Here is a 71,138-nt window from a genome sequence, read left to right on the forward strand (position 1 = left end):
CCAAAATCTACAGGTAGGCACTTTGCAAAAAACACCTCTGTTTTCTTTCAAATATTTTGATGTGTCCACGTTGCGCTTTGGGGCGTTTCCTGTCGCGGGCGCTAGGCCTACCCACACAAGTGAGGTATCATTTGTATCAGGAGACGTGGGGGAACGCTGGGTGGAAGGAAATTTGTGGCTCCTCTCAGATTCCAGAACTTTCTGCCACAGAAATGTGAGGAACATGTGTTTTTTTAGCCAAATTTTGAGGTTTGCAAAGGATTCTGGGTAACAGAACCTGGTCCGAGCCACACAAGTCACCCCATCTTGGATTTCCCTAGGTCTCTAGTTTTCAGAAATGCACAGGTTTGGTAGGTTTCCCTAGGTGGCGGCTGAGCTACAGGCCAAAGTCTACAGGTAGGCACTTTGCAAAAAACACCTCTGTTTTCTTTCAAAAATTTAGATGTGTCCACGTTGCGCTTTGGGGCGTTTCCTGTCGCGGGCGCTAGGCCTACCCACACAAGTGAGGTATCATTTTTATCGGGAGACGTGGGGGAACGCTGGGTGGAAGGAAATTTGCGGCTCCTCTCAGATTCCAGAACTTTCTGCCACAGAAATGTGAGGAACATGTGTTTTTTTAGCCAAATTTTGAGGTTTGCAAAGGATTCTGGGTAACAGAACCTGGTCCGAGCCACACAAGTCACCCCATCTTGGATTTCCCTAGGTCTCTAGTTTTCAGAAATGCACAGGTTTGGTAGGTTTCCCTAGGTGGCGGCTGAGCTACAGGCCAAAATCTACAGGTAGGCACTTTGCAAAAAACACCTCTGTTTTCTTTCAAATATTTTGATGTGTCCACGTTGCGCTTTGGGGCGCTTCCTGATGCGGGCGCTAGGCCTACCCACACAAGTGAGGTATCATTTGTATCGGGAGACGTGGGGGAACACTGGGTGGAAGGAAATTTGTGGCTCCTCTCAGATTCCAGAACTTTCTGCCACAGAAATGTGAGGAACATGTGTTTTTTTAGCCAAATGTTGAGGTTTGCAAAGGATTCTGGGTAACAGAACCTGGTCCAAGCCACACAAGTCACCCCATCTTGGATTTCCCTAGGTCTCTAGTTTTCAGAAATGCACAGGTTTGGTAGGTTTCCCTAGGTGGCGGCTGAGCTACAGGCCAAAGTCTACAGGTAGGCACTTTGCAAAAAACACCTCTGTTTTCTTTCAAAAATTTGGATGTGTCCACGTTGCGCTTTGGGGCGTTTCCTGTCGCGGATGATAGGCCTACCCACACAAGTGAGGTATCATTTTTATCGGGAGACGTGGGGGAACGCTGGGTGGAAGGAAAATTGTGGCTCCTCTCAGATTCCAGAACTTTCTGCCACAGAAATGTGAGGAACATGTGTTTTTTTAGCCAAATTTTGAGGTTTGCAAAGGATTCTGGGTAACAGAACCTGGTCCGAGCCACACAAGTCACCCCATCTTGGATTCCCCTAGGTCTCTAGTTTTTAGAAATGCACAGGTTTGGTAGGTTTCCCTAGGTGGCGGCTGAGCTACAGGCCAAAGTCTACAGGTAGGCACTTTGCAAAAAACACCTCTGTTTTCCTTCAGAAATTTGGATGTGTCCACGTTGCGCTTTGGGGCGTTTCCTGTCGCGGGCGCTAGGCCTACCCACACAAGTGAGGTATCATTTTTATCGGGAGACGTGGGGGAACGCTGGGTGGAAGGAAATTTGTGGCTCCTCTCAGATTCCAGAACTTTCTGCCACAGAAATGTGAGGAACGTGTTTTTTTAGCCAAATTTTGAGGTTTGCAAAGGATTCTGGGTGCCAGAACCTGGTCCGAGCCACACAAGTCACCCCATTTTGGATTTCCCTAGGTCTATAGTTTTCAGAAATGCACAGGTTTGGTAGGTTTCCCTAGGTGGCGGCTGAGCTACAGGCCAAAACCTACAGGTAGGCACTTTGCAAAAAACACCCCTGTTTTCTTTCAAATATTTGGATGTGTCCACGTTGCGCTTTGGAGCGTTTCCTGTCGCGGGCGCTAGGTCTACCCACACAAGTGAGGTATCATTTGTATCGGGAGACGTGGGGGAACGCTGGGTGGAAGGAAATTTGTGGCTCCTCTCAGATTCCAGAACTTTCTGCCACAGAAATGTGAGGAACATGTGTTTTTTTAGCCAAATTTTGAGGTTTGCAAAGGATTCTGGGTAAGAGAACCTGGTCCGAGCCACACAAGTAACCCCATCTTGTATTCCGCTATGTCTCTAATTTTCAGAAATGCACAGGTTTGGTAGGTTTCCCTAGGTGGCGGCTGAGCTACAGGCCAAAATCTACAGGTAGGCACTTAGCAAAAAACACCTCTGTTTTCCTTCAAAAATGTGGAAGTGTCTACGTTGCGCTTTGGGGCGTTTCCTGTCGCGGGCGCTAGGCCTACCCACACAAGTGAGGTATCATTTGTATCGGGAGACGTGGGGGAACGCTGGATGGAATGAAATTTGTGGCTCCTCTCAGATTGCAGAACTTTCTGCCACAGAAATGTGAGGAACATGTGTTTTTTTGCCAAATTTTGAGGTTTGCAAAGGATTCTGGGTAACAGAACCTGGTCCGAGCCACACAAGTCACCCCATCTTGGATTTCCCTAGGTCTCTAGTTTTCAGAAATGCACAGGTTTGGTAGGTTTCCCTAGGTGGCGGCTGAGCTACAGGCCAAAATCTACAGGTAGGCACTTTGCAAAAAACACCTCTGTTTTCTTTCAAATATTTTGATGTGTCCACGTTGCACTTTGGGGAGTTTCCTGTCGCGGGCGCTAGGCCTACCCACACAAGTGAGGTATCATTTGTATCAGGAGACGTGGGGGAACGTTGGGTGGAAGGAAATTTGTGGCTCCTCTCAGATTCCAGAACTTTCTGCCACAGAAATGTGAGGAACATGTGTTTTTTTAGCCAAATTTTGAGGTTTGCAAAGGATTCTGGGTAACAGAACCTGGTCCGAGCCACACAAGTCACCCCATCTTGGATTTCCCTAGGTCTCTAGTTTTCAGAAATGCACAGGTTTGGTAGGTTTCCCTAGGTGTCGGCTGAGCTACAGGCCAAAGTCTACAGGTAGGCACTTTGCAAAAAACACCTCTGTTTTCTTTCAAAAATTTGGATGTGTCCACGTTGCGCTTTGGGGCGTTTCCTGTCGCGGGCGCTAGGCCTACCCACACAAGTGAGGTATCATTTTTATCGGGAGACGTGGGGGAACACTGGGTGGAAGGAAATTTGTGGCTCCTCTCAGATTGCAGAACTTTCTGCCACAGAAATGTGAGGAACATGTGTTTTTTTAGCCAAATTTTGAGGTTTGCAAAGTATTCTGGGTAACAGAACCTGGTCCGAGCCACACAAGTCACCCCATCTTGGATTTCCCTAGGCCTCTAGTTTTCAGAAATGCACAGGTTTGGTAGGTTTCCCTAGGTGGCGGCTGAGCTACAGGCCAAAATCTACAGGTAGGCACTTTGCAAAAAACACCTCTGTTTTCTTTCAAATATTTTGAAGTCTCCACGTTGCGCTTAGGGGCGCTTCCTGTCGCGGGCGCTAGGCCTACCCACACAAGTGAGGTATCATTTGTATCGGGAGACGTGGGGGAACACTGGGTGGAAGGAAATTTGTGGCTCCTCTCAGATTCCAGAACTTTCTGCCACAGAAATGTGAGGAACATGTGTTTTTTTAGCCAAATGTTGAGGTTTGCAAAGGATTCTGGGTAACAGAACCTGGTCCAAGCCACACAAGTCACCCCATCTTGGATTTCCCTAGGTCTCTAGTTTTCAGAAATGCACAGGTTTGGTAGGTTTCCCTAGGTGGCGGCTGAGCTACAGGCCAAAGTCTTCAGGTAGGCACTTTGCAAAAAACACCTCTGTTTTCTTTCAAAAATTTGGATGTGTCCACGTTGCGCTTTGGGGCGTTTCCTGTCGCGGATGCTAGGCCTACCCACACAAGTGAGGTATCATTTTTATCGGGAGACGTGGGGGAACGCTGGGTGGAAGGAAAATTGTGGCTCCTCTCAGATTCCAGAACTTTCTGCCACAGAAATGTGAGGAACGTGTTTTTTTAGCCAAATTTTGAGGTTTGCAAAGGATTCTGGGTAACAGAACCTGGTCCGAGCCACACAAGTCACCCCATCTTGGATTCCCCTAGGTCTCTAGTTTTCAGAAATGCACAGGTTTGGTAGGTTTCCCTAGGTGGCGGCTGAGCTACAGGCCAAAGTCTACAGGTAGGCACTTTGCAAAAAACACCTCTGTTTTCCTTCAAAAATTTGGATGTGTCCACGTTGCGCTTTGGGGCGTTTCCTGTCGCGGGCGCTAGGCCTACCCACACAAGTGAGGTATCATTTTTATCGGGAGACGTGGGGGAACGCTGGGTGGAAGGAAATTTGTGGCTCCTCTCAGATTCCAGAACTTTCTGCCACAGAAATGTGAGGAACGTGTTTTTTTAGCCAAATTTTGAGGTTTGCAAAGGATTCTGGGTGCCAGAACCTGGTCCGAGCCACACAAGTCACCCCATCTTGGATTTCCCTAGGTCTCTAGTTTTCAGAAAGGCACAGGTTTGGTAGGTTTCCCTAGGTGGCGGCTGAGCTACAGGCCAAAATCTACAGGTAGGCACTTTGCAAAAAACACCCCTGTTTTCTTTCAAATATTTGGATGTGTCCACGTTGCGCTTTGGGGCGTTTCCTGTCGCGGGCGCTAGGCCTACCCACACAAGTGAGGTATCATTTGTATCGGGAGACGTGGGGGAACGTTGGGTGGAAGGAAATTTGTGGCTCCTCTCAGATTCCAGAACTTTCTGCCACAGAAATGTGAGGAACATGTGTTTTTTTAGCCAAATTTTGAGGTTTGCAAAGGATTCTGGGTAACAGAACCTGGTCCGAGCCACACAAGTCACCCCATCTTGGATTTCCCTAGGTCTCTAGTTTTCAGAAATGCACAGGTTTGGTAGGTTTCCCTAGGTGGCGGCTGAGCTACAGGCCAAAGTCTACAGGTAGGCACTTTGCAAAAAACACCTCTGTTTTCTTTCAAAAATTTGGATGTGTCCACGTTGCGCTTTGGGGCGTTTCCTGTCGCGGGCGCTAGGCCTACCCACACAAGTGAGGTATCATTTTTATCGGGAGACGTGGGGGAACGCTGGGTGGAAGGAAATTTGCGGCTCCTCTCAGATTCCAGAACTTTCTGCCACAGAAATGTGAGGAACATGTGTTTTTGTAGCCAAATTTTGAGGTTTGCAAAGGATTCTGGGTAACAGAACTTGGTCCGAGCCACACAAGTCACCCCACTTTGGATTTCCCTAGGTCTCTAGTTTTCAGAAATGCACAGGTTTGGTAGGTTTCCCTAGGTGGCGGCTGAGCTACAGGCCAAAATCTACAGGTAGGCACTTTGCAAAAAACACCTCTGTTTTCTTTCAAATATTTTGATGTGTCCACGTAGCGCTTTGGGGCGTTTCCTGTCGCGGGCGCTAGGCCTACCCACACAAGAGAGGTATCATTTGTATCAGGAGACGTGGGGGAACGCTGGGTGGAAGGAAATTTGTGGCTCCTCTCAGATTCCAGAACTTTCTGCCACAGAAATGTGAGGAACATGTGTTTTTTTAGCCAAATTTTGAGGTTTGCAAAGGATTCTGGGTAACAGAACCTGGTCCGAGCCACACAAGTCACCCCATCTTGGATTTCCCTAGGTCTCTAGTTTTTAGAAATGCACAGGTTTGGTAGGTTTCCCTAGGTGGCGGCTGAGCTACAGGCCAAAGTCTACAGGTAGGCACTTTGCAAAAAACACCTCTGTTTTCTTTCAAAAATTTGGATGTGTCCACGGTGCGCTTTGGGGCGTTTCCTGTCGCGGGCGCTAGGCCTACCCACACAAGTGAGGTATCATTTTTATCGGGAGACGTGGGGGAACGCTGGGTGGAAGGAAATTTGCGGCTCCTCTCAGATTCCAGAACTTTCTGCCACAGAAATGTGAGGAACATGTGTTTTTTTAGCCAAATTTTGAGGTTTGCAAAGGATTCTGGGTAACAGAACCTGGTCCGAGCCACACAAGTCACTCCATCTTGGATTTCCCTAGGTCTCTAGTTTTCAGAAATGCACAGGTTTGGTAGGTTTCCTAGGTGGCGGCTGAGCTACAGGCCAAAATCTACAGGTAGGCACTTTGCAAAAAACACCTCTGTTTTCTTTCAAATATTTTGATGTGTCCACGTTGCGCTTTGGGGCGCTTCCTGTCGCGGGCGCTAGGCCTACCCACACAAGTGAGGTATCATTTGTATCGGGAGACGTGGGGGAACACTGGGTGGAAGGAAATTTGTGGCTCCTCTCAGATTCCAGAACTTTCTGCCACAGAAATGTGAGGAACATGTGATTTTTTAGCCAAATGTTGAGGTTTGCAAAGGATTCTGGGTAACAGAACCTGGTCCAAGCCACACAAGTCACCCCATCTTGGATTTCCCTAGGTCTCTAGTTTTCAGAAATGCACAGGTTTGGTAGGTTTCCCTAGGTGGCGGCTGAGCTACAGGCCAAAGTCTCCAGGTAGGCACTTTGCAAAAAACACCTCTGTTTTCTTTCAAAAATTTGGATGTGTCCACGTTGCGCTTTGGGGCGTTTCCTGTCGCGGATGCTAGGCCTACCCACACAAGTGAGGTATCATTTTTATCGGGAGACGTGGGGGAACGCTGGGTGGAAGGAAAATTGTGGCTCCTCTCAGATTCCAGAACTTTCTGCCACAGAAATGTGAGGAACATGTGTTTTTTTAGCCAAATTTTGAGGTTTGCAAAGGATTCTGGGTAACAGAACCTGGTCCGAGCCACACAAGTCACCCCATCTTGGATTCCCCTAGGTCTCTAGTTTTCAGAAATGCACAGGTTTGGTAGGTTTCCCTAGGTGTCGGCTGAGCTACAGGCCAAAGTCTACAGGTAGGCACTTTGCAAAAAACACCTCTGTTTTCCTTCAAAAATTTGGATGTGTCCACGTTGCGCTTTGGGGCGTTTCCTGTCGCGGGCGCTAGGCCTACCCACACAAGTGAGGTATCATTTTTATCGGGAGACAAGGGGGAATGCTGGGTGGAAGGAAATTCGTGGCTCCTCTCAGATTCCAGAACTTTCTGCCACAGAAATGTGAGGAACGTGTTTTTTTAGCCAAATTTTGAGGTTTGCAAAGGATTCTGGGTGCCAGAACCTGGTCCGAGCCACACAAGTCACCCCATCTTGGATTTCCCTAGGTCTCTAGTTTTCAGAAATGCACAGGTTTGGTAGGTTTCCCTAGGTGGCGGCTGAGCTACAGGCCAAAACCTACAGGTAGGCACTTTGCAAAAAACACCCCTGTTTTCTTTCAAATATTTGGATGTGTCCACGTTGCGCTTTGGGGCGTTTCCTGTCGCGGGCGCTAGGCCTACCCACACAAGTGAGGTATCATTTGTATCGGGAGACGTGGGGGAACGCTGGGTGGAAGGAAATTTGTGGCTCCTCTCAGATTCCAGAACTTTCTGCCACAGAAATGTGAGGAACATGTGTTTTTTTAGCCAAATTTTGCGGTTTGCAAAGGATTCTGGGTAACAGAACCTGGTCCGAGCCAAACAAGTAACCCCATCTTGTATTCCGCTATGTCTCTAATTTTCAGAAATGCACAGGTTTGGTAGGTTTCCCTATGTGGCGGCTGAGCTACAGGCCAAAATCTACAGGTAGGCACTTTGAAAAAAACACCTCTGTTTTCCTTCAAAAATTTGGATGTGTCCACGTTGCGCTTTGGGGTGCTTCCTGTCGCGGGCGCTAGGCCTACCCACACAAGTGAGGTATCATTTGTATCGGGAGACGTGGGGGAACACTGGGTGGAAGGAAATTTGTGGCTCCTCTCAGATTCCAGAACTTTCTGCCACAGAAATGTGAGGAACATGTGTTTTTTTAGCCAAATTTTGAGGTTTGCAAAGCATTCTGCGTAACAGAATCTGGTCCCAGCCACACAAGTCACCCCATCTTGGATTCCCCTAGGTCTCTAGTTTTCAGAAATGCACAGGTTTGGTAGGTTTCCCTAGGTGGCGGCTGAGCTACAGGCCAAAATCTACAGGTAGGCACTTAGCAAAAAACACCTCTGTTTTCCTTAAAAAATGTGGATGTGTCTACGTTGCGCTTTGGGGCGTTTCCTGTCGCGGGCGCTAGGCCTACCCACACAAGTGAGGTATCATTTGTATCGGGAGACGTGGGGGAACGCTGGATGGAATGAAATTTGTGGCTCCTCTCAGATTGCAGAACTTTCTGCCACAGAAATGTGAGGAACATGTGTTTTTTTTGCCAAATTTTGAGGTTTGCAAAGGATTCTGGGTAACAGAACCTGGTCCGAGCCACACAAGTCACCCCATCTTGGATTTCCCTAGGTCTCTAGTTTTCAGAAATGCACAGGTTTGGTAGGTTTCCCTAGGTGGCGGCTGAGCTACAGGCCAAAATCTACAGGTAGGCACTTTGCAAAAAACACCTCTGTTTTCTTTCAAATATTTTGATGTGTCCACGTTGCGCTTTGGGGAGTTTCCTGTCGCGGGCGCTAGGCCTACCCACACAAGTGAGGTATCATTTGTATCAGGAGACGTGGGGGAACGTTGGGTGGAAGGAAATTTGTGGCTCCTCTCAGATTCCAGAACTTTCTGCCACAGAAATGTGAGGAACATGTGTTTTTTTAGCCAAATTTTGAGGTTTGCAAAGGATTCTGGGTAACAGAACCTGGTCCGAGCCACACAAGTCACCCCATCTTGGATTTCCCTAGGTCTCTAGTTTTCAGAAATGCACAGGTTTGGTAGGTTTCCCTAGGTGTCGGCTGAGCTACAGGCCAAAGTCTACAGGTAGGCACTTTGCAAAAAACACCTCTGTTTTCTTTCAAAAATTTGGATGTGTCCACGTTGCGCTTTGGGGCGTTTCCTGTCGCGGGCGCTAGGCCTACCCACACAAGTGAGGTATCATTTTTATCGGGAGACGTGGGGGAACACTGGGTGGAAGGAAATTTGTGGCTCCTCTCAGATTGCAGAACTTTCTGCCACAGAAATGTGAGGAACATGTGTTTTTTTAGCCAAATATTGAGGTTTGCAAAGTATTCTGGGTAACAGAACCTGGTCCGAGCCACACAAGTCACCCCACCTTGGATTTCCCTAGGTCTCTAGTTTTCAGAAATGCACAGGTTTGGTAGGTTTCTCTAGGTGGCGGCTGAGCTGCAGGCCAAAGTCTACAGGTAGGCACTTTGCAAAAAACACCTCTGTTTTCTTTCAAAAATTTGGATGTGTCCACGTTGCGCTTTGGGGCGTTTCCTGTCGCGGGCGCTAGGCCTACCCACACAAGTGAGGTATCATTTTTATCGGGAGACGTGGGGGAACGCTGGGTGGAAGGAAATTTGCGGCTCCTCTCAGATTCCAGAACTTTCTGCCACAGAAATGTGAGGAACATGTGTTTTTTTAGCCAAATTTTGAGGTTTGCAAAGGATTCTGGGTAACAGAACCTGGTCCGAGCCACACAAGTCACCCCATCTTGGATTTCCCTAGGTCTCTAGTTTTCAGAAATGCACAGGTTTGGTAGGTTTCCCTAGGTGGCGGCTGAGCTACAGGCCAAAATCTACAGGTAGGCACTTTGCAAAAAACACCTCTGTTTTCTTTCAAATATTTTGATGTGTCCACGTTGCGCTTTGGGGCGCTTCCTGTCGCGGGCGCTAGGCCTACCCACACAAGTGAGGTATCATTTGTATCGGGAGACGTGGGGGAACACTGGGTGGAAGGAAATTTGTGGCTCCTCTCAGATTCCAGAACTTTCTGCCACAGAAATGTGAGGAACATGTGTTTTTTTAGCCAAATGTTGAGGTTTGCAAAGGATTCTGGGTAACAGAACCTGGTCCAAGCCACACAAGTCACCCCATCTTGGATTTCCCTAGGTCTCTAGTTTTCAGAAATGCACAGGTTTGGTAGGTTTCCCTAGGTGGCGGCTGAGCTACAGGCCAAAGTCTACAGGTAGGCACTTTGCAAAAAACACCTCTGTTTTCTTTCAAAAATTTGGATGTGTCCACGTTGCGCTTTGGGGCGTTTCCTGTCGCGGATGCTAGGCCTACCCACACAAGTGAGGTATCATTTTTATCGGGAGACGTGGGGGAACGCTGGGTGGAAGGAGAATTGTGGCTCCTCTCAGATTCCAGAACTTTCTGCCACAGAAATGTGAGGAACGTGTTTTTTTAGCCAAATTTTGAGGTTTGCAAAGGATTCTGGGTAACAGAACCTGGTCCGAGCCACACAAGTCACCCCATCTTGGATTCCCCTAGGTCTCTAGTTTTCAGAAATGCACAGGTTTGGTAGGTTTCCCTAGGTGGCGGCTGAGCTACAGGCCAAAGTCTACAGGTAGGCACTTTGCAAAAAACACCTCTGTTTTCCTTCAGAAATTTGGATGTGTCCACGTTGCGCTTTGGGGCGTTTCCTGTCGCGGGCGCTAGGCCTACCCACACAAGTGAGGTATCATTTTTATCGGGAGACGTGGGAGAACGCTGGGTGGAAGGAAATTTGTGGCTCCTCTCAGATTCCAGAACTTTCTGCCACAGAAATGTGAGGAACGTGTTTTTTTAGCCAAATTTTGAGGTTTGCAAAGGATTCTGGGTGCCAGAACCTGGTCCGAGCCACACAAGTCACCCCATTTTGGATTTCCCTAGGTCTATAGTTTTCAGAAATGCACAGGTTTGGTAGGTTTCCCTAGGTGGCGGCTGAGCTACAGGCCAAAACCTACAGGTAGGCACTTTGCAAAAAACACCCCTGTTTTCTTTCAAATATTTGGATGTGTCCACGTTGCGCTTTGGAGCGTTTCGTGTCGCGGGCGCTAGGTCTACCCACACAAGTGAGGTATCATTTGTATCGGGAGACGTGGGGGAACGCTGGGTGGAAGGAAATTTGTGGCTCCTCTCAGATTCCAGAACTTTCTGCCACAGAAATGTGAGGAACATGTGTTTTTTTAGCCAAATTTTGAGGTTTGCAAAGGATTCTGGGTAACAGAACCTGGTCCGAGCCACACAAGTAACCCCATCTTGTATTCCGCTATGTCTCTAATTTTCAGAAATGCACAGGTTTGGTAGGTTTCCCTAGGTGGCGGCTGAGCTACAGGCCAAAATCTACAGGTAGGCACTTAGCAAAAAACACCTCTGTTTTCCTTCAAAAATGTGGATGTGTCTACGTTGCGCTTTGGGGCGTTTCCTGTCGCGGGCGCTAGGCCTACCCACACAAGTGAGGTATCATTTTTATCGGGAGACGTGGGGGAACGCTGGGTGGAAGGAAATTTGTGTCTCCTCTCAGATTGCAGAACTTTCTGCCACAGAAATGTGAGGAACATGTGTTTTTTTAGCCAAATATTGAGGTTTGCAAAGTATTCTGGGTAACAGAACCTGGTCCGAGCCACACAAGTCACCCCACCTTGGATTTCCCTAGGTCTCTAGTTTTCAGAAATGCACAGGTTTGGTAGGTTTCTCTAGGTGGCGGCTGAGCTGCAGGCCAAAGTCTACAGGTAGGCACTTTGCAAAAAACACCTCTGTTTTCTTTCAAAAATTTGGATGTGTCCACGTTGCGCTTTGGGGCGTTTCCTGTCGCGGGCGCTAGGCCTACCCACACAAGTGAGGTATCATTTTTATCGGGAGACGTGGGGGAACGCTGGGTGGAAGGAAATTTGCGGCTCCTCTCAGATTCCAGAACTTTCTGCCACAGAAATGTGAGGAACATGTGTTTTTTTAGCCAAATTTTGAGGTTTGCAAAGGATTCTGGGTAACAGAACCTGGTCCGAGCCACACAAGTCACCCCATCTTGGATTTCCCTAGGTCTCTAGTTTTCAGAAATGCACAGGTTTGGTAGGTTTCCCTAGGTGGCGGCTGAGCTACAGGCCAAAATCTACAGGTAGGCACTTTGCAAAAAACACCTCTGTTTTCTTTCAAATATTTTGATGTGTCCACGTTGCGCTTTGGGGCGCTTCCTGTCGCGGGCGCTAGGCCTACCCACACAAGTGAGGTATCATTTGTATCGGGAGACGTGGGGGAACACTGGGTGGAAGGAAATTTGTGGCTCCTCTCAGATTCCAGAACTTTCTGCCACAGAAATGTGAGGAACATGTGTTTTTTTAGCCAAATGTTGAGGTTTGCAAAGGATTCTGGGTAACAGAACCTGGTCCAAGCCACACAAGTCACCCCATCTTGGATTTCCCTAGGTCTCTAGTTTTCAGAAATGCACAGGTTTGGTAGGTTTCCCTAGGTGGCGGCTGAGCTACAGGCCAAAGTCTACAGGTAGGCACTTTGCAAAAAACACCTCTGTTTTCTTTCAAAAATTTGGATGTGTCCACGTTGCGCTTTGGGGCGTTTCCTGTCGCGGATGCTAGGCCTACCCACACAAGTGAGGTATCATTTTTATCGGGAGACGTGGGGGAACGCTGGGTGGAAGGAGAATTGTGGCTCCTCTCAGATTCCAGAACTTTCTGCCACAGAAATGTGAGGAACGTGTTTTTTTAGCCAAATTTTGAGGTTTGCAAAGGATTCTGGGTAACAGAACCTGGTCCGAGCCACACAAGTCACCCCATCTTGGATTCCCCTAGGTCTCTAGTTTTCAGAAATGCACAGGTTTGGTAGGTTTCCCTAGGTGGCGGCTGAGCTACAGGCCAAAGTCTACAGGTAGGCACTTTGCAAAAAACACCTCTGTTTTCCTTCAGAAATTTGGATGTGTCCACGTTGCGCTTTGGGGCGTTTCCTGTCGCGGGCGCTAGGCCTACCCACACAAGTGAGGTATCATTTTTATCGGGAGACGTGGGGGAACGCTGGGTGGAAGGAAATTTGTGGCTCCTCTCAGATTCCAGAACTTTCTGCCACAGAAATGTGAGGAACGTGTTTTTTTAGCCAAATTTTGAGGTTTGCAAAGGATTCTGGGTGCCAGAACCTGGTCCGAGCCACACAAGTCACCCCATTTTGGATTTCCCTAGGTCTATAGTTTTCAGAAATGCACAGGTTTGGTAGGTTTCCCTAGGTGGCGGCTGAGCTACAGGCCAAAACCTACAGGTAGGCACTTTGCAAAAAACACCCCTGTTTTCTTTCAAATATTTGGATGTGTCCACGTTGCGCTTTGGAGCGTTTCCTGTCGCGGGCGCTAGGTCTACCCACACAAGTGAGGTATAATTTGTATCGGGAGACGTGGGGGAACGCTGGGTGGAAGGAAATTTGTGGCTCCTCTCAGATTCCAGAACTTTCTGCCACAGAAATGTGAGGAACATGTGTTTTTTTAGCCAAATTTTGAGGTTTGCAAAGGATTCTGGGTAACAGAACCTGGTCCGAGCCACACAAGTAACCCCATCTTGTATTCCGCTATGTCTCTAATTTTCAGAAATGCACAGGTTTGGTAGGTTTCCCTAGGTGGCGGCTGAGCTACAGGCCAAAATCTACAGGTAGGCACTTAGCAAAAAATACCTCTGTTTTCCTTCAAAAATGTGGATGTGTCTACGTTGCGCTTTGGGGCGTTTCCTGTCGCGGGCGCTAGGCCTACCCACACAAGTGAGGTATCATTTGTATCGGGAGACGTGGGGGAACGCTGGATGGAATGAAATTTGTGGCTCCTCTCAGATTGCAGAACTTTCTGCCACAGAAATGTGAGGAACATGTGTTTTTTTGCCAAATTTTGAGGTTTGCAAAGGATTCTGGGTAACAGAACCTGGTCCGAGCCACACAAGTCACCCCATCTTGGATTTCCCTAGGTCTCTAGTTTTCAGAAATGCACAGGTTTGGTAGGTTTCCCTAGGTGGCGGCTGAGCTACAGGCCAAAATCTACAGGTAGGCACTTTGCAAAAAACACCTCTGTTTTCTTTCAAATATTTTGATGTGTCCACGTTGCACTTTGGGGAGTTTCCTGTCGCGGGCGCTAGGCCTACCCACACAAGTGAGGTATCATTTGTATCAGGAGACGTGGGGGAACGTTGGGTGGAAGGAAATTTGTGGCTCCTCTCAGATTCCAGAACTTTCTGCCACAGAAATGTGAGGAACATGTGTTTTTTTAGCCAAATTTTGAGGTTTGCAAAGGATTCTGGGTAACAGAACCTGGTCCGAGCCACACAAGTCACCCCATCTTGGATTTCCCTAGGTCTCTAGTTTTCAGAAATGCACAGGTTTGGTAGGTTTCCCTAGGTGTCGGCTGAGCTACAGGCCAAAGTCTACAGGTAGGCACTTTGCAAAAAACACCTCTGTTTTCTTTCAAAAATTTGGATGTGTCCACGTTGCGCTTTGGGGCGTTTCCTGTCGCGGGCGCTAGGCCTACCCACACAAGTGAGGTATCATTTTTATCGGGAGACGTGGGGGAACACTGGGTGGAAGGAAATTTGTGGCTCCTCTCAGATTGCAGAACTTTCTGCCACAGAAATGTGAGGAACATGTGTTTTTTTAGCCAAATTTTGAGGTTTGCAAAGTATTCTGGGTAACAGAACCTGGTCCGAGCCACACAAGTCACCCCATCTTGGATTTCCCTAGGTCTCTAGTTTTCAGAAATGCACAGGTTTGGTAGGTTTCCCTAGGTGGCGGCTGAGCTACAGGCCAAAATCTACAGGTAGGCACTTTGCAAAAAACACCTCTGTTTTCTTTCAAATATTTTGAAGTGTCCACGTTGCGCTTTGGGGCGCTTCCTGTCGCGGGCGCTAGGCCTACCCACACAAGTGAGGTATCATTTGTATCGGGAGACGTGGGGGAACACTGGGTGGAAGGAAATTTGTGGCTCCTCTCAGATTCCAGAACTTTCTGCCACAGAAATGTGAGGAACATGTGTTTTTTTAGCCAAATGTTGAGGTTTGCAAAGGATTCTGGGTAACAGAACCTGGTCCAAGCCACACAAGTCACCCCATCTTGGATTTCCCTAGGTCTCTAGTTTTCAGAAATGCACAGGTTTGGTAGGTTTCCCTAGGTGGCGGCTGAGCTACAGGCCAAAGTCTTCAGGTAGGCACTTTGCAAAAAACACCTCTGTTTTCTTTCAAAAATTTGGATGTGTCCACGTTGCGCTTTGGGGCGTTTCCTGTCGCGGATGCTAGGCCTACCCACACAAGTGAGGTATCATTTTTATCGGGAGACGTGGGGGAACGCTGGGTGGAAGGAAAATTGTGGCTCCTCTCAGATTCCAGAACTTTCTGCCCCAGAAATGTGAGGAACGTGTTTTTTTAGCCAAATTTTGAGGTTTGCAAAGGATTCTGGGTAACAGAACCTGGTCCGAGCCACACAAGTCACCCCATCTTGGATTCCCCTAGGTCTCTAGTTTTCAGAAATGCACAGGTTTGGTAGGTTTCCCTAGGTGGCGGCTGAGCTACAGGCCAAAGTCTACAGGTAGGCACTTTGCAAAAAACACCTCTGTTTTCCTTCAAAAATTTGGATGTGTCCACGTTGCGCTTTGGGGCGTTTCCTGTCGCGGGCGCTAGGCCTACCCACACAAGTGAGGTATCATTTTTATCGGGAGACGTGGGGGAACGCTGGGTGGAAGGAAATTTGTGGCTCCTCTCAGATTCCAGAACTTTCTGCCACAGAAATGTGAGGAACGTGTTTTTTTAGCCAAATTTTGAGGTTTGCAAAGGATTCTGGGTGCCAGAACATGGTCCGAGCCACACAAGTCACCCCATCTTGGATTTCCCTAGGTCTCTAGTTTTCAGAAAGGCACAGGTTTGGTAGGTTTCCCTAGGTGGCGGCTGAGCTACAGGCCAAAATCTACAGGTAGGCACTTTGCAAAAAACACCCCTGTTTTCTTTCAAATATTTGGATGTGTCCACGTTGCGCTTTGGGGCGTTTCCTGTCGCGGGCGCTAGGCCTACCCACACAAGTGAGGTATCATTTGTATCGGGAGACGTGGGGGAACGTTGGGTGGAAGGAAATTTGTGGCTCCTCTCAGATTCCAGAACTTTCTGCCACAGAAATGTGAGGAACATGTGTTTTTTTAGCCAAATTTTGAGGTTTGCAAAGGATTCTGGGTAACAGAACCTGGTCCGAGCCACACAAGTCACCCCATCTTGGATTTCCCTAGGTCTCTAGTTTTCAGAAATGCACAGGTTTGGTAGGTTTCCCTAGGTGGCGGCTGAGCTACAGGCCAAAGTCTACAGGTAGGCACTTTGCAAAAAACACCTCTGTTTTCTTTCAAAAATTTGGATGTGTCCACGTTGCGCTTTGGGGCGTTTCCTGTCGCGGGCGCTAGGCCTACCCACACAAGTGAGGTATCATTTTTATCGGGAGACGTGGGGGAACGCTGGGTGGAAGGAAATTTGCGGCTCCTCTCAGATTCCAGAACTTTCTGCCACAGAAATGTGAGGAACATGTGTTTTTGTAGCCAAATTTTGAGGTTTGCAAAGGATTCTGGGTAACAGAACCTGGTCCGAGCCACACAAGTCACCCCACCTTGGATTTCCCTAGGTCTCTAGTTTTCAGAAATGCACAGGTTTGGTAGGTTTCCCTAGGTGGCGGCTGAGCTACAGGCCAAAATCTACAGGTAGGCACTTTGCAAAAAACACCTCTGTTTTCTTTCAAATATTTTGATGTGTCCACGTTGCGCTTTGGGGCGTTTCCTGTCGCGGGCGCTAGGCCTACCCACACAAGTGAGGTATCATTTGTATCAGGAGACGTGGGGGAACGCTGGGTGGAAGGAAATTTGTGGCTCCTCTCAGATTCCAGAACTTTCTGCCACAGAAATGTGAGGCACATGTGTTTTTTAAGCCAAATTTTGAGGTTTGCAAAGGATTCTGGGTAACAGAACCTGGTCCGAGCCACACAAGTCACCCCATCTTGGATTTCCCTAGGTCTCTAGTTTTTAGAAATGCACAGGTTTGGTAGGTTTCCCTAGGTGGCGGCTGAGCTACAGGCCAAAGTCTACAGGTAGGCACTTTGCAAAAAACACCTCTGTTTTCTTTCAAAAATTTGGATGTGTCCACGGTGCGCTTTGGGGCGTTTCCTGTCGCGGGCGCTAGGCCTACCCACACAAGTGAGGTATCATTTTTATCGGGAGATGTGGGGGAACGCTGGGTGGAAGGAAATTTGCGGCTCCTCTCAGATTCCAGAACTTTCTGCCACAGAAATGTGAGGAACATGTGTTTTTTTAGCCAAATTTTGAGGTTTGCAAAGGATTCTGGGTAACAGAACCTGGTCCGAGCCACACAAGTCACCCCATCTTGGATTTCCCTAGGTCTCTAGTTTTCAGAAATGCACAGGTTTGGTAGGTTTCCTAGGTGGCGGCTGAGCTACAGGCCAAAATCTACAGGTAGGCACTTTGCAAAAAACACCTCTGTTTTCTTTCAAATATTTTGATGTGTCCACGTTGCGCTTTGGGGCGCTTCCTGTCGCGGGCGCTAGGCCTACCCACACAAGTGAGGTATCATTTGTATCGGGAGACGTGGGGGAACACTGGGTGGAAGGAAATTTGTGGCTCCTCTCAGATTCCAGAACTTTCTGCCACAGAAATGTGAGGAACATGTGATTTTTTAGCCAAATGTTGAGGTTTGCAAAGGATTCTGGGTAACAGAACCTGGTCCAAGCCACACAAGTCACCCCATCTTGGATTTCCCTAGGTCTCTAGTTTTCAGAAATGCACAGGTTTGGTAGGTTTCCCTAGGTGGCGGCTGAGCTACAGGCCAAAGTCTCCAGGTAGGCACTTTGCAAAAAACACCTCTGTTTTCTTTCAAAAATTTGGATGTGTCCACGTTGCGCTTTGGGGCGTTTCCTGTCGCGGATGCTAGGCCTACCCACACAAGTGAGGTATCATTTTTATCGGGAGACGTGGGGGAACGCTGGGTGGAAGGAAAATTGTGGCTCCTCTCAGATTCCAGAACTTTCTGCCACAGAAATGTGAGGAACATGTGTTTTTTTAGCCAAATTTTGCGGTTTGCAAAGGATTCTGGGTAACAGAACCTGGTCCGAGCCACACAAGTCACCCCATCTTGGATTCCCCTAGGTCTCTAGTTTTCAGAAATGCACAGGTTTGGTAGGTTTCCCTAGGTGTCGGCTGAGCTACAGGCCAAAGTCTACAGGTAGGCACTTTGCAAAAAACACCTCTGTTTTCCTTCAAAAATTTGGATGTGTCCACGTTGCGCTTTGGGGCGTTTCCTGTCGCGGGCGCTAGGCCTACCCACACAAGTGAGGTATCATTTTTATCGGAAGACAAGGGGGAACGCTGGGTGGAAGGAAATTTGTGGCTCCTCTCAGATTCCAGAACTTTCTGCCACAGAAATGTGAGGAACGTGTTTTTTTAGCCAAATTTTGAGGTTTGCAAAGGATTCTGGGTGCCAGAACCTGGTCCGAGCCACACAAGTCACCCCATCTTGGATTTCCCTAGGTCTCTAGTTTTCAGAAATGCACAGGTTTGGTAGGTTTCCCTAGGTGGCGGCTGAGCTACAGGCCAAAACCTACAGGTAGGCACTTTGCAAAAAACACCCCTGTTTTCTTTCAAATATTTGGATGTGTCCACGTTGCGCTTTGGGGCGTTTCCTGTCGCGGGCGCTAGGCCTACCCACACAAGTGAGGTATCATTTGTATCGGGAGACGTGGGGGAACGCTGGGTGGAAGGAAATTTGTGGCTCCTCTCAGATTCCAGAACTTTCTGCCACAGAAATGTGAGGAACATGTGTTTTTTTAGCCAAATTTTGCGGTTTGCAAAGGATTCTGGGTAACAGAACCTGGTCCGAGCCAAACAAGTAACCCCATCTTGTATTCCGCTATGTCTCTAATTTTCAGAAATGCACAGGTTTGGTAGGTTTCCCTATGTGGCGGCTGAGCTACAGGCCAAAATCTACAGGTAGGCACTTTGAAAAAAACACCTCTGTTTTCCTTCAAAAATTTGGATGTGTCCACGTTGCGCTTTGGGGTGCTTCCTGTCGCGGGCGCTAGGCCTACCCACACAAGTGAGGTATCATTTGTATCGGGAGACGTGGGGGAACACTGGGTGGAAGGAAATTTGTGGCTCCTCTCAGATTCCAGAACTTTCTGCCACAGAAATGTGAGGAACATGTGTTTTTTTAGCCAAATTTTGAGGTTTGCAAAGCATTCTGCGTAACAGAATCTGGTCCCAGCCACACAAGTCACCCCATCTTTGATTCCCCTAGGTCTCTAGTTTTCAGAAATGCACAGGTTTGGTAGGTTTCCATAGGTGGCGGCTGAGCTACAGGCCAAAATCTACAGGTAGGCACTTAGCAAAAAACACCTCTGTTTTCCTTCAAAAATGTGGATGTGTCTACGTTGCGCTTTGGGGCGTTTCCTGTCGCGGGCGCTAGGCCTACCCACACAAGTGAGGTATCATTTGTATCGGGAGACGTGGGGGAACGCTGGATGGAATGAAATTTGTGGCTCCTCTCAGATTGCAGAACTTTCTGCCACAGAAATGTGAGGAACATGTGTTTTTTTTGCCAAATTTTGAGGTTTGCAAAGGATTCTGGGTAACAGAACCTGGTCCGAGCCACACAAGTCACCCCATCTTGGATTTCCCTAGGTCTCTAGTTTTCAGAAATGCACAGGTTTGGTAGGTTTCCCTAGGTGGCGGCTGAGCTACAGGCCAAAATCTACAGGTAGGCACTTTGCAAAAAACACCTCTGTTTTCTTTCAAATATTTTGATGTGTCCACGTTGCGCTTTGGGGAGTTTCCTTTCGCGGGCGCTAGGCCTACCCACACAAGTGAGGTATCATTTGTATCAGGAGACGTGGGGGAACGTTGGGTGGAAGGAAATTTGTGGCTCCTCTCAGATTCCAGAACTTTCTGCCACAGAAATGTGAGGAACATGTGTTTTTTTAGCCAAATTTTGAGGTTTGCAAAGGATTCTGGGTAACAGAACCTGGTCCGAGCCACACAAGTCACCCCATCTTGGATTTCCCTAGGTCTCTAGTTTTCAGAAATGCACAGGTTTGGTAGGTTTCCCTAGGTGTCGGCTGAGCTACAGGCCAAAGTCTACAGGTAGGCACTTTGCAAAAAACACCTCTGTTTTCTTTCAAAAATTTGGATGTGTCCACGTTGCGCTTTGGGGCGTTTCCTGTCGCGGGCGCTAGGCCTACCCACACAAGTGAGGTATCATTTTTATCGGGAGACGTGGGGGAACACTGGGTGGAAGGAAATTTGTGGCTCCTCTCAGATTGCAGAACTTTCTGCCACAGAAATGTGAGGAACATGTGTTTTTTTAGCCAAATTTTGAGGTTTGCAAAGTATTCTGGGTAACAGAACCTGGTCCGAGCCACACAAGTCACCCCACCTTGGATTTCCCTAGGTCTCTAGTTTTCAGAAATGCACAGGTTTGGTAGGTTTCTCTAGGTGGCGGCTGAGCTACAGGCCAAAGTCTACAGGTAGGCACTTTGCAAAAAACACCTCTGTTTTCTTTCAAAAATTTGGATGTGTCCACGTTGCGCTTTGGGGCGTTTCCTGTCGCGGGCGCTAGGCCTACCCACACAAGTGAGGTATCATTTTTATCGGGAGACGTGGGGGAACGCTGGGTGGAAGGAAATTTGCGGCTCCTCTCAGATTCCAGAACTTTCTGCCACAGAAATGTGAGGAACATGTGTTTTTTTAGCCAAATTTTGAGGTTTGCAAAGGATTCTGGGTAACAGAACCTGGTCCGAGCCACACAAGTCACCCCATCTTGGATTTCCCTAGGTCTCTAGTTTTCAGAAATGCACAGGTTTGGTAGGTTTCCCTAGGTGGCGGCTGAGCTACAGGCCAAAATCTACAGGTAGTCACTTTGCAAAAAACACCTCTGTTTTCTTTCAAATATTTTGATGTGTCCACGTTGCGCTTTGGGGCGTTTCCTGTCGCGGGCGCTAGGCCTACCCACACAAGTGAGGTATCATTTGTATCGGGACACGTGGGGGAACACTGGGTGGAAGGAAATTTGTGGCTCCTCTCAGATTCCAGAACTTTCTGCCACAGAAATGTGAGGAACATGTGTTTTTTTAGCCAAATGTTGAGGTTTGCAAAGGATTCTGGGTAACAGAACCTGGTCCAAGCCACACAAGTCACCCCATCTTGGATTTCCCTAGGTCTCTAGTTTTCAGAAATGCACAGGTTTGGTAGGTTTCCCTAGGTGGCGGCTGAGCTACAGGCCAAAGTCTACAGGTAGGCACTTTGCAAAAAACACCTCTGTTTTCTTTCAAAAATTTGGATGTGTCCACGTTGCGCTTTGGGGCGTTTCCTGTCGCGGATGCTAGGCCTACCCACACAAGTGAGGTATCATTTTTATCGGGAGACGTGGGGGAACGCTGGGTGGAAGGAAAATTGTGGCTCCTCTCAGATTCCAGAACTTTCTGCCACAGAAATGTGAGGAACATGTGTTTTTTTAGCCAAATTTTGCGGTTTGCAAAGGATTCTGGGTAACAGAACCTGGTCCGAGCCACACAAGTCACCCCATCTTGGATTCCCCTAGGTCTCTAGTTTTCAGAAATGCACAGGTTTGGTAGGTTTCCCTAGGTGTCGGCTGAGCTACAGGCCAAAGTCTACAGGTAGGCACTTTGCAAAAAACACCTCTGTTTTCCTTCAAAAATTTGGATGTGTCCACGTTGCGCTTTGGGGCGTTTCCTGTCGCGGGCGCTAGGCCTACCCACACAAGTGAGGTATCATTTGTATCGGGAGACGTGGGGGAACGCTGGGTGGAAGGAAATTTGTGGCTCCTCTCAGATTCCAGAACTTTCTGCCACAGAAATGTGAGGAACATGTGTTTTTTTAGCCAAATTTTGCGGTTTGCAAAGGATTCTGGGTAACAGAACCTGGTCCGAGCCAAACAAGTAACCCCATCTTGTATTCCGCTATGTCTCTAATTTTCAGAAATGCACAGGTTTGGTAGGTTTCCCTATGTGGCGGCTGAGCTACAGGCCAAAATCTACAGGTAGGCACTTTGAAAAAAACACCTCTGTTTTCCTTCAAAAATTTGGATGTGTCCACGTTGCGCTTTGGGGTGCTTCCTGTCGCGGGCGCTAGGCCTACCCACACAAGTGAGGTATCATTTGTATCGGGAGACGTGGGGGAACACTGGGTGGAAGGAAATTTGTGGCTCCTCTCAGATTCCAGAACTTTCTGCCACAGAAATGTGAGGAACATGTGTTTTTTTAGCCAAATTTTGAGGTTTGCAAAGCATTCTGCGTAACAGAATCTGGTCCCAGCCACACAAGTCACCCCATCTTTGATTCCCCTAGGTCTCTAGTTTTCAGAAATGCACAGGTTTGGTAGGTTTCCATAGGTGGCGGCTGAGCTACAGGCCAAAATCTACAGGTAGGCACTTAGCAAAAAACACCTCTGTTTTCCTTCAAAAATGTGGATGTGTCTACGTTGCGCTTTGGGGCGTTTCCTGTCGCGGGCGCTAGGCCTACCCACACAAGTGAGGTATCATTTGTATCGGGAGACGTGGGGGAACGCTGGATGGAATGAAATTTGTGGCTCCTCTCAGATTGCAGAACTTTCTGCCACAGAAATGTGAGGAACATGTGTTTTTTTTGCCAAATTTTGAGGTTTGCAAAGGATTCTGGGTAACAGAACCTGGTCCGAGCCACACAAGTCACCCCATCTTGGATTTCCCTAGGTCTCTAGTTTTCAGAAATGCACAGGTTTGGTAGGTTTCCCTAGGTGGCGGCTGAGCTACAGGCCAAAATCTACAGGTAGGCACTTTGCAAAAAACACCTCTGTTTTCTTTCAAATATTTTGATGTGTCCACGTTGCGCTTTGGGGAGTTTCCTTTCGCGGGCGCTAGGCCTACCCACACAAGTGAGGTATCATTTGTATCAGGAGACGTGGGGGAACGTTGGGTGGAAGGAAATTTGTGGCTCCTCTCAGATTCCAGAACTTTCTGCCACAGAAATGTGAGGAACATGTGTTTTTTTAGCCAAATTTTGAGGTTTGCAAAGGATTCTGGGTAACAGAACCTGGTCCGAGCCACACAAGTCACCCCATCTTGGATTTCCCTAGGTCTCTAGTTTTCAGAAATGCACAGGTTTGGTAGGTTTCCCTAGGTGTCGGCTGAGCTACAGGCCAAAGTCTACAGGTAGGCACTTTGCAAAAAACACCTCTGTTTTCTTTCAAAAATTTGGATGTGTCCACGTTGCGCTTTGGGGCGTTTCCTGTCGCGGGCGCTAGGCCTACCCACACAAGTGAGGTATCATTTTTATCGGGAGACGTGGGGGAACACTGGGTGGAAGGAAATTTGTGGCTCCTCTCAGATTGCAGAACTTTCTGCCACAGAAATGTGAGGAACATGTGTTTTTTTAGCCAAATTTTGAGGTTTGCAAAGTATTCTGGGTAACAGAACCTGGTCCGAGCCACACAAGTCACCCCACCTTGGATTTCCCTAGGTCTCTAGTTTTCAGAAATGCACAGGTTTGGTAGGTTTCTCTAGGTGGCGGCTGAGCTACAGGCCAAAGTCTACAGGTAGGCACTTTGCAAAAAACACCTCTGTTTTCTTTCAAAAATTTGGATGTGTCCACGTTGCGCTTTGGGGCGTTTCCTGTCGCGGGCGCTAGGCCTACCCACACAAGTGAGGTATCATTTTTATCGGGAGACGTGGGGGAACGCTGGGTGGAAGGAAATTTGCGGCTCCTCTCAGATTCCAGAACTTTCTGCCACAGAAATGTGAGGAACATGTGTTTTTTTAGCCAAATTTTGAGGTTTGCAAAGGATTCTGGGTAACAGAACCTGGTCCGAGCCACACAAGTCACCCCATCTTGGATTTCCCTAGGTCTCTAGTTTTCAGAAATGCACAGGTTTGGTAGGTTTCCCTAGGTGGCGGCTGAGCTACAGGCCAAAATCTACAGGTAGGCACTTTGCAAAAAACACCTCTGTTTTCTTTCAAATATTTTGATGTGTCCACGTTGCGCTTTGGGGAGTTTCCTTTCGCGGGCGCTAGGCCTACCCACACAAGTGAGGTATCATTTGTATCAGGAGACGTGGGGGAACGTTGGGTGGAAGGAAATTTGTGGCTCCTCTCAGATTCCAGAACTTTCTGCCACAGAAATGTGAGGAACATGTGTTTTTTTAGCCAAATTTTGAGGTTTGCAAAGGATTCTGGGTAACAGAACCTGGTCCGAGCCACACAAGTCACCCCATCTTGGATTTCCCTAGGTCTCTAGTTTTCAGAAATGCACAGGTTTGGTAGGTTTCCCTAGGTGTCGGCTGAGCTACAGGCCAAAGTCTACAGGTAGGCACTTTGCAAAAAACACCTCTGTTTTCTTTCAAAAATTTGGATGTGTCCACGTTGCGCTTTGGGGCGTTTCCTGTCGCGGGCGCTAGGCCTACCCACACAAGTGAGGTATCATTTTTATCGGGAGACGTGGGGGAACACTGGGTGGAAGGAAATTTGTGGCTCCTCTCAGATTGCAGAACTTTCTGCCACAGAAATGTGAGGAACATGTGTTTTTTTAGCCAAATTTTGAGGTTTGCAAAGTATTCTGGGTAACAGAACCTGGTCCGAGCCACACAAGTCACCCCACCTTGGATTTCCCTAGGTCTCTAGTTTTCAGAAATGCACAGGTTTGGTAGGTTTCTCTAGGTGGCGGCTGAGCTACAGGCCAAAGTCTACAGGTAGGCACTTTGCAAAAAACACCTCTGTTTTCTTTCAAAAATTTGGATGTGTCCACGTTGCGCTTTGGGGCGTTTCCTGTCGCGGGCGCTAGGCCTACCCACACAAGTGAGGTATCATTTTTATCGGGAGACGTGGGGGAACGCTGGGTGGAAGGAAATTTGCGGCTCCTCTCAGATTCCAGAACTTTCTGCCACAGAAATGTGAGGAACATGTGTTTTTTTAGCCAAATTTTGAGGTTTGCAAAGGATTCTGGGTAACAGAACCTGGTCCGAGCCACACAAGTCACCCCATCTTGGATTTCCCTAGGTCTCTAGTTTTCAGAAATGCACAGGTTTGGTAGGTTTCCCTAGGTGGCGGCTGAGCTACAGGCCAAAATCTACAGGTAGGCACTTTGCAAAAAACACCTCTGTTTTCTTTCAAATATTTTGATGTGTCCACGTTGCGCTTTGGGGCGTTTCCTGTCGCGGGCGCTAGGCCTACCCACACAAGTGAGGTATCATTTGTATCGGGACACGTGGGGGAACACTGGGTGGAAGGAAATTTGTGGCTCCTCTCAGATTCCAGAACTTTCTGCCACAGAAATGTGAGGAACATGTGTTTTTTTAGCCAAATGTTGAGGTTTGCAAAGGATTCTGGGTAACAGAACCTGGTCCAAGCCACACAAGTCACCCCATCTTGGATTTCCCTAGGTCTCTAGTTTTCAGAAATGCACAGGTTTGGTAGGTTTCCCTAGGTGGCGGCTGAGCTACAGGCCAAAGTCTACAGGTAGGCACTTTGCAAAAAACACCTCTGTTTTCTTTCAAAAATTTGGATGTGTCCACGTTGCGCTTTGGGGCGTTTCCTGTCGCGGATGCTAGGCCTACCCACACAAGTGAGGTATCATTTTTATCGGGAGACGTGGGGGAACGCTGGGTGGAAGGAAAATTGTGGCTCCTCTCAGATTCCAGAACTTTCTGCCACAGAAATGTGAGGAACGTGTTTTTTTAGCCAAATTTTGAGGTTTGCAAAGGATTCTGGGTAACAGAACCTGGTCCGAGCCACACAAGTCACCCCATCTTGGATTCCCCTAGGTCTCTAGTTTTCAGAAATGCACAGGTTTGGTAGGTTTCCCTAGGTGGCGGCTGAGCTACAGGCCAAAGTCTACAGGTAGGCACTTTGCAAAAAACACCTCTGTTTTCCTTCAAAAATTTGGATGTGTCCACGTTGCGCTTTGGGGCGTTTCCTGTCGCGGGCGCTAGGCCTACCCACACAAGTGAGGTATCATTTTTATCGGAAGACAAGGGGGAACGCTGGGTGGAAGGAAATTTGTGGCTCCTCTCAGATTCCAGAACTTTCTGCCACAGAAATGTGAGGAACGTGTTTTTTTAGCCAAATTTTGAGGTTTGCAAAGGATTCTGGGTGCCAGAACCTGGTCCGAGCCACACAAGTCACCCCATCTTGGATTTCCCTAGGTCTCTAGTTTTCAGAAATGCACAGGTTTGGTAGGTTTCCCTAGGTGGCGGCTGAGCTACAGGCCAAAACCTACAGGTAGGCACTTTGCAAAAAACACCCCTGTTTTCTTTCAAATATTTGGATGTGTCCACGTTGCGCTTTGGGGCGTTTCCTGTCGCGGGCGCTAGGCCTACCCACACAAGTGAGGTATCATTTGTATCGGGAGACGTGGGGGAACGCTGGGTGGAAGGAAATTTGTGGCTCCTCTCAGATTCCAGAACTTTCTGCCACAGAAATGTGAGGAACATGTGTTTTTTTAGCCAAATTTTGCGGTTTGCAAAGGATTCTGGGTAACAGAACCTGGTCCGAGCCAAACAAGTAACCCCATCTTGTATTCCGCTATGTCTCTAATTTTCAGAAATGCACAGGTTTGGTAGGTTTCCCTATGTGGCGGCTGAGCTACAGGCCAAAATCTACAGGTAGGCACTTTGAAAAAAACACCTCTGTTTTCCTTCAAAAATTTGGATGTGTCCACGTTGCGCTTTGGGGTGCTTCCTGTCGCGGGCGCTAGGCCTACCCACACAAGTGAGGTATCATTTGTATCGGGAGACGTGGGGGAACACTGGGTGGAAGGAAATTTGTGGCTCCTCTCAGATTCCAGAACTTTCTGCCACAGAAATGTGAGGAACATGTGTTTTTTTAGCCAAATTTTGAGGTTTGCAAAGCATTCTGCGTAACAGAATCTGGTCCCAGCCACACAAGTCACCCCATCTTTGATTCCCCTAGGTCTCTAGTTTTCAGAAATGCACAGGTTTGGTAGGTTTCCATAGGTGGCGGCTGAGCTACAGGCCAAAATCTACAGGTAGGCACTTAGCAAAAAACACCTCTGTTTTCCTTCAAAAATGTGGATGTGTCTACGTTGCGCTTTGGGGCGTTTCCTGTCGCGGGCGCTAGGCCTACCCACACAAGTGAGGTATCATTTGTATCGGGAGACGTGGGGGAACGCTGGATGGAATGAAATTTGTGGCTCCTCTCAGATTGCAGAACTTTCTGCCACAGAAATGTGAGGAACATGTGTTTTTTTTGCCAAATTTTGAGGTTTGCAAAGGATTCTGGGTAACAGAACCTGGTCCGAGCCACACAAGTCACCCCATCTTGTATTCCGCTATGTCTCTAATTTTCAGAAATGCACAGGTTTGGTAGGTTTCCCTATCGGGAGACGTGGATTTCCCTAGGTCTCTAGTTTTCAGAAATGCACAGGTTTGGTAGGTTTCCCTAGGTGGCGGCTGAGCTACAGGCCAAAATCTACAGGTAGGCACTTTGCAAAAAACACCTCTGTTTTCTTTCAAATATTTTGATGTGTCCACGTTGCGCTTTGGGGAGTTTCCTTTCGCGGGCGCTAGGCCTACCCACTCAAGTGAGGTATCATTTGTATCAGGAGACGTGGGGGAACGTTGGGTGGAAGGAAATTTGTGGCTCCTCTCAGATTCCAGAACTTTCTGCCACAGAAATGTGAGGAACATGTGTTTTTTTAGCCAAATTTTGAGGTTTGCAAAGGATTCTGGGTAACAGAACCTGGTCCGAGCCACACAAGTCACCCCATCTTGGATTTCCCTAGGTCTCTAGTTTTCAGAAATGCACAGGTTTGGTAGGTTTCCCTAGGTGTCGGCTGAGCTACAGGCCAAAGTCTACAGGTAGGCACTTTGCAAAAAACACCTCTGTTTTCTTTCAAAAATTTGGATGTGTCCACGTTGCGCTTTGGGGCGTTTCCTGTCGCGGGCGCTAGGCCTACCCACACAAGTGAGGTATCATTTTTATCGGGAGACGTGGGGGAACACTGGGTGGAAGGAAATTTGTGGCTCCTCTCAGATTGCAGAACTTTCTGCCACAGAAATGTGAGGAACATGTGTTTTTTTAGCCAAATTTTGAGGTTTGCAAAGTATTCTGGGTAACAGAACCTGGTCCGAGCCACACAAGTCACCCCACCTTGGATTTCCCTAGGTCTCTAGTTTTCAGAAATGCACAGGTTTGGTAGGTTTCTCTAGGTGGCGGCTGAGCTACAGGCCAAAGTCTACAGGTAGGCACTTTGCAAAAAACACCTCTGTTTTCTTTCAAAAATTTGGATGTGTCCACGTTGCGCTTTGGGGCGTTTCCTGTCGCGGGCGCTAGGCCTACCCACACAAGTGAGGTATCATTTTTATCGGGAGACGTGGGGGAACGCTGGGTGGAAGGAAATTTGCGGCTCCTCTCAGATTCCAGAACTTTCTGCCACAGAAATGTGAGGAACATGTGTTTTTTTAGCCAAATTTTGAGGTTTGCAAAGGATTCTGGGTAACAGAACCTGGTCCGAGCCACACAAGTCACCCCATCTTGGATTTCCCTAGGTCTCTAGTTTTCAGAAATGCACAGGTTTGGTAGGTTTCCCTAGGTGGCGGCTGAGCTACAGGCCAAAATCTACAGGTAGGCACTTTGCAAAAAACACCTCTGTTTTCTTTCAAATATTTTGATGTGTCCACGTTGCGCTTTGGGGCGTTTCCTGTCGCGGGCGCTAGGCCTACCCACACAAGTGAGGTATCATTTGTATCGGGACACGTGGGGGAACACTGGGTGGAAGGAAATTTGTGGCTCCTCTCAGATTCCAGAACTTTCTGCCACAGAAATGTGAGGAACATGTGTTTTTTTAGCCAAATGTTGAGGTTTGCAAAGGATTCTGGGTAACAGAACCTGGTCCAAGCCACACAAGTCACCCCATCTTGGATTTCCCTAGGTCTCTAGTTTTCAGAAATGCACAGGTTTGGTAGGTTTCCCTAGGTGGCGGCTGAGCTACAGGCCAAAGTCTACAGGTAGGCACTTTGCAAAAAACACCTCTGTTTTCTTTCAAAAATTTGGATGTGTCCACGTTGCGCTTTGGGGCGTTTCCTGTCGCGGATGCTAGGCCTACCCACACAAGTGAGGTATCATTTTTATCGGGAGACGTGGGGGAACGCTGGGTGGAAGGAAAATTGTGGCTCCTCTCAGATTCCAGAACTTTCTGCCACAGAAATGTGAGGAACGTGTTTTTTTAGCCAAATTTTGAGGTTTGCAAAGGATTCTGGGTAACAGAACCTGGTCCGAGCCACACAAGTCACCCCATCTTGGATTCCCCTAGGTCTCTAGTTTTCAGAAATGCACAGGTTTGGTAGGTTTCCCTAGGTGGCGGCTGAGCTACAGGCCAAAGTCTACAGGTAGGCACTTTGCAAAAAACACCTCTGTTTTCCTTCAAAAATTTGGATGTGTCCACGTTGCGCTTTGGGGCGTTTCCTGTCGCGGATGCTAGGCCTACCCACACAAGTGAGGTATAATTTTTATCAGGAGACGTGGGGGAACGCTGGGTGGAAGGAAATTTGTGGCTCCTCTCAGATTCCAGAACTTTCTGCCACAGAAATGTGAGGAACGTGTTTTTTTAGCCAAATTTTGAGGTTTGCAAAGGATTCTGGGTGCCAGAACCTGGTCCGAGCCACACAAGTCACACCATCTTGGATTTCCCTAGGTCTCTAGTTTTCAGAAAGGCACAGGTTTGGTAGGTTTCCCTAGGTGGCGGCTGAGCTACAGGCCAAAATCTACAGGTAGGCACTTTGCAAAAAACACCCCTGTTTTCTTTCAAATATTTGGATGTGTCCACGTTGCGCTTTGGGGCGTTTCCTGTCGCGGGCGCTAGGCCTACCCACACAAGTGAGGTATCATTTGTATCGGGAGACGTGGGGGAACACTGGGTGGAAGGAAATTTGTGGCTCCTCTCAGATTCCAGAACTTTCTGCCACAGAAATGTGAGGAACATGTGTTTTTTTAGCCAAATTTTGAGGTTTGCAAAGGATTCTGGGTAACAGAACCTGGTCCGAGCCACACAAGTAACCCCATCTTGTATTCCGCTATGTCTCTAATTTTCAGAAATGCACAGGTTTGGTAGGTTTCCCTAGGTGGCGGCTGAGCTACAGGCCAAAATCTACAGGTAGGCACTTTGAAAAAAACACCTCTGTTTTCCTTCAAAAATTTGGATGTGTCCACGTTGCGCTTTGGGGCGCTTCCTGTCGCGGGCGCTAGGCCTACCCACACAAGTGAGGTATCATTTGTATCGGGAGACGTGGGGGAACACTGGGTGGAAGGAAATTTGTGGCTCCTCTCAGATTCCAGAACTTTTTGCCACAGAAATGTGAGGAACATGTGTTTTTTTAGCCAAATTTTGAGGTTTGCAAAGCATTCTGGGTAACAGAATCTGGTCCCAGCCACACAAGTGACCCCATCTTGGATTCCCCTAGGTCTCTAGTTTTCAGAAATGCACAGGTTTGGTAGGTTTCCCTAGGTGGCGGCTGAGCTACAGGCCAAAATCTACAGGTAGGCACTTAGCAAAAAACACCTCTGTTTTCCTTCAAAAATGTGGATGTGTCTACGTTGCGCTTTGGGGCGTTTCCTGTCGCGGGCGCTAGGCCTACCCACACAAGTGAGGTATCATTTGTATCGGGAGACGTGGGGGAACGCTGGATGGAATGAAATTTGTGGCTCCTCTCAGATTGCAGAACTTTCTGCCACAGAAATGTGAGGAACATGTGTTTTTTTTGCCAAATTTTGAGGTTTGCAAAGGATTCTGGGTAACAGAACCTGGTCCGAGCCACACAAGTCACCCCATCTTGGATTTCCCTAGGTCTCTAGTTTTCAGAAATGCACAGGTTTGGTAGGTTTCCCTAGGTGGCGGCTGAGCTACAGGCCAAAATCTACAGGTAGGCACTTTGCAAAAAACACCTCTGTTTTCTTTCAAATATTTTGATGTGTCCACGTTGCGCTTTGGGGAGTTTCCTGTCGCGGGCGCTAGGCCTACCCTCACAAGTGAGGTATCATTTGTATCAGGAGACGTGGGGGAACGTTGGGTGGAAGGAAATTTGTGGCTCCTCTCAGATTCCAGAACTTTCTGCCACAGAAATGTGAGGAACATGTGTTTTTTTAGCCAAATTTTGAGGTTTGCAAAGTATTCTGGGTAACAGAACCTGGTCCGAGCCACACAAGTCACCCCACCTTGGATTTCCCTAGGTCTCTAGTTTTCAGAAATGCACAGGTTTGGTAGGTTTCCCTAGGTGGCGGCTGAGCTACAGGCCAAAATCTACAGGTAGGCACTTTGCAAAAAACACCTCTGTTTTCTTTCAAATATTTTGATGTGTCCACGTTGCGCTTTGGGGCGTTTCCTGTCGCGGGCGCTAGGCCTACCCACACAAGTGAGGTATCATTTGTATCAGGAGACGTGGGGGAACGTTGGGTGGAAGGAAATTTGTGGCTCCTCTCAGATTCCAGAACTTTCTGCCACAGAAATGTGAGGAACATGTGTTTTTTTAGCCAAATTTTGAGGTTTGCAAAGTATTCTGGGTAACAGAACCTGGTCCGAGCCACACAAGTCACCCCACCTTGGATTTCCCTAGGTCTCTAGTTTTCAGAAATGCACAGGTTTGGTAGGTTTCCCTAGGTGGCGGCTGAGCTACAGGCCAAAATCTACAGGTAGGCACTTTGCAAAAAACACCTCTGTTTTCTTTCAAATATTTTGATGTGTCCATGTTGCGCTTTGGGGCGTTTCCTGTCACGGGCGCTAGGCCTACCCACACAAGTGAGGTATCATTTGTATCGGGAGACGTGGGGGAACGCTGGGTGGAAGGAAATTTGTGGCTCCTCTCAGATTGCAGAACTTTCTGCCACAGAAATGTGAGGAACATGTGTTTTTTTAGCCAAATTTTGAGGTTTGCAAAGGATTCTGGGTAACAGAACATGGTCCGAGCCACACAAGTCACCCCATCTTGGATTCCCCTAGGTCTCTAGTTTTCAGAAATGCACAGGTTTGGTAGGTTTCCCTAGGTGGCGGCTGAGCTACAGGCCAAAGTCTACAGGTAGGCACTTTGCAAAAAACACCTCTGTTTTCCTTCAAAAATTTGGATGTGTCCACGTTGCGCTTTGGGGCGTTTCCTGTCGCGGGCGCTAGGCCTACCCACACAAGTGAGGTATCATTTTTATCGGGAGATGTGGGGGAACGCTGGGTGGAAGGAAATTTGTGGCTCCTCTCAGATTCCAGAACTTTCTGCCACAGAAATGTGAGGAACGTGTTTTTTTAGCCAAATTTTGAGGTTTGCAAAGGATTCTGGGTGCCAGAACCTGGTCCGAGCCACACAAGTCACCCCATCTTGGATTTCCCTAGGTCTCTAGTTTTCAGAAAGGCACAGGTTTGGTAGGTTTCCCTAGGTGGCGGCTGAGCTACAGGCCAAAGTCTACAGGTAGGCACTTTGCAAAAAACACCTCTGTTTTCTTTCAAAAATTTGGATGTGTCCACGTTGCGCTTTGGGGCGTTTCCTGTCGCGGATGCTAGGCCTACCCACACAAGTGAGGTATCATTTTTATCGGGAGACGTGGGGGAACGCTGGGTGGAAGGAAAATTGTGGCTCCTCTCAGATTCCAGAACTTTCTGCCACAGAAATGTGAGGAACATGTGTTTTTTTTTAGCCAAATTTTGAGGTTTGCAAAGTATTCTGGGTAACAGAACCTGGTCCGAGCCACACAAGTCACCCCATCTTGGATTCCCCTAGGTCTCTAGTTTTCAGAAATGCACAGGTTTGGTAGGTTTCCTTAGGTGGCGGCTGAGCTACAGGCCAAAGTCTACAGGTAGGCACTTTGCAAAAAACACCTCTGTTTTCCTTCAAAAATTTGGATGTGTCCACGTTGCGCTTTGGGGCGTTTCCTGTCGCGGGCGCTAGGCCTACCCACACAAGTGAGGTATCATTTTTATCGGGAGACGTGGGGGAACGCTGGGTGGAAGGAAATTTGTGGCTCCTCTCAGATTCCAGAACTTTCTGCCACAGAAATATGAGGAACGTGTTTTTTTAGCCAAATTTTGAGGTTTGCAAAGGATTCTGGGTGCCAGAACCTGGTCCGAGCCACACAAGTCACCCCATCTTGGATTTCCCTAGGTCTCTAGTTTTCAGAAATGCACAGGTTTGGTAGATTTCCCTAGGTGGCGGCTGAGCTACAGGCCAAAATCTACAGGTAGGCACTTTGCAAAAAACACCTCTGTTTTCTTTCAAATATTTGGATGTGTCCACGTTGCGCTTTGGGGCATTTCCTGTCGCGGGCGCTAGGCCTACCCACACAAGTGAGGCATCATTTGTATCGGGAGACGTGGGGGAACGCTGGGTGGAAGGAAATTTGTGGCTCCTCTCAGATTCCAGAACTTTCTGCCACAGAAATGTGAGGAACATGTGTTTTTTTAGCCAAATTTTGAGGTTTGCAAAGGATTCTGGGTAACAGAACCTGGTCCGAGCCACACAAGTAACCCCATCTTGTATTCTGCTAGGTCTCTAATTTTCAGAAATGCACAGGTTTGGTAGGTTTCCCTAGGTGGCGGCTGAGCTACAGGCCAAAATCTACAGGTAGGCACTTTGAAAAAAACACCTCTGTTTTCCTTCAAAAATTTGGATGTGTCCACGTTGCGCTTTGGGGCGTCTCCTGTCGCGGGCGCTAGGCCAATCCACACAAGTGAGGTATCATTTTTATCGGGAGACGTGGGGGAACGCTGGGTGGAAGGAAATTTGTGGCTCCTCTCAGATTCCAGAACTTTCTGCCACAGAAATGTGAGGAACATGTGTTTTTTTAGCCAAATTTTGAGGTTTGCAAAGGATTCTGGGTAACAGAACCTGGTCCGAGCCACACAAGTCACCCCATCTTGGATTTCCCTAGGTCTCTAATTTTCAGAAATGCACAGGTTTGGTAGGTTTCCCTAGGTGGAGGCTGAGTTACAGGCCAAAATCTACAGGTAGGCACTTTGCAAAAAACACCTCTGTTTTCTTTCAAATATTTGGATGTGTCCACGTTGCGCTTTGGGGCGTTTCCTGTCACGGGCGCTAGGCCTACCCACACAAGGAGGTATCATTTGTATTGGGAGACGTGGGGGAACGCTGGGTGGAAGGAAATTTGTGGCTCCTCTCAGATTCCAGAACTTTCTGCCACAGAAATGTGAGGAACTTGTGTTTTTTTAGCCAAATTTTGAGGTTTGCAAAGGATTCTGGGTAACAGAACCTGGTCCGAGCCACACAAGTCACCCCATCTTGGATTCCCGTAGGTCTCTAGTTTTCAGAAATGCACAGGTTTGGTAGGTTTCCCTAGGTGGCGGCTGAGCTACAGGCCAAAATCTACAGGTAGGCACTTTTCAAAAAACACCTCTGTTTTCTTTAAAAAATTGGATGTGTCCACGTTGCGCTTTGGGGCGTTTCCTGTCGCGGGCGCTAGGCCTATCCACAAAAGTGAGGTATCATTTTTATCGGAAGACGTGGGGGAACGCTGGGTGGAAGGAAATTTGTGGCTCCGCTCAGATTCCAGAACTTTCTGACACAGAAATGTGAGGAACATGTGTTTTTTTAGCCAAATTTTTTAGGTTTGCAAAGGATTCTGGGTAACAGAACCTGGTCGAGCCACACAAGTCACCCATCTTGGATTCCCCTAGGTCTCTAGTTTTCAGAAATGCACAGGTTTGGTAGGTTTCCCTAGGTGGCGGCTGAGCTACAGGCCAAAGTCTACAGGTAGGCACTTTGCAAAAAACACCTCTGTTTTCTTTGAAAAATTTGGATGTGTCCACGTTGTGCTTTGGGGCGTTTCCTGTTGCGGGCGCTAGGCCTACCCACACAAGTGAGGTATCATTTTTATCGGGAAACATGGGGGAACGCTGGGTGGAAGGAAATTTGTTGCTCCTCTCAGATTGCAGAACTTTCTGCCACAGAAATGTGAGGAACATGTGTTTTTTTAGCCAAATTTTGAGGTTTGCAAAGGATTCTGGGTAACAGAACCTGGTCCGAGCCACACAAGTCACTCCATCTTGGATTCCCCTAGGTCTCTAGTTTTCAAAAATGCACAGGTTTGGTAGGTTTCCCTAGGTGGCGGCTGAGCTACAGGCCAAAATCTACAGGTAGGCACTTTTCAAAAAACACCTCTGTTTTCTTTAAAAAATTGGATGTGTCCACGTTGCGCTTTGGGGCGTTTCCTGTCGCGGGCGCTAGGCCTATCCACAAAAGTGAGGTATCATTTTTATCGGAAGACGTGGGGGAACGCTGGGTGGAAGGAAATTTGTGGCTCCGCTCAGATTCCAGAACTTTCTGACACAGAAATGTGAGGAACATGTGTTTTTTTAGCCAAATTTTTTAGGTTTGCAAAGGATTCTGGGTAACAGAACCTGGTCGAGCCACACAAGTCACCCCATCTTGGATTCCCCTAGGTCTCTAGTTTTCAGAAATGCACAGGTTTGGTAGGTTTCCCTAGGTGGCGGCTGAGCTACAGGCCAAAATCTACAGGTAGGCACTTTGCAAAAAACACCTCTGTTTTCCTTCAAAAATTTGGATGTGTCCACGTTGTGCTTTGGGGCGTTTCCTGTCGTGGGCGCTAGGCCTACCCACACAAGTGAGGTATCATTGTTATCGGGAGACGTGGGGGAACGCTGGGTGGAAGGAAATTTGTGTCTCCTCTCAGATTCCAGAACTTTCTGACACAGAAATGTGAGGAACATGTGTTTATTTAGCCAAATTTTGAGGTTTGCAAAGCATTCTGGGTAACAGAATCTGGTCCCAGCCACACAAGTCACCCCATCTTGGATTCCCCTAGGTCTCTAGTTTTCAGAAATGCACAGGTTTGGTAGGTTTCCCTAGGTGGCGGCTGAGCTACAGGCCAAAATCTACAGGTAGGCACTTTGCAAAAAACACCTCTGTTTTCCTTCAAAAATGTGGATGTGTATACGTTGCGCTTTGGGGCGTTTCCTGTCGCGGGCCCTAGGCCTACCCACACAAGTGAGGTATCATTTGTATCGGGAGACGTGGGGGAACGCTGGGTGGAAGGAAATTTGTGGCTCCTCTCAGATTGCAGAACTTTCTGCCACAGAAATGTGAGGAACATGTGTTTTTTTAGCCAAATTTTGAGGTTTGCAAAGGATTCTGGGTAACAGAACCTGGTCCGAGCCACACAAGTCACCCCATCTTGGATTTCCCTAGGTCTCTAGTTTTCAGAAATGCACAGGTTTGGTAGGTTTCCCTAGGTGGCGGCTGAGCTACACGCCAAAATCTACAGGTAGGCACTTTGCAAAAAACACCTCTGTTTTCTTTCAAATATTTTGATGTGTCCACGTTGCGCTTTGGGGCGTTTCCTGTCGCGGGCGCTAGGCCTACCCACACAAGTGAGGTATCATTTGTATCGGGAGACGTGGGGGAACACTGGGTGGAAGGAAATTTGGGGCTCCTCTCAGATTCCAGAACTTTCTGCCACAGAAATGTGAGGAACATGTGTTTTTTTAGCCAAATTTTGAGGTTTGCAAAGGATTCTGGGTAACAGAACCTGGTCCGAGCCACACAAGTCACCCCATCTTGGATTTCCCTAGGTCTCTAGTTTTCAGAAATGCACAGGTTTGGTAGGTTTCCCTAGGTGTCGGCTGAGCTACAGTCCAAAGTCTACAGGTAGGCACTTTGCAAAAAACACCTCTGTTTTCTTTCAAAAATGTGGATGTGTCCACGTTGCGCTTTGGGGCGTTTCCTGTCGCGGGCGCTAGGCCTACCCACACAAGTGAGGTATCATTTTTATCGGGAGACATGGGGGAACGCTGGGTGGAAGGAAATTTGTGGCTCCTCTCAGATTGCAGAACTTTCTGCCACAGAAATGTGAGGAACATGTGTTTTTTTAGCCAAATTTTGAGGTTTGCAAAGGATTCTGGGTAACAGAACCTGGTCCGAGCCACACAAGTCACCCCATCTTGGATTTCCCTAGGTCTCTAGTTTTCAGAAATGCACAGGTTTGGTAGGTTTCCCTAGGTGGCGGCTGAGCTACACGCCAAAATCTACAGGTAGGCACTTTGCAAAAAACACCTCTGTTTTCTTTCAAATATTTTGATGTGTCCACGTTGCGCTTTGGGGCGTTTCCTGTCGCGGGCGCTAGGCCTACCCACACAAGTGAGGTATCATTTGTATCGGGAGACGTGGGGGAACACTGGGTGGAAGGAAATTTGGGGCTCCTCTCAGATTCCAGAACTTTCTGCCACAGAAATGTGAGGAACATGTGTTTTTTTAGCCAAATTTGGAGGTTTGCAAAGGATTCTGGGTAACAGAACCTGGTCCGAGCCACACAAGTCACCCCATCTTGGATTTCCCTAGGTCTCTAGTTTTCAGAAATGCACAGGTTTGGTAGGTTTCCCTAGGTGTCGGCTGAGCTACAGTCCAAAGTCTACAGGTAGGCACTTTGCAAAAAACACCTCTGTTTTCTTTCAAAAATTTGGATGTGTCCACGTTGCGCTTTGGGGCGTTTCCTGTCGCGGGCGCTAGGCCTACCCACACAAGTGAGGTATCATTTTTATCGGGAGACATGGGGGAACGCTGGGTGGAAGGAAATTTGTGGCTCCTCTCAGATTGCAGAACTTTCTGCCACAGAAATGTGAGGAACATGTGTTTTTTTAGCCAAATTTTGAGGTTTGCAAAGGATTCTGGGTAACAGAACCTGGTCCGAGCCACACAAGTCACCCCATCTTGGATTTCCCTAGGTCTCTAGTTTTCAGAAATGCACAGGTTTTGTAGGTTTCCCTAGGTGGCGGCTGAGCTACAGGCCAAAATCTACAGGTAGGCACTTTGCAAAAAACACCTCTGTTTTCTTTCAAGTATTTTGATGTGTCCACGTTGCTCTTTGGGGCGTTTCCTGTCGCGGGCGCTAGGCCTACCCACACAAGTGAGGTATCATTTGTATCGGGAGACGTGGGGGAACGCTGGGTGGAAGGAAATTTGTGGCTCCTCTCAGATTCCAGAACTTTCTGCCACAGAAATGTGAGGAACATGTGTTTTTTTAGCCAAATTTTGAGGTTTGCAAAGGATTCTGTGTAACAGAACCTGGTCCGAGCCACACAAGTCACCCCATCTTGGATTTCCCTACGTCTCTAGTTTTCAGAAATGCACAGGTTTGGTAGGTTTCCCTAGGTGGCGGCTGAGCTACAGGCCAAAGTCTACAGGTAGGCACTTCGCAAAAAACACCTCTGTTTTCTTTCAAAAATTTGTATGTGTCCACGTTGCGCTTTGGGGCGTTTCCTGTCGCGGGCGCTAGGCCTACCCACACAAGTGAGGTATCATTTTTATCGGGAGACGTGGGGGAACGCTGGGTGAAAGGAAATTTGTGGCTCCTCTCAGATTGCAGAACTTTCCGCCACAGAAATGTGAGGAACATGTGTTTTTTTAGCCAAATTTTGAGGTTTGCAAAGGATTCTGGGTAAAAGAACCTGGTCCGAGCCACACTAGTCACCCCATCTTGGATTTCCCTAGGTCTCTAGTTTTCAGAAATGCACAGGTTTGGTAGGTTTCCCTAGGTGGCGGCTGAGCTACAGGCCAAAATCTACAGGTAGGCACTTTGCAAAAAACACCTCTGTTTTCTTTCAAATATTTTGATGTGTCCACGTTGCGCTTTGGGGCGCTTCCTGTCGCGGGCGCTAGGCCTACCCACACAAGTGAGGTATCATTTGTATCGGGAGACGTGGGGGAACACTGGGTAGAAGGAAATTTGTGGCTCCTCTCAGATTCCAGAACTTTCTGCCACAGAAATGTGAGGAATATGTGTTTTTTTAGCCAAATGTTGAGGTTTGCAAAGGATTCTGGGTAACAGAACCTGGTTCAAGCCACACAAGTCACCCCATCTTGGATTTCCCTAGGTCTCTAGTTTTCAGAAATGCACAGGTTTGGTAGGTTTCCCTAGGTGGCGGCTGAGCTACAGGCCAAAGTCTACAGGTAGGGACTTTGCAAAAAACACCTCTGTTTTCTTTCAAAAATTTTGGTTGTGTCCACGTTGCGCTTTGGGGCGTTTCATGTCGCGGATGCTAGGCCTACCCACACAAGTGAGGTATCATTTTTATCGGGAGACGTGGGGGAACGCTGGGTGGAAGGAAAATTGTGGCTCCTCTCAGATTCCAGAACTTTCTGCCACAGAAATGTGAGGAACATGTGTTTTTTTAGCCAAATTTTGAGGTTTGCAAAGGATTCTGGGTAACAGAACCTGGTCCGAGCCACACAAGTCACCCCATCTTGGATTCCCGTAGGTCTCTAGTTTTCAGAAATGCACAGGTTTGGTAGGTTTCCCTAGATGGCGGCTGAGCTACAGGCCAAAGTCTACAGGTAGGCACTTTGCAAAAAACACCTCTGTTTTCTTTCAAAAATTTGGATGTGTCCACGTTGCGCTTTGGGGCGTTTCCTGTCGCGGGCGCTAGGCCTACCCACACAAGTGAGGTATCATTTTTATCGGGAGACGTGGGGGAACGCTGGGTGGAAGGAAATTTGTGGCTCCTCTCAGATTCCAGAACTTTCTGCCAAGAAATGTGAGGAACATGTGTTTTTTTAGCCAAATTTTGAGGTTTGTAATGGATTCTGGGTAACAGAACCTGGTCCGAGCCACACAAGTCACCCCATCTTGGATTCCCCTAGGTCTCTAGTTTTCAGAAATGCACTGGTTTGGTAGGTTTCCCTAGGTGGTGGCTGAGCTACAGGCCAAAATCTACAGGTAGGCACTTTGCAAAAAACACATCTGTTTTCTTTAAAAAATTTGGATGTGTCCACGTTGCGCTTTGGGGCGTTTCCTGTTGCGGGCGCTAGGCCTACCCACACAAGTGAGGTATCATTTTTATCGGAAGACGTGGGGGAAAGCTGGGTGGAAGGAAATTTGTGGCTCCTCTCAGATTCCAGAGCTTTCTGCCACAGAATTGTGAGGAACATGTGTTTTTTTGGCCAAATTTTGAGGTTTGCAAAGGATTCTGGGTAACAGAACCTGGTCCGAGCCACACAAGTCACCCCATCTTGGATTCCCCTAGGTCTCTAGTTTTCAGAAATGCACAGGTTTGGTAGGTTTCCCTAGGTGGCGGCTGAGCTACAGGCCAAAATCTACAGGTAGGCACTTTGCAAAAAACACCTCTGTTTTCTTTCAAAAATTTGGATGTGTCCACGTTGCGCTTTGGGGCGTTTCCTGTCGCGGGCGCTAGGCCTACCCACACAAGTGAGGTATCATTTGTATCGGGAGACGTGGGGGAACGCTGGGTGGAAGGAAATTTGTGGCTCCTCTCAGATTGCAGAACTTTCTGCCACAGAAATGTGAGGAACATGTGTTTTTTTAGCCAAATTTTGAGGTTTGCAAAGGATTCTGGGTAACAGAACCTGGTCCAAGCCACACAAGTCACCCCATCTTGCATTTCCCTAGGTCTCTAGTTTTCAGAAATGCACAGGTTTGGTAGGTTTCCCTAGGTGGCGGCTGAGCTACATGCCAAAATCTACAGGTAGGCACTTTGCAAAAAACACCTCTGTTTTCTTTCAAATATTTTGATGTGTCCACGTTGCGCTTTGGGGCGCTTCCTGTCGTGGGCGCTAGGCCTACCCACACAAGTGAGGTATCATTTGTATCGGGAGACGTGGGGGAACACTGGGTGGAAGGAAATTTGTGGCTCCTCTCAGATTCCAGAACTTTCTGCCACAGAAATGTGAGGAACATGTGTTTTTTTAGCCAAATGTTGAGGTTTGCAAAGGATTCTGGGTAACAGAACCTGGTCCAAGCCACACAAGTCACCCCATCTTGGATTTCCCTAGGTCTCTAGTTTTCAGAAATGCACAGGTTTGGTAGGTTTCCCTAGGTGGCGGCTGAGCTACAGGCCAAAATCTACAGGTAGGGACTTTGCAAAAAACACCTCTGTTTTCTTTCAAATATTTTGATATGTCCACGTTGCGCTTTGGGGCGTTTCCTGTCGCGGGCGCTAGGCCTACCCACACAAGTGAGGTATCATTTGTATCGGGAGACGTGGGGGAACGCTGGGTGGAAGGAAATTTGTGGCTCCTCTCAGATTCCAGAACTTTCTGCCACAGAAATGTGAGGAACATGTGTTTTTTTAGCCAAATTTTGAGGTTTGCAAAGGATTCTGGGTAACAGAACCTGGTCCGAGCCACACAAGTCACCTCATCTTGGATTTCCCTAGGTCTCTAGTTTTCAGAAATGCACAGGTTTGGTAGGTTTCCCTAGGTGGCGGCTGAGCTACAGGCCAAAATCTACAGGTAGGCACTTTGCAAAAAACACCTCTGTTTTCCTTCAAAAATGTGGATGTGTCCACGTTGCGCTTTGCAGCGTTTCCTGTCGCGGGCGCTAGGCCTACCCACACAAGTGAGGTATCATTTTTATCGGGAGACGTGGGGGAACTCTGGGTGGAAGGAAATTTGTGGCTCCTCTCAGATTCCAGAGCTTTCTGCCACAGAATTGTGAGGAACATGTGTTTTTTTGGCCAAATTTTGAGGTTTGCAAAGGATTCTGGGTAACAGAACCTGGTCCGAGTCACACAAGTCACCCCATCTTGGATTCCCCTAGGTCTCTAGTTTTCAGAAATGCACAGGTTTGGTAGGTTTCCCTAGGTGGCGGCTGAGCTACAGGCCAAAATCTACAGGTAGGGACTTTGCAAAAAACACCTCTGTTTTCTTTCAAATATTTTGATATGTCCACGTTGCGCTTTGGGGCGTTTCCTGTCGCGGGCGCTAGGCCTACCCACACAAGTGAGGTATCATTTGTATCGGGAGACGTGGGGGAACGCTGGGTGGAAGGAAATTTGTGGCTCCTCTCAGATTCCAGAACTTTCTGAACAGAAATGTGAGGAACATGTGTTTTTTTAGCCAAATTTTGAGGTTTGCAAAGGATTCTGGGTAACAGAACCTGGTCCGAGCCACACAAGTCACCTCATCCTGGATTTCCCTAGGTCTCTAGTTTTCAGAAATGCACAGGTTTGGTAGGTTTCCCTAGGTGGCGGCTGAGCTACAGGCCAAAGTCTACAGGTAGGCACTTTGCAAAAAACACCTCTGTTTTCTTTCAAAAATTTGGATGTGTCCACGTTGCGCTTTGGGGCGTTTCCTGTCGCGGGCGCTAGGCCTACCCACACAAGTGAGGTATCATTTTTATCTGGAGACGTGGGGGAACGCTGGGTGAAAGGAAATTTGTGGCTCCTCTCAGATTGCAGAACTTTCTGCCACAGAAATGTGAGGAACATGTGTTTTTTTAGCCAAATTTTGAGGTTTGCAAAGGATTCTGGGTAACAGAACCTGGTCCGAGCCACACAAGTCACCCCATCTTGGATTCCCCTAGGTCTCTAGTTTTCAGAAATGCACAGGTTTGGTAGGTTTCCCTAGGTGGCGGCTGAGCTACAGGCCAAAATCTACAGGTAGGCACTTTGCAAAAAACACCTCTGTTTTCCTTCAAATATTTGGATGTGTCCACGTTGCGCTTTGGGGCGTTTCCTGTCGCGGGCGCTAGGCCTACCCACACAAGTGAGGTATCATTTTGATCAGGAGACGTGGGGGAACGCTGGGTGGAAGGAAATTTGTGTATCCTATCAGATTCCAGAACTTTCTGCCACAGAAATGTGAGGAACATGTGTTTTTTTAGCCAAATTTTGAGGTTTGCAAAGGATTCTGGGTAACAGAATCTGGTCCCAGCCACACAAGTCACCCCATCTTGGATTTCCCTAGGTCTCTAGTTTTCAGAAATGCACAGGTTTGGTAGGTTTCCCTAGGTGGCGGCTGAGCTACAGGCCAAAATCTACAGGTAGGCACTTTGCAAAAAACACCTCTGTTTTCCTTCAAAAATGTGGATGTGTCCACGTTGCGCTTTGCAGCGTTTCCTGTCGCGGGCGCTAGGCCTACCCACACAAGTGAGGTATCATTTTTATCGGGAGACGTGGGGGAACTCTGGGTGGAAGGAAATTTGTGGCTCCTCTCAGATTCCAGAACTTTCTGCCACAGAAATGTGAGGAACATGTGTTTTTTTAGCCAAATTTTGAGGTTTGCAAAGGATTCTGGGTAACAGAACCTGGTCCAAGCCACACAAGTCACCCCATCTTGGATTTCCCTAGGTCTCTAGTTTTCAGAAATGCACAGGTTTGGTAGGTTTCCCTAGGTGGCGGCTGAGCTACAGGCCAAAATCTACAGGTAGGCACTTTGCAAAAAGCACCTCTGTTTTCTTTCAAAAATTTGGATGTGTCCACGTTGCGCTTTGGGGCGTTTCCTGTCGCGGGCGCTAGGCCTACCCACACAAGTGAGGTATCATTTGTATCGGGAGACGTGGGGGAACGCTGGGTGGAAGGAAATTTGTGGCTCCTCTCAGATTGCAGAACTTTCTGCCACAGAAATGTGAGGAACATGTGTTTTTTTAGCCAAATTTTGAGGTTTGCAAAGGATTCTGGGTAACAGAACCTGGTCCAAGCCACACAAGTCACCCCATCTTGCATTTCCCTAGGTCTCTAGTTTTCAGAAATGCACAGGTTTGGTAGGTTTCCCTAGGTGGCGGCTGAGCTACATGCCAAAATCTACAGGTAGGCACTTTGCAAAAAACACCTCTGTTTTCTTTCAAATATTTTGATGTGTCCACGTTGCGCTTTGGGGCGCTTCCTGTCGTGGGCGCTAGGCCTACCCACACAAGTGAGGTATCATTTGTATCGGGAGACGTGGGGGAACACTGGGTGGAAGGAAATTTGTGGCTCCTCTCAGATTCCAGAACTTTCTGCCACAGAAATGTGAGGAACATGTGTTTTTTTAGCCAAATGTTGAGGTTTGCAAAGGATTCTGGGTAACAGAACCTGGTCCAAGCCACACAAGTCACCCCATCTTGGATTTCCCTAGGTCTCTAGTTTTCAGGAATGCACAGGTTTGGTAGGTTTCCCTAGGTGGCGGCTGAGCTACAGGCCAAAATCTACAGGTAGGGACTTTGCAAAAAACACCTCTGTTTTCTTTCAAATATTTTGATATGTCCACGTTGCGCTTTGGGGCGTTTCCTGTCGCGGGCGCTAGGCCTACCCACACAAGTGAGGTATCATTTGTATCGGGAGACGTGGGGGAACGCTGGGTGGAAGGAAATTTGTGGCTCCTCTCAGATTCCAGAACTTTCTGCCACAGAAATGTGAGGAACATGTGTTTTTTTAGCCAAATTTTGAGGTTTGCAAAGGATTCTGGGTAACAGAACCTGGTCCGAGCCACACAAGTCACCTCATCTTGGATTTCCCTAGGTCTCTAGTTTTCAGAAATGCACAGGTTTGGTAGGTTTCCCTAGGTGGCGGCTGAGCTACAGGCCAAAATCTACAGGTAGGCACTTTGCAAAAAACACCTCTGTTTTCCTTCAAAAATGTGGATGTGTCCACGTTGCGCTTTGCAGCGTTTCCTGTCGCGGGCGCTAGGCCTACCCACACAAGTGAGGTATCATTTTTATCGGGAGACGTGGGGGAACTCTGGGTGGAAGGAAATTTGTGGCTCCTCTCAGATTCCAGAGCTTTCTGCCACAGAATTGTGAGGAACATGTGTTTTTTTGGCCAAATTTTGAGGTTTGCAAAGGATTCTGGGTAACAGAACCTGGTCCGAGTCACACAAGTCACCCCATCTTGGATTCCCCTAGGTCTCTAGTTTTCAGAAATGCACAGGTTTGGTAGGTTTCCCTAGGTGGCGGCTGAGCTACAGGCCAAAATCTACAGGTAGGGACTTTGCAAAAAACACCTCTGTTTTCTTTCAAATATTTTGATATGTCCACGTTGCGCTTTGGGGCGTTTCCTGTCGCGGGCGCTAGGCCTACCCACACAAGTGAGGTATCATTTGTATCGGGAGACGTGGGGGAACGCTGGGTGGAAGGAAATTTGTGGCTCCTCTCAGATTCCAGAACTTTCTGAACAGAAATGTGAGGAACATGTGTTTTTTTAGCCAAATTTTGAGGTTTGCAAAGGATTCTGGGTAACAGAACCTGGTCCGAGCCACACAAGTCACCTCATCCTGGATTTCCCTAGGTCTCTAGTTTTCAGAAATGCACAGGTTTGGTAGGTTTCCCTAGGTGGCGGCTGAGCTACAGGCCAAAGTCTACAGGTAGGCACTTTGCAAAAAACACCTCTGTTTTCTTTCAAAAATTTGGATGTGTCCACGTTGCGCTTTGGGGCGTTTCCTGTCGCGGGCGCTAGGCCTACCCACACAAGTGAGGTATCATTTTTATCTGGAGACGTGGGGGAACGCTGGGTGAAAGGAAATTTGTGGCTCCTCTCAGATTGCAGAACTTTCTGCCACAGAAATGTGAGGAACATGTGTTTTTTTAGCCAAATTTTGAGGTTTGCAAAGGATTCTGGGTAACAGAACCTGGTCCGAGCCACACAAGTCACCCCATCTTGGATTCCCCTAGGTCTCTAGTTTTCAGAAATGCACAGGTTTGGTAGGTTTCCCTAGGTGGCGGCTGAGCTACAGGCCAAAATCTACAGGTAGGCACTTTGCAAAAAACACCTCTGTTTTCCTTCAAATATTTGGATGTGTCCACGTTGCGCTTTGGGGCGTTTCCTGTCGCGGGCGCTAGGCCTACCCACACAAGTGAGGTATCATTTTGATCAGGAGACGTGGGGGAACGCTGGGTGGAAGGAAATTTGTGTATCCTATCAGATTCCAGAACTTTCTGCCACAGAAATGTGAGGAACATGTGTTTTTTTAGCCAAATTTTGAGGTTTGCAAAGGATTCTGGGTAACAGAATCTGGTCCCAGCCACACAAGTCACCCCATCTTGGATTTCCCTAGGTCTCTAGTTTTCAGAAATGCACAGGTTTGGTAGGTTTCCCTAGGTGGCGGCTGAGCTACAGGCCAAAATCTACAGGTAGGCACTTTGCAAAAAACACCTCTGTTTCTTTCAAATATTTGGATGTGTCCACGTTGCGCTTTGGGGCGTTTCCTGTCGCGGGCGCTAGGCCTACCCACACAAGTGAGGTATCATTTGTATTGGGAGACGTGGGGGAACGCTGGGTGGAAGGAAATTTGTGGCTCCTCTCAGATTCCAGAACTTTCTGCCACAGAAATGTGAGGAACATGTGTTTTTTTAGCCAAATTTTGAGGTTTGCAAAGGATTCTGGGTAACAGAACCTGGTCCGAGCCACAAAAGTCACCCATTCTTGGATTCCCGTAGGTCTCTAGTTTTCAGAAATGCACAGGTTTGGTAGGTTTCCCTAGGTGGCGGCTGAGCTACAGGCGAAAGTCTACAGGTAGGCACTTTGCAAAAAACACCTCTGTTTTCTTTCAAAAATTTGGATGTGTCCACGTTGCGCTTTGGGGCGTTTCCTGTCGCGGGCACTAGGCCTACCCACACAAGTGAGGTATCATTTGTATCGGGAGACGTGGGGGAACGCTGGGTGGAAGGAAATTTGTGGCTCCTCTCAGATTGCAGAACTTTCTGACACAGAAATGTGATGAACATGTGTTTTTTTAGCCAAATTTTTTAGATTTGCAAAGAATTCTGGGTAACAGAACCTGGTCCGAGCCACACAAGTCACCCCATCTTGGATTCCCCTAGGTCTCTAGTTTTCAGAAATGCACAGGTTTGGTAGGTTTCCCTAGGTTGCGGCTGAGCTACAGGCCAAAATCTACAGGTAGGCACTTTGCAAAAAACACCTCTGTTTTCCTTAAAAAATGTGGATGTGTCCACGTTGCGCTTTGGGGCGTTTCCTGTCGCGGGCGCTAGGCCTACCCACACAAGTGAGGTATCATTTTTATCGGGAGACGTGGGGGAACGCTGGTTGGAAGGAAATTTGTGGCTCCTCTCAGATTCCAGAGCTTTCTGCCACAGAATTGTGAGGAACATGTGTTTTCTTGCCCAAATTTTGAGGTTTGCAAAGGATTCTGGGTAACAGAACCTGGTCCGAGCCACACAAGTCACCCCATCTTGGATTCCCCTAGGTCTCTAGTTTTCAGAAATGCACAGGTTTGGTAGGTTTCCCTAGGTGGCGGCTGAGCTACAGCCCAAAATCTACAGGTAGGGACTTTGCAAAAAACACCTCTGTTTTCTTTCAAATATTTTGATATGTCCACGTTGCGCTTTGGGGCGTTTCCTGTCGCGGGCGCTAGGCCTATCCACAGAAGTGAGGTATCATTTGTATCGGGAGACGTGGGGGAACGCTGGGTGGAAGGAAATTTGTGGCTCCTCTCAGATTCCAGAACTTTCTGCGACAGAAATGTGAGGAACATGTGTTTTTTTAGCCAAATTTTGAGGTTTGCAAAGGATTCTGGGTAACAGAACCTGGTCCGAGCCACACAAGTCACCTCATCCTGGATTTCCCTAGGTCCCTAGTTTTCAGAAATGCACAGGTTTGGTAGGTTTCCCTAGGTGGCGGCTGAGCTACAGGCCAAAGTCTACAGGTAGGCACTTTGCAAATAACACCTCTGTTTTCTTTCAAAAATTTGGATGTGTCCACGTTGCGCTTTGGGGCGTTTCCTGTCGCGGGCGCTAGGCCTACCCACACAAGTGAGGTATCATTTTTATCGGGAGACATGGGGGAACGCTGGGTGAAAGGAAATTTGTGGCTCCTCTCAGATTGCAGAACTTTCTGCCACAGAAATGTGAGGAACATGTGTTTTTTTAGCCAAATTTTGAGGTTTGCAAAGGATTCTGGGTAACAGAATCTGGTCCCAGCCACACAAGTCACCCCATCTTGGATTTCCCTAGGGCTCTAGTTTTCAGAAATGCACAGGTTTGGTAGGTTTCCCTAGGTGGCGGCTGAGCTACAGGCCAAAATCTACAGGTAGGCACTTTGCAAAAAACACCTCTGTTTTCTTTCAAATATTTGGATGTGTCCACGTTGCGCTTTGGGGCGTTTCCTGTCGCGGGCGCTAGGCCTACCCACACAAGTGAGGTATCATTTGTATTGGGAGACGTGGGGGAACGCTGGGTGGAAGGAAATTTGTGGCTCCTCTCAGATTCCAGAACTTTCTGCCACAGAAATGTGAGGAACATGTGTTTTTTTAGCCAAATTTTGAGGTTTGCAAAGGATTCTGGGTAACAGAACCTGGTCCGAGCCACACAAGTCACCCATTCTTGGATTCCCGTAGGTCTCAAGTTTTCAGAAATGCACAGGTTTGGTAGGTTTCCCTAGGTGGCGGCTGAGCTACAGGCCAAAGTCTACAGGTAGGCACTTTGCAAAAAACACCTCTGTTTTCTTTCAAAAATTTGGATGTGTCCACGTTGCGCTTTGGGGCGTTTCCTGTCGCGGGCACTAGGCCTACCCACACAAGTGAGGTATCATTTTTATCGGGAGACGTGGGGGAACGCTGGGTGGAAGGAAATTTGTGGCTCCTCTCAGATTCAAGAACTTTCTGCCACAGAAATCTGAGGAACATGTGTTTTTTTAGCCAAATTTTGAGGTTTGTAATGGATTCTGGGTAACAGAACCTTGTCCGAGCCACACAAGTCACCCCATCTTGGATTCCCCTAGGTCTCTAGTTTTCAGAAATGCACAGGTTTGGTAGGTTTCCCTAGGTGGCGGCTGAGCTACAGGCCAAAATCTACAGGTAGGCACTTTGCAAAAAACACCTCTGTTTTCTTTAAAAAATTTGGATGTGTCCACGTTGCGCTTTGGGGCGTTTCCTGTCGCGGGCGCTAGGCCTATCCACAAAAGTGAGGTATCATTTTTATCGGAAGACGTGGGGAAACGCTGTGTGGAAGGACATTTGTGGCTCCTCTCAGATTCCAGAACTTTCTGACACAGAAATGTGATGAACATGTGTTTTTTTAGCCAAATTTTTTAGGTTTGCAAAGGATTCTGGGTAACAGAACCTTGTCCGAGCCACACAAGTCACCCCATCTTGGATTCCCCTAGGTCTCTAGTTTTCAGAAATGCACAGGTTTGGTAGGTTTCCCTAGGTGGCGGCTGAGCTACAGGCCAAAATCTACAGGTAGGCACTTTGCAAAAAACACCTCTGTTTTCCTTCAAAAATTTGGATGTGTCCACGTTGCGCTTTGGGGCGTTTCCTGTCGCGGGGGCTAGGCCTACCCACACAAGTGAGGTATCATTTTTATCGGGAGACGTGGGGGAACGCTGGGTGGAAGGAAATTTGTGGCTCCTCTCAGATTCCAGAGCTTTCTGCCACAGAATTTTGAGGAACATGTGTATTTTTGGCCAAATTTTGAGGTTTGCAAAGGATTCTGGGTAACAGAACCTGGTCCGAGCCACACAAGTCACCCCATCTTGGATTCCCCTAGGTCTCTAGTTTTCAGAAATGCACAGGTTTGGTAGGTTTCCCTAGGTGGCGGCTGAGCTACAGGCCAAAATCTACAGGTAGGCACTTTGCAAAAAACACCTCTGTTTTCCTTCAAAAATGTGGATGTGTCCACGTTGCGCTTTGCGGCGTTTCCTGTTGCGGGCGCTAGGCCTACCCACACAAGTGAGGTATCATTTTTATCGGGAGACGTGGGGGAACTCTGGGTGGAAGGAAATTTGTGGCTCCTCTCAGATTCCAGAGCTTTCTGCCACAGAATTGTGAGGAACATGTGTTTTTTTGGCCAAATTTTGAGGTTTGCAAAGGATTCTGGGTAACAGAACCTGGTCCGAGCCACACAAGTCACCCCATCTTGGATTCCCCTAGGTCTCTAGTTTTCAGAAATGCACAGGTTTGGTAGGTTTCCCTAGGTGGCGGCTGAGCTACAGGCCAAAATCTACAGGTAGGGACTTTGCAAAAAACACCTCTGTTTTCTTTCAAATATTTTGATATGTCCACGTTGCGCTTTGGGGCATTTCCTGTCGCGGGCGCTAGGCCTACCCACACAAGTGAGGTATCATTTGTATCGGGAGACGTGGGGGAACGCTGGGTGGAAGGAAATTTGTGGCTCCTCTCAGATTCCAGAACTTTCTGAACAGAAATGTGAGGAACATGTGTTTTTTTAGCCAAATTTTGAGGTTTGCAAAGGATTCTGGGTAACAGAACCTGGTCCGAGCCACACAAGTCACCTCATCCTGGATTTCCCTAGGTCTCTAGTTTTCAGAAATGCACAGGTTTGGTAGGTTTCCCTAGGTGGCGGCTGAGCTACAGGCCAAAGTCTACAGGTAGGCACTTTGTAAAAAACACCTCTGTTTTCTTTCAAAAATTTGGATGTGTCCACGTTGCGCTTTGGGGCGTTTCCTGTCGCGGGCGCTAGGCCTACCCACACAAGTGAGGTATCATTTTTATCTGGAGACGTGGGGGAACGCTGGGTGAAAGGAAATTTGTGGCTCCTCTCAGATTGCAGAACTTTCTGCCACAGAAATGTGAGGAACATGTGTTTTTTTAGCCAAATTTTGAGGTTTGCAAAGGATTCTGGGTAACAGAACCTGGTCCGAGCCACACAAGTCACCCCATCTTGGATTCCCCTAGGTCTCTAGTTTTCAGAAATGCACAGGTTTGGTAGGTTTCCCTAGGTGGCGGCTGAGCTACAGGCCAAAATCTACAGGTAGGCACTTTGCAAAAAACACCTCTGTTTTCCATCAAATATTTGGATGTGTCCACGTTGCGCTTTGGGGCGTTTCCTGTCGCGGGCGCTAGGCCTACCCACACAAGTGAGGTATCATTTTGATCAGGAGACGTGGGAGAACGCTGGGTGGAAGGAAATTTGTGTATCCTATCAGATTCCAGAACTTTCTGCCACAGAAATGTGAGGAACATGTGTTTTTTTAGCCAAATTTTGAGGTTTGCAAAGGATTCTGGGTAACAGAATCTGGTCCCAGCCACACAAGTCACCCCATCTTGGATTTCCCTAGGTCTCTAGTTTTCAGAAATGCACAGGTTTGGTAGGTTTCCCTAGGTGGCGGCTGAGCTACAGGCCAAAATCTACAGGTAGGCACTTTGCAAAAAACACCTCTGTTTCTTTCAAATATTTGGATGTGTCCACGTTGCGCTTTGGGGCGTTTCCTGTCGCGGGCGCTAGGCCTACCCACACAAGTGAGGTATCATTTGTATTGGGAGACGTGGGGGAACGCTGGGTGGAAGGACATTTGTGGCTCCTCTCAGATTCCAGAACTTTCTGACACAGAAATGTGATGAACATGTGTTTTTTTAGCCAAATTTTTTAGGTTTGCAAAGGATTCTGGGTAACAGAACCTGGTCCGAGCCACACAAGTCACCCCATCTTGGATTCCCCTAGGTCTCTAGTTTTCAGAAATGCACAGGTTTGGTAGGTTTCCCTAGGTGGCGGCTGAGCTACAGGCCAAAATCTACAGGTAGGCACTTTGCAAAAAACACCTCTGTTTTCCTTCAAAAATTTGGATGTGTCCACGTTGCGCTTTGGGGCGTTTCCTGTCGCGGGCACTAGGCCTACCCACACAAGTGAGGTATCATTTGTATCGGGAGACGTGGGGGAACGCTGGGTGGAAGGAAATTTGTGGCTCCTCTCAGATTGCAGAACTTTCTGACACAGAAATGTGATGAACATGTGTTTTTTTAGCCAAATTTTTTAGGTTTGCAAAGGATTCTGGGTAACAGAACCTGGTCCGAGCCACACAAGTCACCCCATCTTGGATTCCCCTAGGTCTCTAGTTTTCAGAAATGCACAGGTTTGGTAGGTTTCCCTAGGTGGCGGCTGAGCTACAGGCCAAAATCTACAGGTAGGCACTTTGCACAAAACACCTCTGTTTTCCTTAAAAAATGTGGATGTGTCCATGTTGCGCTTTGGGGCGTTTCCTGTCGCGGGCGCTAGGCCTACCCACACAAGTGAGGTATCATTTTTATCGGGAGACGTGGGGGAACGCTGGTTGGAAGGAAATTTGTGGCTCCTCTCAGATTCCAGAGCTTTCTGCCACAGAATTGTGAGGAACATGTGTTTTCTTGGCCAAATTTTGAGGTTTGCAAAGGATTCTGGGTAACAGAACCTGGTCCGAGCCACACAAGTCACCCCATCTTGGATTCCCCTAGGTCTCTAGTTTTCAGAAATGCACAGGTTTGGTAGGTTTCCCTAGGTGGCGGCTGAGCTACAGCCCAAAATCTACAGGTAGGGACTTTGCAAAAAACACCTCTGTTTTCTTTCAAATATTTTGATATGTCCACGTTGCGCTTTGGGGCGTTTCCTGTCGCGGGCGCTAGGCCTATCCACACAAGTGAGGTATCATTTGTATCGGGAGACGTGGGGGAACGCTGGGTGGAAGGAAATTTGTGGCTCCTCTCAGATTCCAGAACTTTCTGCGACAGAAATGTGAGGAACATGTGTTTTTTAGCCAAATTTTGAGGTTTGCAAAGGATTCTGGGTAACAGAACCTGGTCCGAGCCACACAAGTCACCTCATCCTGGATTTCCCTAGGTCCCTAGTTTTCAGAAATGCACAGGTTTGGTAGGTTTCCCTAGGTGGCGGCTGAGCTACAGGCCAAAGTCTACAGGTAGGCACTTTGCAAAAAACACCTCTGTTTTCTTTCAAAAATTTGGATGTGTCCACGTTGCGCTTTGGGGCGTTTCCTGTCGCGGGCGCTAGGCCTACCCACACAAGTGAGGTATCATTTTTATCTGGAGACGTGGGGGAACGCTGGGTGAAAGGAAATTTGTGGCTCCTCTCAGATTGCAGAACTTTCTGCCACAGAAATGTGAGGAACATGTGTTTTTTTAGCCAAATTTTGAGGTTTGCAAAGGATTCTGGGTAACAGAACCTGGTCCGAGCCACACAAGTCACCCCATCTTGGATTCCCCTAGGTCTCTAGTTTTCAGAAATGCACAGGTTTGGTAGGTTTCCCTAGGTGGCGGCTGAGCTACAGGCCAAAATCTACAGGTAGGCACTTTGCAAAAAACACCTCTGTTTTCCATCAAATATTTGGATGTGTCCACGTTGCGCTTTGGGGCGTTTCCTGTCGCGGGCGCTAGGCCTACCCACACAAGTGAGGTATCATTTTGATCAGGAGACGTGGGAGAACGCTGGGTGGAAGGAAATTTGTGTATCCTATCAGATTCCAGAACTTTCTGCCACAGAAATGTGAGGAACATGTGTTTTTTTAGCCAAATTTTGAGGTTTGCAAAGGATTCTGGGTAACAGAATCTGGTCCCAGCCACACAAGTCACCCCATCTTGGATTTCCCTAGGTCTCTAGTTTTCAGAAATGCACAGGTTTGGTAGGTTTCCCTAGGTGGCGGCTGAGCTACAGGCCAAAATCTACAGGTAGGCACTTTGCAAAAAACACCTCTGTTTCTTTCAAATATTTGGATGTGTCCACGTTGCGCTTTGGGGCGTTTCCTGTCGCGGGCGCTAGGCCTACCCACACAAGTGAGGTATCATTTGTATTGGGAGACGTGGGGGAACGCTGGGTGGAAGGACATTTGTGGCTCCTCTCAGATTCCAGAACTTTCTGACACAGAAATGTGATGAACATGTGTTTTTTTAGCCAAATTTTTTAGGTTTGCAAAGGATTCTGGGTAACAGAACCTGGTCCGAGCCACACAAGTCACCCCATCTTGGATTCCCCTAGGTCTCTAGTTTTCAGAAATGCACAGGTTTGGTAGGTTTCCCTAGGTGGCGGCTGAGCTACAGGCCAAAATCTACAGGTAGGCACTTTGCAAAAAACACCTCTGTTTTCCTTCAAAAATTTGGATGTGTCCACGTTGCGCTTTGGGGCGTTTCCTGTCGCGGGCACTAGGCCTACCCACACAAGTGAGGTATCATTTGTATCGGGAGACGTGGGGGAACGCTGGGTGGAAGGAAATTTGTGGCTCCTCTCAGATTGCAGAACTTTCTGACACAGAAATGTGATGAACATGTGTTTTTTTAGCCAAATTTTTTAGGTTTGCAAAGGATTCTGGGTAACAGAACCTGGTCCGAGCCACACAAGTCACCCCATCTTGGATTCCCCTAGGTCTCTAGTTTTCAGAAATGCACAGGTTTGGTAGGTTTCCCTAGGTGGCGGCTGAGCTACAGGCCAAAATCTACAGGTAGGCACTTTGCACAAAACACCTCTGTTTTCCTTAAAAAATGTGGATGTGTCCATGTTGCGCTTTGGGGCGTTTCCTGTCGCGGGCGCTAGGCCTACCCACACAAGTGAGGTATCATTTTTATCGGGAGACGTGGGGGAACGCTGGTTGGAAGGAAATTTGTGGCTCCTCTCAGATTCCAGAGCTTTCTGCCACAGAATTGTGAGGAACATGTGTTTTCTTGGCCAAATTTTGAGGTTTGCAAAGGATTCTGGGTAACAGAACCTGGTCCGAGCCACACAAGTCACCCCATCTTGGATTCCCCTAGGTCTCTAGTTTTCAGAAATGCACAGGTTTGGTAGGTTTCCCTAGGTGGCGGCTGAGCTACAGCCCAAAATCTACAGGTAGGGACTTTGCAAAAAACACCTCTGTTTTCTTTCAAATATTTTGATATGTCCACGTTGCGCTTTGGGGCGTTTCCTGTCGCGGGCGCTAGGCCTATCCACACAAGTGAGGTATCATTTGTATCGGGAGACGTGGGGGAACGCTGGGTGGAAGGAAATTTGTGGCTCCTCTCAGATTCCAGAACTTTCTGCGACAGAAATGTGAGGAACATGTGTTTTTTAGCCAAATTTTGAGGTTTGCAAAGGATTCTGGGTAACAGAACCTGGTCCGAGCCACACAAGTCACCTCATCCTGGATTTCCCTAGGTCCCTAGTTTTCAGAAATGCACAGGTTTGGTAGGTTTCCCTAGGTGGCGGCTGAGCTACAGGCCAAAGTCTACAGGTAGGCACTTTGCAAAAAACACCTCTGTTTTCTTTCAAAAATTTGGATGTGTCCACGTTGCGCTTTGGGGCGTTTCCTGTCGCGGGCGCTAGGCCTACCCACACAAGTGAGGTATCATTTTTATCGGGAGACGTGGGGGAACGCTGGGTGAAAGGAAATTTGTGGCTCCTCTCAGATTGCAGAACTTTCTGCCACAGAAATGTGAGGAACATGTGTTTTTTTAGCCAAATTTTGAGGTTTGCAAAGGATTCTGGGTAACAGAACCTGGTCCGAGCCACACAAGTCACCCCATCTTGGATTCCCCTAGGTCTCTAGTTTTCAGAAATGCACAGGTTTGGTAGGTTTCCCTAGGTGGCGGCTGAGCTACAGGCCAAAATCTACAGGTAGGCACTTTGCAAAAAACACCTCTGTTTTCCTTCAAATATTTGGATGTGTCCACGTTGCGCTTTGGGGTGTTTCCTGTCGCGGGCGCTAGGCCTACCCACACAAGTGAGGTATCATTTTGATCGGGAGACGTGGGGGAACGCTGGGTGGAAGGAAATTTGTGTATCCTATCAGATTCCAGAACTTTCTGCCACAGAAATGTGAGGAACATGTGTTTTTTTAGCCAAATTTTGAGGTTTGCAAAGGATTCTGGGTAACAGAATCTGGTCCCAGCCACACAAGTCACCCCATCTTGGATTTCCCTAGGTCTCTAGTTTTCAGAAATGCACAGGTTTGGTAGGTTTCCCTAGGTGGCGGCTGAGCTACAGGCCAAAATCTACAGGTAGGCACTTTGCAAAAAACACCTCTGTTTTCTTTCAAATATTTGGATGTGTTCACGTTGCGCTTTGGGGCGTTTCCTGTCGCGGGCGCTAGGCCTACCCACACAAGTGAGGTATCATTTGTATTGGGAGACGTGGGGGAACGCTGGGTGGAAGGAAATTTGTGGCTCCTCTCAGATTCCAGAACTTTCTGCCACAGAAATGTGAGGAACATGTGTTTTTTTAGCCAAATTTTGAGGTTTGCAAAGGATTCTGGGTAACAGAACCTGGTCCGAGCCACACAAGTCACCCATTCTTGGATTCCCGTAGGTCTCTAGTTTTCAGAAATGCACAGGTTTGGTAGGTTTCCCTAGGTGGCGGCTGAGCTACAGGCCAAAGTCTACAGGTAGGCACTTTGCAAAAAACACCTCTGTTTTCTTTCAAAAATTTGGATGTGTCCACGTTGCGCTTTGGGGCGTTTCCTGTCGCGGGCACTAGGCCTACCCACACAAGTGAGGTATCATTTTTATCGGGAGACGTGGGGGAACGCTGGGTGGAAGGAAATTTGTGGCTCCTCTCAGATTCCAGAACTTTCTGCCACAGAAATCTGAGGAACATGTGTTTTTTTAGCCAAATTTTGAGGTTTGTAATGGATTCTGGGTAACAGAACCTTGTCCGAGCCACACAAGTCACCCCATCTTGGATTCCCCTAGGTCTCTAGTTTTCAGAAATGCACAGGTTTGGTAGGTTTCCCTAGGTGGCGGCTGAGCTACAGGCCAAAATCTACAGGTAGGCACTTTGCAAAAAACACCTCTGTTTTCTTTAAAAAATTTGGATGTGTCCACGTTGCGCTTTGGGGCGTTTCCTGTCGCGGGCGCTAGGCCTATCCACAAAAGTGAGGTATCATTTTTATCGGAAGACGTGGGGAAACGCTGGGTGGAAGGACATTTGTGGCTCCTCTCAGATTCCAGAACTTTCTGACACAGAAATGTGATGAACATGTGTTTTTTTAGCCAAATTTTTTAGGTTTGCAAAGGATTCTGGGTAACAGAACCTTGTCCGAGCCACACAAGTCACCCCATCTTGGATTCCCCTAGGTCTCTAGTTTTCAGAAATGCACAGGTTTGGTAGGTTTCCCTAGGTGGCGGCTGAGCTACAGGCCAAAATCTACAGGTAGGCACTTTGCAAAAAACACCTCTGTTTTCCTTCAAAAATTTGGATGTGTCCACGTTGCGCTTTGGGGCGTTTCCTGTCGCGGGGGCTAGGCCTACCCACACAAGTGAGGTATCATTTTTATCGGGAGACGTGGGGGAACGCTGGGTGGAAGGAAATTTGTGGCTCCTCTCAGATTCCAGAGCTTTCTGCCACAGAATTTTGAGGAACATGTGTATTTTTGGCCAAATTTTGAGGTTTGCAAAGGATTCTGGGTAACAGAACCTGGTCCGAGCCACACAAGTCACCCCATCTTGGATTCCCCTACGTCTCTAGTTTTCAGAAATGCACAGGTTTGGTAGGTTTCCCTAGGTGGCGGCTGAGCTACAGGCCAAAATCTAGAGGTAGGCACTTTGCAAAAAACACCTCTGTTTTCCTTCAAAAATTTGGATGTGTCCACGTTGCGCTTTGGGGCGTTTCCTGTCGCGGGCGCTAGGCCTACCCACACAAGTGAGGTATCATTTGTATCGGGAGACGTGGGGGAACGCTGGGTGGAAGGAAATTTGTGGCTCCTCTCAGATTGCAGAACTTTCTGCCACAGAAATGTGAGGAACGTGTTTTTATAGCTAAATTTTGAGGTTTGCAAAGGATTCTGGGTAACAGAACCTGGTCCGAGCCACACAAGTCACCCCATCTTGGATTTCCCTAGGTCTCTAGTTTTCAGAAATGCACAGGTTTGGTAGGTTTCCCAAGGTGGCGGCTGAGCTACAGGCCAAAATCTACAGGTAGGCACTTTGCAAAAAACACCTCTGTTTTCTTTCAAATGTTTTGATGTGTCCACGTTGCGCTTTGGGGCGTTTCCTGTCGCGGGCGCTAGGCCTACCCACACAAGTGAGGTATCATTTGTATCGGGAGACGTGGGGGAACGCTGGGTGGAAGGAAATTTGTGGCTCCTCTCAGATTCCAGAACTTTCTGCCACAGAAATGTGAGGAACATGTGTTTTTTTAGCCAAATTTTGAGGTTTGCAAAGGATTCTGGGTAACAGAACCTGGTCCGAGCCACACAAGTCACCCCATCTTGGATTTCCCTAGGTCTCTAGTTTTCAGAAATGCACAGGTTTGGTAGGTTTCCCTAGGTGGGGGCTGAGCTACAGGCCAAAGTCTACAGGTAGGCACTTTGCAAAAAACACCTCTGTTTTCTTTCAAAAATGTGGATGTGTCCACGTTGCGCTTTGGGGCGTTTCCTGTCGCGGGCGCTAGGCCTACCCACACAAGTGAGGTATCATTTGTATCGGGAGACGTGGGGGAACGCTGGGTGGAAGGAAATTTGTGGCTCCTCTCAGATTCCAGAACTTTCTGCCACAGAAATGTGAGGAACATGTGTTTTTTTAGCCAAATTTTGAGGTTTGCAAAGGATTCTGGGTAACAGAACCTGGTCCGAGCCACACAAGTCACCCCATCTTGGATTTCCCTAGGTCTCTAGTTTTCAGAAATGCACAGGTTTGGTAGGTTTCCCTAGGTGTCGGCTGAGCTACAGGCCAAAGTCTACAGGTAGGCACTTTGCAAAAAACACCTCTGTTTTCTTTCAAAAATTTGGATGTGTCTACTTTGCGCTTTGGGGCGTTTCCTGTCGCGGGCGCTAGGCCTACCCACACAAGTGAGGTATCATTTTTATCGGGAGAAATGGGGGAACGCTGGGTGGAAGGAAATTTGTGGCTCCTCTCAGATTCCAGAACTTCCTGCCACAGAAATGTGAGGAACATGTATTTTTTTAGCCAAATTTTGAGGTTTGCAAAGGATTCTGGGTAACAGAACCTGGTCCGAGCCACACAAGTCACCCCATCTTGGATTTCCCTAGGTCTCTAGTTTTCAGAAATGCACAGGTTTGGTAGGTTTCCCTAGATGGCGGCTGAGCTACAGGCCAAAATCTACAGGTAGGCACTTTGCAAAAAACACCTCTGTTTTCTTTCAAATATTTTGATGTGTCCACGTTGCGCTTTGGGGCGCTTCCTGTCGCGGGCGCTAGGCCTACCCACACAAGTGAGGTATCATTTGTATCGGGAGACGTGGGGGAACACTGGGTGGAAGGAAATTTGTGGCTCCTCTCAGATTCCAGAACTTTCTGCCACAGAAATGTGAGGAACATGTGTTTTTTTAGCCAAATGTTGAGGTTTGCAAAGGATTCTGGGTAACAGAACCTGGTCCAAGCCACACAAGTCACCCCATCTTGGATTTCCCTAGGTCTCTAGTTTTCAGAAATGCACAGGTTTGGTAGGTTTCCCTAGGTGGCGGCTGATCTACAGGCCAAAGTCTACAGGTAGGCACTTTGCAAAAAACACCTCTGTTTTCTTTCAAAAATTTGGATGTGTCCACGTTGCGCTTTGGGGCGTTTCCTGTCGCGGATGCTAGGCCTACCCACACAAGTGAGGTATCATTTTTATCGGGAGACGTGGGGGAACGCTGGGTGGAAGGAAAATTGTGGCTCCTCTCAGATTCCAGAACTTTCTGCCACAGAAATGTGAGGAACATGTGTTTTTTTAGCCAAATTTTGAGGTTTGCAAAGGATTCTGGGTAACAGAACCTGGTCCGAGCCACACAAGTCACCCCATCTTGGATTTCCCTAGGTCTCTAGTTTTCAGAAATGCACAGGTTTCGTAGGTTTCCCTAGATGGCGGCTGAGCTACAGGCCAAAATCTACAGGTAGGCACTTTGCAAAAAACACCTCTGTTTTCATTCAAATATTTGGATGTGTCCACGTTGCGCTTTGGGGCGTTTCCTGTCGCGGGCGCTAGGCCTACCCACACAAGTGAGGTATCATTTGTATCGGGAGACGTGGGGGAACGCTGGGTGGAAGTAAATTTGTGGCTCCTCTCAGATTGCAGAACTTTCTGCCACAGAAATGTGAGGAACATGTGTTTTTTTAGCCAAATTTTGAGGTTTGCAAAGGATTCTGGGTAACAGAACCTGGTCCGAGCCACACAAGTCACCCCATCTTGGATTTCCCTAGGTCTCTAGTTTTCAGAAATGCACAGGTTTGGTAGGTTTCCCTAGGTGGCGGCTGAGCTACAGGCCAAAGTCTACAGGTAGGCACTTTGCAAAAAACACCTCTGTTTTCTTTCAAAAATTTGGATGTGTCCACTTTGCGCTTTGGGGCGTTTCCTGTCGCGGGCGCTAGGCCTACCCACACAAGTGAGGTATCATTTTTATCGGGAGAAATGGGGGAACGCTGGGTGGAAGGAAATTTGTGGCTCCTCTCAGATTCCAGAACTTCCTGCCACAGAAATGTGAGGAACATGTGTTTTTTTAGCCAAATTTTGAGGTTTGCAAAGGATTCTGGGTAACAGAACCTGGTCCGAGCCACACAAGTCACCCCATCTTGGATTTCCCTAGGTCTCTAGTTTTCAGAAATGCACAGGTTTGGTAGGTTTCCCTAGGTGGCGGCTGAGCTACAGGCCAAAATCTACAGGTAGGCACTTTGCAAAAAACACCTCTGTTTTCTTTCAAATATTTTGATGTGTCCACGTTGCGCTTTGGGGCGCTTCCTGTCGCGGGCGCTAGGCCTACCCACACAAGTGAGGTATCATTTGTATCGGGAGACGTGGGGGAACACTGGGTGGAAGGAAATTTGTGGCTCCTCTCAGATTCCAGAACTTTCTGCCACAGAAATGTGAGGAACATGTGTTTTTTTAGCCAAATGTTGAGGTTTGCAAAGGATTCTGGGTAACAGAACCTGGTCCAAGCCACACAAGTCACCCCATCTTGGATTTCCCTAGGTCTCTAGTTTTCAGAAATGCACAGGTTTGGTAGGTTTCCCTAGGTGGCGGCTGATCTACAGGCCAAAGTCTACAGGTAGGCACTTTGCAAAAAACACCTCTGTTTTCTTTCAAAAATTTGGATGTGTCCACGTTGCGCTTTGGGGCGTTTCCTGTCGCGGATGCTAGGCCTACCCACACAAGTGAGGTATCATTTTTATCGGGAGACGTGGGGGAACGCTGGGTGGAAGGAAAATTGTGGCTCCTCTCAGATTCCAGAACTTTCTGCCACAGAAATGTGAGGAACATGTGTTTTTTTAGCCAAATTTTGAGGTTTGCAAAGGATTCTGGGTAACAGAACCTGGTCCGAGCCACACAAGTCACCCCATCTTGGATTTCCCTAGGTCTCTAGTTTTCAGAAATGCACAGGTTTCGTAGGTTTCCCTAGATGGCGGCTGAGCTACAGGCCAAAATCTACAGGTAGGCACTTTGCAAAAAACACCTCTGTTTTCATTCAAATATTTGGATGTGTCCACGTTGCGCTTTGGGGCGTTTCCTGTCGCGGGCGCTAGGCCTACCCACACAAGTGAGGTATCATTTGTATCGGGAGACGTGGGGGAACGCTGGGTGGAAGTAAATTTGTGGCTCCTCTCAGATTGCAGAACTTTCTGCCACAGAAATGTGAGGAACATGTGTTTTTTTAGCCAAATTTTGAGGTTTGCAAAGGATTCTGGGTAACAGAACCTGGTCCGAGCCACACAAGTCACCCCATCTTGGATTTCCCTAGGTCTCTAGTTTTCAGAAATGCACAGGTTTGGTAGGTTTCCCTAGGTGGCGGCTGAGCTACAGGCCAAAGTCTACAGGTAGGCACTTTGCAAAAAACACCTCTGTTTTCTTTCAAAAATTTGGATGTGTCCACGTTGCGCTTTGGGGCATTTCCTGTCGCGGGGGCTAGGCCTACCCACACAAGTGAGGTATCATTTTTATCGGGAGACGTGGGGGAACGCTGGGTGGAAGGAAATTTGTGGCTCCTCTCAGATTGCTGAACTTTCTGCCACAGAAATGTGAGGAACATGTGTTTTTTTAGCCAAATTTTGAGGTTTGCAAAGGATTCTGGTTAACAGAACCTGGTCCGAGCCACACAAGTCACCCCATCTTGGATTTCCCTACGTCTCTAGTTTTTAGAAATGCACAGGTTTGGTAGGTTTCCCTAGGTGGCGGCTGAGCTACAGGCCAAAATCTACAGGTAGGCACTTTGCAAAAAACACCTCTGTTTTCTTTCAAATATTTTGATGTGTCCACGTTGCGCTTTGGGGCGTTTCCTGTTGCGGGCGCTAGGCCTACCCACACAAGTGAGGTATCATTTGTATCGGGAGACGTGGGGGAACGCTGGGTGGAAGGAAATTTGTGGCTCCTCTCAGATTCCAGAACTTTCTGCCACAGAAATGTGAGGAACATGTGTTTTTTTAAGCCAAATTTTGAGGTTTGCAAAGGATTCTGGGTAACAGAACCTGGTCCGAGCCACACAAGTAACCCCATCTTGGATTTCCCTAGGTCTCTAGTTTTCAGAAATGCACAGGTTTGGTAGGTTTCCCTAGGTGGCGGCTGAGCTACAGGCCAAAGTCTACAGGTAGGCACTTTGCAAAAAACACCACTGTTTTCTTTCAAAAATTTGGATGTGTACACGTTGCGCTTTGGGGCGTTTCCTGTCGCGGGCGCTAGGCCTACCGACACAAGTGAGGTATCATTTTTATCGGGAGACGTGGGGGAACGCTGGGTGGAAGGAAATTTGTGGCTCCTCTCAGATTCCAGAACTTTCTGCTACAGAAATGTGAGGAACATGTGTTTTTTTAGCCAAATTTTGAGGTTTGCAAAGGATTCTGGGTAACAGAACCTGGTCCGAGCCACACAAGTCACCCCATCTTGGATTTCCCTAGGTCTCTAGTTTTCAGAAATGCACAGGTTTGGTATGTTCCCCTAGGTGGCGGCTGAGCTACAGGCCAAAATCTACAGGTAGGCACTTTGCAAAAAACACCTCTGTTTTCTTTCAAATATTTTGATGTGTCCACGTTGCGCTTTGGGGCGCTTTCTGTCGTGGGCGCTAGGCCTACCCACACAAGTGAGGTATCATTTGTATCGGGAGACGTGGGGGAACACTGGGTGGAAGGAAATTTGTGGCTCCTCTCAGATTCCAGAACTTTCTGCCACAGAAATGTGAGGAACATGTGTTTTTTTAGCCAAATGTTGAGGTTTGCAAAGGATTCTGGGTAACAGAACCTGGTCCAAGCCACACAAGTCACCTCATCTTGGATTTCCCTAGGTCTCTAGTTTTCAGAAATGCACAGGTTTGGTAGGTTTCCCTAGGTGGCGGCTGAGCTACAGGCCAAAGTCTACAGGTAGGCACTTTGCAAAAAACACCTCTGTTTTCTTTCAAAAATTTGGATGTGTCCACGTTGCGCTTTGGGGCGTTTCCTGTCGCGGATGCTAGGCCTACCCACACAAGTGAGGTATCATTTTTATCGGGAGACGTGGGGGAACGCTGGGTGGAAGGAAAATTGTGGCTCCTCTCAGATTCCAGAACTTTCTGCCACAGAAATGTGAGGAACATGTGTTTTTTTAGCCAAATTTTGAGGTTTGCAAAGGATTCTGGGTAACAGAACCTGGTCCGAGCCACACAAGTCACCCCATCTTGGATTTCCCTAGGTCTCTAGTTTTCAGAAATGCACAGGTTTCGTAGGTTTCCCTAGATGGCGGCTGAGCTACAGGCCAAAATCTACAGGTAGGCACTTTGCAAAAAACACCTCTGTTTTCATTCAAATATTTGGATGTGTCCACGTTGCGCTTTGGGGCGTTTCCTGTCGCGGGCGCTAGGCCTACCCACACAAGTGAGGTATCATTTGTATCGGGAGACGTGGGGGAACGCTGGGTGGAAGGAAATTTGTGGCTCCTCTCAGATTCCAGAACTTTCTGCCACAGAAATGTGAGGAACATGTGTTTTTTTAGCCAAATTTTGAGGTTTGCAAAGGATTCTGGGTAACAGAACCTGGTCCGAGCCACACAAGTCACCCCATCTTGGATTTCCCTAGGTCTCTAGTTTTCAGAAATGCACAGGTTTGGTAGGTTTCCCTAGGTGGGGGCTGAGCTACAGGCCAAAGTCTACAGGTAGGCACTTTGCAAAAAACACCTCTGTTTTCTTTCAAAAATTTGGATGTGTCCACGTTGCGCTTTGGGGCGTTTCCTGTCGCGGGCGCTAGGCCTACCCACACAAGTGAGGTATCATTTGTATCGGGAGACGTGGGGGAACGCTGGGTGGAAGGAAATTTGTGGCTCCTCTCAGATTCCAGAACTTTCTGCCACAGAAATGTGAGGAACATGTGTTTTTTTAGCCAAATTTTGAGGTTTGCAAAGGATTCTGGGTAACAGAACCTGGTCCGAGCCACACAAGTCACCCCATCTTGGATTTCCCTAGGTCTCTAGTTTTCAGAAATGCACAGGTTTGGTAGGTTTCCCTAGGTGGCGGCTGAGCTACAGGCCAAAATCTACAGGTAGGCACTTTGCAAAAAACACCTCTGTTTTCTTTCAAATATTTTGATGTGTCCACGTTGCGCTTTGGGGCGCTTCCTGTCGCGGGCGCTAGGCCTACCCACACAAGTGAGGTATCATTTGTATCGGGAGACGTGGGGGAACACTGGGTGGAAGGAAATTTGTGGCTCCTCTCAGATTCCAGAACTTTCTGCCACAGAAATGTGAGGAACATGTGTTTTTTTAGCCAAATGTTGAGGTTTGCAAAGGATTCTGGGTAACAGAACCTGGTCCAAGCCACACAAGTCACCCCATCTTGGATTTCCCTAGGTCTCTAGTTTTCAGAAATGCACAGGTTTGGTAGGTTTCCCTAGGTGGCGGCTGATCTACAGGCCAAAGTCTACAGGTAGGCACTTTGCAAAAAACACCTCTGTTTTCTTTCAAAAATTTGGATGTGTCCACGTTGCGCTTTGGGGCGTTTCCTGTCGCGGATGCTAGGCCTACCCACACAAGTGAGGTATCATTTTTATCGGGAGACGTGGGGGAACGCTGGGTGGAAGGAAAATTGTGGCTCCTCTCAGATTCCAGAACTTTCTGCCACAGAAATGTGAGGAACATGTGTTTTTTTAGCCAAATTTTGAGGTTTGCAAAGGATTCTGGGTAACAGAACCTGGTCCGAGCCACACAAGTCACCCCATCTTGGATTTCCCTAGGTCTCTAGTTTTCAGAAATGCACAGGTTTCGTAGGTTTCCCTAGATGGCGGCTGAGCTACAGGCCAAAATCTACAGGTAGGCACTTTGCAAAAAACACCTCTGTTTTCATTCAAATATTTGGATGTGTCCACGTTGCGCTTTGGGGCGTTTCCTGTCGCGGGCGCTAGGCCTACCCACACAAGTGAGGTATCATTTGTATCGGGAGACGTGGGGGAACGCTGGGTGGAAGTAAATTTGTGGCTCCTCTCAGATTGCAGAACTTTCTGCCACAGAAATGTGAGGAACATGTGTTTTTTTAGCCAAATTTTGAGGTTTGCAAAGGATTCTGGGTAACAGAACCTGGTCCGAGCCACACAAGTCACCCCATCTTGGATTTCCCTAGGTCTCTAGTTTTCAGAAATGCACAGGTTTGGTAGGTTTCCCTAGGTGGCGGCTGAGCTACAGGCCAAAGTCTACAGGTAGGCACTTTGCAAAAAACACCTCTGTTTTCTTTCAAAAATTTGGATGTGTCCACGTTGCGCTTTGGGGCATTTCCTGTCGCGGGGGCTAGTCCTACCCACACAAGTGAGGTATCATTTTTATCGGGAGACGTGGGGGAACGCTGGGTGGAAGGAAATTTGTGGCTCCTCTCAGATTGCTGAACTTTCTGCCACAGAAATGTGAGGAACATGTGTTTTTTTAGCCAAATTTTGAGGTTTGCAAAGGATTCTGGTTAACAGAACCTGGTCCGAGCCACACAAGTCACCCCATCTTGGATTTCCCTACGTCTCTAGTTTTTAGAAATGCACAGGTTTGGTAGGTTTCCCTAGGTGGCGGCTGAGCTACAGGCCAAAATCTACAGGTAGGCACTTTGCAAAAAACACCTCTGTTTTCTTTCAAATATTTTGATGTGTCCACGTTGCGCTTTGGGGCGTTTCCTGTTGCGGGCGCTAGGCCTACCCACACAAGTGAGGTATCATTTGTATCGGGAGACGTGGGGGAACGCTGGGTGGAAGGAAATTTGTGGCTCCTCTCAGATTCCAGAACTTTCTGCCACAGAAATGTGAGGAACATGTGTTTTTTTAAGCCAAATTTTGAGGTTTGCAATGGATTCTGGGTAACAGAACCTGGTCCGAGCCACACAAGTAACCCCATCTTGGATTTCCCTAGGTCTCTAGTTTTCAGAAATGCACAGGTTTGGTAGGTTTCCCTAGGTGGCGGCTGAGCTACAGGCTAAAGTCTACAGGTAGGCACTTTGCAAAAAACACCACTGTTTTCTTTCAAAAATTTGGATGTGTCCACGTTGCGCTTTGGGGCGTTTCCTGTCGCGGGGGCTAGGCCTACCCACACAAGTGAGGTATCATTTTTATCGGGAGACGTGGGGGAACGCTGGGTGGAAGGAAATTTGTGGCTCCTCTCAGATTCCAGAGCTTTCTGCCACAGAATTTTGAGGAACATGTGTATTTTTGGCCAAATTTTGAGGTTTGCAAAGGATTCTGGGTAACAGAACCTGGTCCGAGCCACACAAGTCACCCCATCTTGGATTCCCCTACGTCTCTAGTTTTCAGAAATGCACAGGTTTGGTAGGTTTCACTAGGTGGCGGCTGAGCTACAGGCCAAAATCTAGAGGTAGGCACTTTGCAAAAAACACCTCTGTTTTCCTTCAAAAATTTGGATGTGTCCACGTTGCGCTTTGGGGCGTTTCCTGTCGCGGGCGCTAGGCCTACCCACACAAGTGAGGTATCATTTGTATCGGGAGACGTGGGGTAACGCTGGGTGGAAGGAAATTTGTGGCTCCTCTCAGATTGCAGAACTTTCTGCCACAGAAATGTGAGGAACGTGTTTTTTTAGCTAAATTTTGAGGTTTGCAAAGGATTCTGGGTAACAGAACCTGGTCCGAGCCACACAAGTCACCCCATCTTGGATTTCCCTAGGTCTCTAGTTTTCAGAAATGCACAGGTTTGGTAGGTTTCCCAAGGTGGCGGCTGAGCTACAGGCCAAAATCTACAGGTAGGCACTTTGCAAAAAACACCTCTGTTTTCTTTCAAATATTTTGATGTGTCCACGTTGCGCTTTGGGGCGTTTCCTGTCGCGGGCGCTAGGCCTACCCACACAAGTGAGGTATCATTTGTATCGGGAGACGTGGGGGAACGCTGGGTGGAAGGAAATTTGTGGCTCCTCTCAGATTCCAGAACTTTCTGCCACAGAAATGTGAGGAACATGTGTTTTTTTAGCCAAATTTTGAGGTTTGCAAAGGATTCTGGGTAACAGAACCTGGTCCGAGCCACACAAGTCACCCCATCTTGGATTTCCCTAGGTCTCTAGTTTTCAGAAATGCACAGGTTTGGTAGGTTTCCCTAGGTGGGGGCTGAGCTACAGGCCAAAGTCTACAGGTAGGCACTTTGCAAAAAACACCTCTGTTTTCTTTCAAAAATTTGGATGTGTCCACGTTGCGCTTTGGGGCGTTTCCTGTCGCGGGCGCTAGGCCTACCCACACAAGTGAGGTATCATTTGTATCGGGAGACGTGGGGGAACGCTGGGTGGAAGGAAATTTGTGGCTCCTCTCAGATTGCAGAACTTTCTGCCACAGAAATGTGAGGAACATGTGTTTTTTTAGCCAAATTTTGAGGTTTGCAAAGGATTCTGGGTAACAGAACCTGGTCCGAGCCACACAAGTCACCCCATCTTGGATTTCCCTAGGTCTCTAGTTTTCAGAAATGCACAGGTTTGGTAGGTTTCCCTAGGTGGCGGCTGAGCTACAGGCCAAAGTCTACAGGTAGGCACTTTGCAAAAAACACCTCTGTTTTCTTTCAAAAATTTGGATGTGTCCACGTTGCGCTTTGGGGCATTTCCTGTCGCGGGGGCTAGGCCTACCCACACAAGTGAGGTATCATTTTTATCGGGAGACGTGGGGGAACGCTGGGTGGAAGGAAATTTGTGGCTCCTCTCAGATTGCTGAACTTTCTGCCACAGAAATGTGAGGAACATGTGTTTTTTTAGCCAAATTTTGAGGTTTGCAAAGGATTCTGGTTAACAGAACCTGGTCCGAGCCACACAAGTCACCCCATCTTGGATTTCCCTACGTCTCTAGTTTTTAGAAATGCACAGGTTTGGTAGGTTTCCCTAGGTGGCGGCTGAGCTACAGGCCAAAATCTACAGGTAGGCACTTTGCAAAAAACACCTCTGTTTTCTTTCAAATATTTTGATGTGTCCACGTTGCGCTTTGGGGCGTTTCCTGTTGCGGGCGCTAGGCCTACCCACACAAGTGAGGTATCATTTGTATCGGGAGACGTGGGGGAACGCTAGGTGGAAGGAAATTTGTGGCTCCTCTCAGATTCCAGAACTTTCTGCCACAGAAATGTGAGGAACATGTGTTTTTTTAAGCCAAATTTTGAGGTTTGCAAAGGATTCTGGGTAACAGAACCTGGTCCGAGCCACACAAGTAACCCCATCTTGGATTTCCCTAGGTCTCTAGTTTTCAGAAATGCACAGGTTTGGTAGGTTTCCCTAGGTGGCGGCTGAGCTACAGGCCAAAGTCTACAGGTAGGCACTTTGCAAAAAACACCACTGTTTTCTTTCAAAAATTTGGATGTGTACACGTTGCGCTTTGGGGCGTTTCCTGTCGCGGGCGCTAGGCCTACCGACACAAGTGAGGTATCATTTTTATCGGGAGACGTGGGGGAACGCTGGGTGGAAGGAAATTTGTGGCTCCTCTCAGATTCCAGAACTTTCTGCTACAGAAATGTGAGGAACATGTGTTTTTTTAGCCAAATTTTGAGGTTTGCAAAGGATTCTGGGTAACAGAACCTGGTCCGAGCCACACAAGTCACCCCATCTTGGATTTCCCTAGGTCTCTAGTTTTCAGAAATGCACAGGTTTGGTATGTTCCCCTAGGTGGCGGCTGAGCTACAGGCCAAAATCTACAGGTAGGCACTTTGCAAAAAACACCTCTGTTTTCTTTCAAATATTTTGATGTGTCCACGTTGCGCTTTGGGGCGCTTTCTGTCGTGGGCGCTAGGCCTACCCACACAAGTGAGGTATCATTTGTATCGGGAGACGTGGGGGAACACTGGGTGGAAGGAAATTTGTGGCTCCTCTCAGATTCCAGAACTTTCTGCCACAGAAATGTGAGGAACATGTGTTTTTTTAGCCAAATGTTGAGGTTTGCAAAGGATTCTGGGTAACAGAACCTGGTCCAAGCCACACAAGTCACCTCATCTTGGATTTCCCTAGGTCTCTAGTTTTCAGAAATGCACAGGTTTGGTAGGTTTCCCTAGGTGGCGGCTGAGCTACAGGCCAAAGTCTACAGGTAGGCACTTTGCAAAAAACACCTCTGTTTTCTTTCAAAAATTTGGATGTGTCCACGTTGCGCTTTGGGGCGTTTCCTGTCGCGGATGCTAGGCCTACCCACACAAGTGAGGTATCATTTTTATCGGGAGACGTGGGGGAACGCTGGGTGGAAGGAAAATTGTGGCTCCTCTCAGATTCCAGAACTTTCTGCCACAGAAATGTGAGGAACATGTGTTTTTTTAGCCAAATTTTGAGGTTTGCAAAGGATTCTGGGTAACAGAACCTGGTCCGAGCCACACAAGTCACCCCATCTTGGATTTCCCTAGGTCTCTAGTTTTCAGAAATGCACAGGTTTCGTAGGTTTCCCTAGATGGCGGCTGAGCTACAGGCCAAAATCTACAGGTAGGCACTTTGCAAAAAACACCTCTGTTTTCATTCAAATATTTGGATGTGTCCACGTTGCGCTTTGGGGCGTTTCCTGTCGCGGGCGCTAGGCCTACCCACACAAGTGAGGTATCATTTGTATCGGGAGACGTGGGGGAACGCTGGGTGGAAGGAAATTTGTGGCTCCTCTCAGATTCCAGAACTTTCTGCCACAGAAATGTGAGGAACATGTGTTTTTTTAGCCAAATTTTGAGGTTTGCAAAGGATTCTGGGTAACAGAACCTGGTCCGAGCCACACAAGTCACCCCATCTTGGATTTCCCTAGGTCTCTAGTTTTCAGAAATGCACAGGTTTGGTAGGTTTCCCTAGGTGGGGGCTGAGCTACAGGCCAAAGTCTACAGGTAGGCACTTTGCAAAAAACACCTCTGTTTTCTTTCAAAAATTTGGATGTGTCCACGTTGCGCTTTGGGGCGTTTCCTGTCGCGGGCGCTAGGCCTACCCACACAAGTGAGGTATCATTTGTATCGGGAGACGTGGGGGAACGCTGGGTGGAAGGAAATTTGTGGCTCCTCTCAGATTCCAGAACTTTCTGCCACAGAAATGTGAGGAACATGTGTTTTTTTAGCCAAATTTTGAGGTTTGCAAAGGATTCTGGGTAACAGAACCTGGTCCGAGCCACACAAGTCACCCCATCTTGGATTTCCCTAGGTCTCTAGTTTTCAGAAATGCACAGGTTTGGTAGGTTTCCCTAGGTGGCGGCTGAGCTACAGGCCAAAATCTACAGGTAGGCACTTTGCAAAAAACACCTCTGTTTTCTTTCAAATATTTTGATGTGTCCACGTTGCGCTTTGGGGCGCTTCCTGTCGCGGGCGCTAGGCCTACCCACACAAGTGAGGTATCATTTGTATCGGGAGACGTGGGGGAACACTGGGTGGAAGGAAATTTGTGGCTCCTCTCAGATTCCAGAACTTTCTGCCACAGAAATGTGAGGAACATGTGTTTTTTTAGCCAAATGTTGAGGTTTGCAAAGGATTCTGGGTAACAGAACCTGGTCCAAGCCACACAAGTCACCCCATCTTGGATTTCCCTAGGTCTCTAGTTTTCAGAAATGCACAGGTTTGGTAGGTTTCCCTAGGTGGCGGCTGATCTACAGGCCAAAGTCTACAGGTAGGCACTTTGCAAAAAACACCTCTGTTTTCTTTCAAAAATTTGGATGTGTCCACGTTGCGCTTTGGGGCGTTTCCTGTCGCGGATGCTAGGCCTACCCACACAAGTGAGGTATCATTTTTATCGGGAGACGTGGGGGAACGCTGGGTGGAAGGAAAATTGTGGCTCCTCTCAGATTCCAGAACTTTCTGCCACAGAAATGTGAGGAACATGTGTTTTTTTAGCCAAATTTTGAGGTTTGCAAAGGATTCTGGGTAACAGAACCTGGTCCGAGCCACACAAGTCACCCCATCTTGGATTTCCCTAGGTCTCTAGTTTTCAGAAATGCACAGGTTTCGTAGGTTTCCCTAGATGGCGGCTGAGCTACAGGCCAAAATCTACAGGTAGGCACTTTGCAAAAAACACCTCTGTTTTCATTCAAATATTTGGATGTGTCCACGTTGCGCTTTGGGGCGTTTCCTGTCGCGGGCGCTAGGCCTACCCACACAAGTGAGGTATCATTTGTATCGGGAGACGTGGGGGAACGCTGGGTGGAAGTAAATTTGTGGCTCCTCTCAGATTGCAGAACTTTCTGCCACAGAAATGTGAGGAACATGTGTTTTTTTAGCCAAATTTTGAGGTTTGCAAAGGATTCTGGGTAACAGAACCTGGTCCGAGCCACACAAGTCACCCCATCTTGGATTTCCCTAGGTCTCTAGTTTTCAGAAATGCACAGGTTTGGTAGGTTTCCCTAGGTGGCGGCTGAGCTACAGGCCAAAGTCTACAGGTAGGCACTTTGCAAAAAACACCACTGTTTTCTTTCAAAAATTTGGATGTGTCCACGTTGCGCTTTGGGGCATTTCCTGTCGCGGGGGCTAGTCCTACCCACACAAGTGAGGTATCATTTTTATCGGGAGACGTGGGGGAACGCTGGGTGGAAGGAAATTTGTGGCTCCTCTCAGATTGCTGAACTTTCTGCCACAGAAATGTGAGGAACATGTGTTTTTTTAGCCAAATTTTGAGGTTTGCAAAG

Source organism: Pleurodeles waltl, chromosome 3_1 (genome assembly GCF_031143425.1).
Source record: "Pleurodeles waltl isolate 20211129_DDA chromosome 3_1, aPleWal1.hap1.20221129, whole genome shotgun sequence".
NCBI classification, from domain to species: domain Eukaryota; kingdom Metazoa; phylum Chordata; class Amphibia; order Caudata; family Salamandridae; genus Pleurodeles; species Pleurodeles waltl.